The sequence below is a fragment of the Tenrec ecaudatus genome, chromosome 4, assembly GCF_050624435.1.
Source record: "Tenrec ecaudatus isolate mTenEca1 chromosome 4, mTenEca1.hap1, whole genome shotgun sequence".
NCBI lineage: Eukaryota > Metazoa > Chordata > Mammalia > Afrosoricida > Tenrecidae > Tenrec > Tenrec ecaudatus.
Genome location: NC_134533.1, coordinates 21,530,104 through 21,598,077, shown reverse-complemented (window position 1 = coordinate 21,598,077; position 67,974 = coordinate 21,530,104). Strand labels below are relative to the sequence as shown.

The following is a 67,974-nucleotide window of genomic DNA, read 5'->3' as shown; positions in this document are numbered from 1 at the left end:
ATTGTGCTAGTAAAGCAAAAATATTTAAATGCTTAAAAATATATTATTACTCATGGTAACTAGCTATGGATAACTATGCCTGGATAATATCTTTCAACATATTAAATTATATTCAACCTAGCTTCAGTTGGACATCAATAATAAATTTATCATCTATATCTACAATGAAATCCATCTAAGTGATGTCTGCATTAATGAAAATTAAGTGAAATGTTATTTTTCACCTTATGGCTTGTTGAATATGACCAAGACTGATAATATATACTGCTAGCAAGCTTGCAGAGAAAACTACTCTTCAATCTAGTGCAGATGGGAATAAAACAGAGAGCAATGTGAGAGCTAAGCAGCCCTGGACACACAGAGGGTTAAGTATTGGGTAGCAGTTTGACCCCACCCTACTGCTCTGTGACAGAAAGACTGGCTAGAATGCTTCCAGAAATATTTATAACCTTAGAAACCCAGTGGGATAGTTCCACCCTGCTCTATAGGATCTCCATGCGTCAGAAAGGACTTGGCAGCAATGAGTTTTAACATTAGAGAGTCAATCATTTAAAAATGCACGCTTACTCTTTGTCTTGAAGATGGTATTGTTAAGGATTTCTCCAACAAAAATATAAAAATAGTAAGTAAAGGTATCTGTAAAGTGATGTTCATAGCAGGAGTGTGCAGAATATAGACTATTAGAAACACCGTGGATGTCTAGCGACATATTCAGAAAGACTGTCGTGAAGGGAGTCTTATACAGTGAGGCCTGATCTAGGAGTGAAGGTGGATTTGATCATAGCAAGAGGAAAGGGCAGAGGCAGTAGGAAGTAGAAGCTATAAGAGCGGAAATGGAGCCTCCTGCCTATTGTAGCATTGCTCTCTAAAGCATCGCGTGCCCTGTAGTTCCTTTGGTCATCACAGCACCACGGCCAGCAGGATATCAAATTCTTAGATGGGTGTAGAGCATTGGTGATGAGGCCCTTCTTCTCTCTGCCAGAAGTCTTTATGTGAGCTTCACAAGTCCCAAAACATCGCCCACTGCATCACAAAATCCGACGGAGTTTTCAGAAAAGAATAAGAATAGTTTGTGTCTCACGGACTCGATAGCAGTAGGTTATTCGGGTTTGAATCCTGCTTTCCACGAATGTGTTCTTTATAATTAGAGTTATTCAATAAATGTTGAATTATTTGGACTGAAGATTTTTTAAAAGTTTGGATTGGTCTATATTGTAGATGTGGAAAGAGTGTCCTGGCAGTTGTCTCCTTTGTTTAGTTAGGGTCAGGGGGTGATACTAAGATTGGGCCACTTAGCATTTAGGGGACATAGAATTTAAAAACACATTTACAGCAATGCCTTCTGTGGCCCAATCAAGTGACAGCCTTTGCTCTCGTACCCTGAGTAAAGGGAATTCTTTTTCCTTCTGAATTAGCCAGCATTTTTACCATATCATTTGTTCTTTCTGCAGAAGAAATCACACCTAGCTAGTAGAGTCATAGGATCACTTCTTTGTTGGTAGAATGGAATAGTTGGGAATTTCTGCTGTGGAGAAACAAAAGAAGATTATCTGGATTCCTAAATCTCCAGTGTGGGATGACATGCTAAAGTCTTTAAGAGTCTACTTCCTCATCCTCAACCTGCATGGGATTAGTGACAGTGCCCATCCCATGGGATGTGGAGGAAAGTGAGTTCATGTATTCCTAGCATCTGGTTGGCATATAGTAAATAAATATCATATGAGTTGGGTCTTAGAGACCTGAAGTATTCTTTAGAAACTGTTGTTCTATTGGAGAGTACCCATCCATAAGATAGAAGGGAGAGAATAATATGAAGTTTGTCTATGTGCAAGGAAGGTGTCAATTAAATTTGAATCAGGTTCTTTCTGGAACAGAGAAAGATAATTAAGATTTACTATCTCTAATTGGCACATCTGAACAATTATTAGAAACCATTAGAAATTAGTAATGTAAAGGTCCAGGGTTAGATAATTGATGTATATATTTAGAATATGTTATTTACTGTAGAATTGCCTTATTGAGTGCAAGAAACATACATCTATCTCACTATATTGTTAGGAAAATGGAATTATATCATTAAACAGTGTTTCATACTACTAAACATTAGATAGTAGCATAAAAGAAGCATTATAGTTTTTCATAGAATTTATTTTGAAACCAGAAAAATTTGTATTTTAATTTTACTAGTTGTGTGGCCATGGTGTCATTTTACTTCAATTCTCTAAATCTCATGACCTTCTCTGTAGAATGAGGACAATATCTCACAGGATATCCCACTGCCTCAGCCAAGGTATGTATTCACTTAGTACTTTTAGAAATATGTGATGACATTAATTGGTCCAATGAACAACAGCATAAACAACAGAGAAGAGGCTGAAATTATCAAGAATTTCATGTTACTTGGATCCATGACCAAGCCCCATGGAAATAGCAGTCAAGAAATCAAACAAATTTACCAATTGCGTAGAACAAATCTACTTTGAAAGACCTCTTTAAGATTGTTTTCAAAAGCATGTTTCCTTGAGAAATAAGGTTGCACCTTATCCAAACCTTAATATTTCCCATTGTCTCACATACATATGAAAATGAGACAATGAAGACTAGATGCATCTGAACTACGGTGGTAGCATATAGAATATAGAATAAGCCATGGACTGGAATAAGAAAGAGTAAATCAGCAAGAATGTTCCTTAGAAGTGATAATGGAGAGGCATTGTATCATGTACTTTTCACTTGTAATCAGGAGGGCCCGTGCTCTGAAAAACAGGACTTCGTGATTGGAAAACTAGATTGTCAGCTGAGAAGAGAACTCTGTTCTGGGGGTATGAACTGGCTGGGTGTTACAACAAGGGGCTCAAACAGTAACGATTGTGTGGATGGTACCAGACTGGGGAGTGTTTTATTCTGCTGTATATAAAGTTAGTGAGTGAAAACTGGTTCATTAAAAAAACGTGAAAAAATAGTGATGCAAACAACAACAATTAAGCCAGTTTAAAAATGAAGAAATGTAGATAGGATCATAGAATTGGCCTTAAGAAATAGAGAGTGCACATTCTAGGTGCTGAATAAATATGAGAAATACATGAATGAATATCCATAGGAAATTTTCTCAAGCCCTGGGTGTTGCTAGTGATGAATGAAGGCTGGCCTCTTTGTATGGTTGTCCAGAGGCTGAGAACGGAGATTGTGTGCAGTTGGTTTATTTTAGAAAACAGAATTGAGGAACAAGGTAGAGTAAAATAGGGAATGAGAAAGAAGGCTAACCAGGATTGTGTTAGACCATTTATCCATTGACTCCTATATCCTACTGGTCAAAGATTCATTGTGGGATGTGAGGTCGCCTATGTGTTTACAACAAGATAATGTAGAAGGGTCTTCTAAGTATCTAAAACAGCAAGTACAAGGGCAGAGTGAGGTGTTGGGTGATCTGTAGGATCAGGCGACTGTCAGGCCTATAAGTTCAAATAGCTGTCTGTGATTGCAATAGTTGGAGAGACAGGTCACAAAAACTATATCTGGCACACTCACAAAGTATTACCAATTATGAATACTATTCATTTATCATGTTATATATCCTTTGACTGATATGAAAAAGCAAAGACAGTCAAATGAATAGATAGTGAAGTTGAATAGTGGTTACCACATCAGGAGGGAGGGGAAACTATTACTAGGAAGCATTGAGTTTTTATTTACGGTTATGGAACATTTGGCAAGAAATAGAAGTGGTTGCCCAACATGTATGATGTGATTGATTCCCTTGAATTATAGACAGGAAAAATATGTTTACTATAAAAAACTTGCTCTTGCAGGTTTTCCAGCTCAGAGCTGTGTGCTCACTGTAGCCCATAGTAAATGGAGAAGCCAAACAATGTGACTGAATTCATTCTTTTGGGCATTACAAGGACCCCAGAGCTGCGGAAAATATTGTCGGCTGTGTTTCTAGTCATGTATGTGGCCACCGTGTTGGGAAACCTACTCATTGTGGTCACTATGAGTGCAAGTCAGAGCCTGAGGTCGCCTATGTACTTTTTCCTTACTTCCTTGTCCCTCATGGATGCCACCTATTCTTCTGTCATCGCCCCCAAGTTGATTGTGGACTGCCTCTCCGAGAGCACTACCATCTCCCTGGCAGGCTGCATGACCCAGCTCTTTGCAGAACATTTCTTTGGTGGGGTGGGGATCATCCTGCTCATTGTGATGGCCTATGACCGCTATGTGGCCATCTGTAAGCCCCTGCACTACATGAACATCATGAGTCCTCGAGTGTGCTGCCTTTTGCTCGGAGGGGCCTGGGTCGGGGGCTTGGTGCATGCAACAATACAGCTTCTCTTCATGTACCAAATACCTTTCTGCGGTCCCAACATCATCGATCACTTTATGTGTGATTTATTTCCATTGTTGAAACTGGCCTGCATGGACACCCATTTCCTGGGCCTGTTGGTCATCCTCAACAGTGGGGTGATGTGCGTAACCATTTTCTCCATCCTTATCATCTCCTACATGGTTATTCTATGCTCGCTCAAGTCTTGCAGCGCGGAAGGGCGGCGTAAAGCCCTCTCCACCTGTGGCTCCCACCTCATGGTGGTCATCTTGTTCTTTGTGCCATGTATTTTCTTGTACATGAGACCTGTGGCTACCTACCCCATAGACAAGGCAATGGCTGTGTCCTTTACCATTGTTGCGCCCATGTTAAATCCCTTGATTTACACCCTGAGGAACGCCGAGGTGAAAAATGCCATGAAGAAACTTTGGCTGAGGACACAAATTATGGGTGGACACTAGCTTCCATGTCAGCAACAGGTTCTTTTGTTTTTAATAAAATCTACAGGTGTAGTGAGGTCTCACCATCTCTTTCACTCCAATCTCCACTCACACAATACTCAGAAGCATCTTTTAAACATACAAATCCACTCTAGTATTATCATGCTCTGCCTAACCCAATGCTGCCTACTTCCCTATACATTTGGATCCCACTCTCTGTTTCACAGCACTCCGGTCCCTTCTTTTCTTCCTTAATCTATTTTTGATCAACCCAACCTTTCCCAGTACAAAACTTTCTGCTTTGCCCTTCTTTCTGCTGGAATCTCTCCCAAATTCTTTTGATCGCGGATCCCTCTCATTATTACCCCTTCCATTTCCAAATGGTCACCTACCACCTTAGCAATTCGAGTACTTTCCTCCAGTAATTCTCTCAGTTAGCTTCTTTCTACCTCGTCATCCATTTATATTCTTAAGATAAATGCTATACTTACTTTGTAAATAAATATGTATACTTTTATTTTCTCTGTTATCCCTATTAGGGAAAGGGTTGTGTCCATTCATTTTTCCTGTAAACCCCATGATTCAAGCACACCTAGTCACTGTGGAGTCAATTCGGCCTCATGTGACCCCAAATGTGTCAGAATAGAACAGTGGAGTACTTTTTTTGGACCCTCAGATACCTGTGCATTGAACCTCCATGATCTAGTAGATAGCTCTGATAACAGAGGGACAGCAGGGCCCAGTGGAATCAGCAGAACCAAGATCCGGAGCCTGAGACTTCCTCAGGAAGGCCTGAAGACTTCCTGGCCTATGGAGCAATGAAAACCGAGTGACTTTCTGCAGGGGCTGTCTTGTGGACTGGAGTGTCTTCCACGCACTTCATTAGGGGAGCTAAGCTTGCTGGCCTATGGAGTTAGAGCTGAGTGCCTTCGAGTTGAGACTGATGGTAGAGTGGTATGCCCTTTGGGCATTTATTGGCAAACCTGAAGTGTTTTGTAACTTTACCTAAGCAGGCAGGGCACAAATCAGACAAAGAAACTGAAAGCCAGAGAGAGGCCTGCCTAAGGACACTTAAGGAAAGAAGCTGTCCTAATTGAATATTTATTTCCTAATCATTTTCACCTTCATTATAATCAATTAACTCCTTAATTAAATACCATAATTGTGAAAATCGTCTGTGAGTTCCTGTGGCCATTGCAATGAATTCTTGAGCCCAGCTGACAAGTATAGAGTGCTAGGGGAAGGAACAGTTGGTGTCAAAGTTGTTTAGAGGTGTAGAATATGTCTGATCTCAGAATTAGTTGGAGGGTGGAGCATGCTCACCTCAGCATCATAGAAACAGACCTTGGGTGACTGACACTTGATGATCTCCCTTCCTCCTCCTGCTATTGGAGATCAGACTCCACTTGCATGTCACACTTCTTTTGGGCATTAATGCCTCATTAAAATTTTCTTCTAAAGATCACTACTGGGAGCTGATAGCAAGGAGTTCAAGAAGGAAAAAAATGTTTTGAAATTGATTTTGGTAGCAATTGTACAATACTGGTTTATGTGATTGAACGATGGGATGACATGATGTCTGAATTAGCTCCCAATAGAATGGCTTGAAAAATAAATAAATAAATAAATAGCACTACTGACTTCTGCATCATTAAATTTAACAGCAACTGCATGATTCCCATCTTATGTCTATTGACAGCATTTATCCTACTTGATCTTTCCCTCTTTATATACTCTCTTTACATGACTAACAGAAGACACAAACAAACAACAACAACCTGGTGTGGAATTAAGTCTGACTCATGGCAACTGCATTCAGAGTTTCTAAGACAATAAATCTTCATGGAAGCAGAAGCCTCATTTTCCTTCCACAGAGTGACTCGTGGGTTTGAGCCACTGACTTTGAAGTTAGAATTCCAACATGTAACCCAATATTACTAAATGGATATCTCCAGCCCAGACTCCTTCTTTGAGGCTGAGGCCTGGAAAGCCAACTGCTTCCTTCCCATTCCCACCTGAGCGACACACAAGAAGTCCAAATCTGCATTCCTGGTTCTGATTCCATCCAAACACAGACTCAAGGATGGGAGGGTGACCTGGCTGTGACATCTGCCACCACATTGATACCCGGCCTTGTTTGCCTGATCTGGCTGGTTAGACCGGTGTCCCCTTCCTCTCTCAATGCTCCATGTGTGCCCCTCCCATGGTGCACTCTCAGTCGAAGAGGCTGACCTTCCCTGACAGGAGTACTGTCTTTTGGTCAGGGTATATGAGTAGCTGCGCTCCCTGCTAGAACCTCCAAACAGGTCCCCCAAACGGGCTCAGCTCATGCAGCCCTCCATCCTGACTGATGGCACATTTCATCTACTTGCTTTTCTCATGTCATGCATTCACTCTGTTAGCGAGTCCTGTTGCCTTTAACTTTAACATATATCCCAGCTGCAAGAGTTGCGTCATTTTTAGAGTTGTCATCTAATTGTGAAGCGTGATCACATTTCAACCCATTTGCTGCAATAGCCTCTTACCTAGTGTCCCTGCTTTCACCAATGTATCCTTTGACTCAGTTACGGACCCTCAGCCCATTAGCTATAAGTATTATTTAAATTCATACGTTAGAACCTGTCATGGTTTTACTCCATTTTAAGGGCAATGGCTCTCTCTGTTACTCAGGGTAAATGCTAAATCCCATCATTGTTAAAGTTCAGGCAGCAGGAATCTTGCTACTCTACCTTCTTTCTGAACTCATTTCTGTGGCTGGCTATGCTGGTTTTCTCTGGCTCCTCTCTGTTTCTCTTTTTGACTAAGTCCAGAGAGTAGGTCTTGCCATAAGGCCTGTACAGCTGTTTTTAATGTCTGGAACACACTTCCATCCTCTAGTTCCTCATGATGGCGTACAATTTCACTTTATGTTCATAGTTATTTAAGTAAGTTCATAGATAAAGAAACACATGATATCTTGCACAGCAATACCCATAACCCCAAGGAAGCAGGACACTGCACTTGCATCCACAGTGTGATATGAAAAATTTTCAAAGGTCTTTTGTGCCTGGGATTGGGAAGTTTGTACAGGCTTTTCAATTTGGACCCGTCTGCTTGGGCCCTGCCAATTTCTCCTTTTCAGGTTGCTTTTACATATTCCATCCCACCCATGGTCTCAAGAAGAAGTGTCTAAGAACTTTTATGCAGCTCCAGGAAATTTATCCTTGGTCAGAAGTTCAAGAATCTAGTTCGAGTTAGGTTGTCTGGTAAGCAAATGACTCTGCAGACTAGATCTTTACTTTCCCCCAAGAGGACATTAAACTGCCTGACTAGAATGGTGTTGACACGGCGTGTCATGTCTGTCTATTCTATGACAGAATAGAAGTTCAGGGCTCTGGATTAAAAATGATACCCTGATCCCTGATGACCTGTGGGACCTGTGGGTAGAATCTTATCACCTCTCATTTGTCCATGTTCTGATGATGGTGCTACCATGAGCATGCTGTGTGTGTGTGTGTGTGTGTGTGTGTGTGTGTGATATCTTTTACCCTTACTTTCCTCCTAGCTGGTACCTATAGAGATCATTCAGTCCTTGCCTAGGTTGTGTACAGTGTGCTAGACAGTTCTCTGGGGATTTGCATCCATGAATTACAAGTAGTGTGGTCCATGTGGGGCAGTTCTTTTGGTCAGGTCAAATATCTAAAATATCAATAGAAAGAAAGCAATGCACATTCTTTAATTCCAAAAGCGACAGACTTGAAGGTGCTTCTGAGCCTCCACTTCTCTGGTGAATCATTTTGATTTAGCATCTTTTGTTAGATACGACTAACCACTTTAGTAATTGGAGCATTTACTTTGGAAGCTTTCAGAAGTGGCTTGATTGGCAGACTCCGTGAGTTCCCTAAAACTTCTTTCACAATGCTACATCCCATCAGAGTAGAAATACCTGCCATTCATTGTTTTTAAATAAAATGACAGGAGAAATTTTTTCTTTTTTTAAGTAAAAACAAAATTCTCCCTGTGGGGTTCATTTTGCCTACCAGGACCTCATATGTGTCAGAGTAGGACTGAGTAAAATTTTCAAAGACTTATATTTTTGCATGTAGATCACCATGCTTATCTTCTGAAGTGTCCTGGGGTGGGCCTGAACTTCCAACCATTTGGTCAGTTGAGTATGTTAGCCATAAAAATGACCTAAGGACAGAAGTTGTCAGGCTTTTAGTTTCAAAGTCATGGGATATCAAGATTTGGCATTGAGAGAAAAAGATAACATTTGCCCATTTATGTATGAAATATGTTATTTATTGGTGCCTCAACTTAACAACTTTACATGCTCATGAATCAATGGTGTGCCTTATCCTAGGTCTCAGCTCTTCCATCCAGTAAAAAAATATGTTATCCATCCCAGCATACACAGAATTTTATTATTGAACATAAAGAGAAATGAATGCATCTTTAAATAGAACCTCGGGAGCTATGTTTTAAACGCAGAAAGGGGAAACAAAACAAATAAACAAAATCCCACTATAATTAATCAGAAATGTACATGGTTTGCAAACTCTCCCACAAGTCAAATAGTGTAAAACTGTGTCTTGGCGAATCACACTGATGGTAAATTTTCAACCCCTGGGGACACCTGATTGGCAGTTCTACAGGTTCATGGCCTCTCAAGCAAACCTGTTAAATCTAGCTGGAAGTAAAAGAGAACTGTGCTTCCTTCCATTTTGTTCCCTGAGAACATGTTGGAGGCGGCCCCGGAACGGCAGTTGAGAACCTTCTCCACTTTGGGTACCTGGGAGGCTCATCTTCTCCATCTAAGCGGGAGGAATAAGACTCAGACACAACCTCACATTTTATTCAGTCACCGAATGCACTTTTCTCACTCAAGAAGAGATTTCCCCAGGAACCGATAGGTGGTGAGATTTAGAATCCACCTTACTCTTGGAATTTTCTGAGAGAAGTTCAGAGCGCCATGCAGCGCTTCAAAGTGTGAGTGTTATGGTCAGACGACCACAGTCGATGCTTGGGTCCCTCAGTCATGTCTGTACTTGGACTTGTTACATCACCCTTCTTATTTTCAGATGCCTCCGCTTTAAAGGAGGTAATGATACCGGCTAGGTTTGTGTAAATATATGAAATAATATGCACTAAATTTTCATAGGTGCCAGGTATTAAAAATGCTTTCCTGGGTTGTGAGTACCTATTATATAATGCCTAATGCAATTACCGCTTCCAATTCAATCCAAATAGCAGGAATTTGACAAATACATATTTTGCCCTAGCTTTCTATCTAGCAATTTAGTTATTCTTTCTGACTATATTCTCATTTATCATTTATCCCTTTATACTTTCCCCATTGGGTTGTTTTATATTCAATGTGGAATTTTCTGAGGATCAAAAGAACACTGATGTAGAGATATGTGCTGCTTTCTTATTTACAGAATTTCTGTATATAAGATAACCTTTAATTTCCTCATAAACATCACAGGGCAAAACATGAAGAGGAAGGAAGAGTGAATTATTCAAGTCACAGAATTCAGTGTTCTGACTGTACTTCCACAAAGTACAGCAGATGCCGTAGACAGCGTTAGGTTGCCGTCACTTCAGAATTACTCAATAATGTTTAGATGATTGAAGCTCAGAACAGCTATTTTGCTAGTAAGTGTGCCCTTTGTCTCTCTTCTAAAGTGAGCTGTAAAGCATGCACCAAGGAAGCTCCTCCAGCATCCATTAGGAAGGACACAGGTAGAAATGTGGTTGCTGATGTTAGGTGCCATTGTCCAGGTTATGACTGACAGAGACCCTGTGTACTCCCCTCACAATTGTTGTTGTGTTTGAACCCGTTGTTATAGTCCGTAGGTGGAAATAGAGGTTACTATTCTTTGTTTAAATCCAGAAATAGCAAGGGTGAGGAGTTTGAGAAACATGTAGTCACATTAAGAGACAGGAAAGCATCAGCAAATAAAGGGGTTTACCAGACTGGTAGGAAGGGAATATGCGTAGGTAGATAGACAAGGAATAAATACTGATAAACTGAAGAGTAATCATAATCCTGGATCCAAAATGCAATGGACTCTATGACTAAATATGAATGGTAATTAAGAATGGGTTTTTAATGTATTTTTATTTGATAATAACTTTATGTATATATTTGAAATGCATATACATCAGCAGCAACTGTGATGGTATACACATAAATGTCCAAATGTTACTCTTGAATATACATTGATACTTTTATTGCTTGAAAGACAATTATTAAAACTCTACTTATAATGACAACCTTACTGCTAACTCTGCATAAAGGTGGGCAGTAGTATGAGTTTTGCTATTTCTTACTAAAAGAAGGGGAGGAAATTGATGAGGGGAGGGGAGTGATGGTTGGTGTATTGTGAGGCAAATGCTCAAGGTCACCTTCCCAAGTGATACTCCAGAATCTACAGTTCAAAGCTGACCTTGAAGGGACCCTCCGTGATCTCTGGTGAACAATATGGCTATCAAGCAAGGAAAAATCATGAGATTTCTAGGAGAAATATGGGAACAGCTGCTTTTTAAGATAGAGAAATGGATTTAAAATTGATATCAGCGTGAGTACCTGGTCTGGATAAAGTTGGATCTCATGATAGGCTTGCTTACAGAAAGTTTACAATAATTTTAAGTTTTAATCAAGAGCCTCACTAATATCATGTTACTATGATTGTTCTACCTAATGTATTTATGGGTTAATGTGCTAATCCAGTATGTATTATTTATGAATACATAATAAAATAATATCTAAGCCCACCTTATTTTCTGAGCTGTTCAGTTGATGGGATATGTGGTGTTGTGTGTCTTACCTTGATTAAAAACAAAATTTTAAGTATCTACATGATTAAGTAAAGATACATATTTAAAAAGGTGAAAATATCCACTGTTGTCTTATGCTCCCTTCTAGAGTTAAAAATTATCATAAATTATCTAGACAAAGGGGTGAAAGGGTTAAATTGTTTATATCGTTCTTATTTAACATATTATAAGCTATTTCACTTGATATTTATTCCTTTATTTCATTATTTAGCACTTTACATACAGCATTAATTTGAAGTAGTCTGATTTACCAAAATACAATACTAATATTGAATATGTGGGGTATTTCTAAGTTTTATTGCTACAAATTATACTGTATCATCTCAAGTTATAAAATTTCTTCTACCTCATTTCACTTTTAAAATGATTTTTTTAGAGTTGGATAACTGTTATAAATAATACAAATATGCCTATGAGTTTGAAAATATTTTTAATATATTTTCCAGACATTACAGGCATGGAAATATTTTCATCACAATTTTAGCAGTATTGTCACTGTTTAATTTTGCATCCTTGGTTTTGAAATGTGTTCAACCTTTTATTCTAGTAACCCACATATGAAATCTGAATAAAAGTGGGTGCAAATAAATGGTAGAATTAAACTTCATTTCACAGAGGGAAAGATGGACAAAACAGAATAGACAAGCGTGGCTAGGTAGCGGCTACTTGTCTAAATTAAAATATCCTAATGATCCCAATAGCCAGGATCACAAACTGGGAGAACTGGGACTGGTAATAAATGTCAGTGATTGAGCTTTTGCCCTTTGCGGAATCTCCTAAAGTGATTTTGTAGGACTGATGCTGGTAAATCTTGATGAGGCTCTGGGAGGAGTCAGGAGCCGCATCAGAGGGCCCTAAATGAGCTATCACATGAGCAAGTTCCCACCTGCTTCACTTCTATCTGATCCTTCGTCCACTTTCTGCACTGAAATTATTAGTGGTTTCCTCCCTGGATTCTACTGCTGTGCTGGAACCGCTTGAGTCTTCGAAGTGTTTCATCTCCCTGCCCTTCTAAACTGCCAAACAGAGTCACACGAACGGGTCTTCTGTTTCAGATTTGCTTGAAATTGGGCGTAATACCTTCTGACACTTCTCTAGGGATTTCTCGGTTTCTGCATGACCACTGTCTCCACCCAACTTCAGGCTCCTTTGCTGCAGATGATTGTTTGCAGGGACTCGGCACGCATGTTTATCATTGTTCCAAGTCGCCCTCCCTTGGTGGATGTGAATTCCAATGAGGTGGGACCGACGGTAACTTGTAGGACTATTTTTCATTCTCAGACTTGCATTCCTTATTGATCTCAGTGGAGAACTGTGACTTTCAACGTGTCCCAACAGCTTCTAAGCTGCAGTCTCCAGGAAGTGCAACCTATTTCCTCCAGTGACTTGACAAAAAGCTATTCTTTTTCATTGTGATTTTTGTTTTCATACACATTTGGCTTTCTTCACGTTTCTTTGTTATGGGTGAAAAGAAACCACCAGTTGGACCCTCTATTGCCACTCCTATGTTTTTCAGACCTCATTCGGTACTCACCAAAACAAAATGTTTTCTTTTAGAATTCTGTGGTGTCAATTGATTCCAATGTCCCACAAGCTTACGGTCAAAAGTCTTCAGGCCCAGGGAACAGTTAGGAAGTTTGCAAACTTTGCTCCCTTTATGCTCTGCTATATTCATGGAGATATTGACAGAGTCTGTAAATACATATGCATACATATCTTCTGTGAAAGTTTGTATATTTATGGATTCAGTCCCATACACCTTCTCACAGCTGCTTGTCTTGTGTGTCTGGCAATGCATTCAATCAGGTTCTGTTCTTACGATTATTCCAGGACTGTGTCTGTGGCACAGTGGCGTGGACAGTGAATTACTCTCCCCAGTGACCACAGGTTAAACCCACCAGCAACTCTGAGGGAAAAAGAGGATGCTGCAGCTCCCGGAAATATCTACAGCCTGATGGATCCGATGGAGACCCTCCCCTCTGTTGTCTGCGGCTTCTAGGAATGGCCATCAAGTCAACCGCAGTGAACGGGTATAATCAATATTGTTTATCTCCATTGCTTTTAATGCCTGGGCTCTTCCCAGTTACTCCCATGGCCATGGTTATTTTGTTTTGATCTCCCTTTTATTGTTTATTTCCTTCCCATCACCCAGTTTAAGAGGTGTTTACCCTTAGTGAGCGATGTATCTTCCCTTTCCTTTCCATGCCTGGTAACTGACACAGCATGTTTCTGTGTGAAAATATTTCCTTGACTTTTCATACCATATTTGTCTTCTTGTAATTGACTAATTTCTCTCTACAGTGTTCTTCAAGTTTATCCATATCATTAGATATTTTACATACGCATCATAATTATTTAATATTGGGTTGTAATCTATAGTGTATATGTGTCGTTGTTTGTTTATGCATTCACCCATCGATGGGAATGTAGGGTTTTTTCCATCCTTTTGCTATTACGGACAATGCTGTGCTGAACATGGATGCTCCTATGTTTGTCTTAAAGTTTACTGGGTCTCAGGGCATCAACAGTGGCACCACGTTTTCTCTCCACAGCAAGGCATGCAGGTTGCAGTCTCCACATCGTCATCAGGATCTGCTATTTTCCTTTAAATAAGTTCTGCAGTTAATACTAGGTGAGATTATAGCTCATTCTTGTTTTCATTTTCATTAAAAAGTATCCCTGACTGCTTAGTGGTTATGGGTTGGTCAACGTTTCAAAATCTCTGTGCACTCCGCAGGAGAAGGAAGAAGCTTTTCTGAAGCCCACGGGGCAGTTCCATCCTGTCCTAAGGGGCTCTGTGAGCCTAAATGGACTCAGTGGCAGGGAGATTTTTAATGGCGATCATTGAGAGGACTTCCTTTTGTCCTCCTGAGTGTCTTCCTTGCTGAAGGAGCTGTACATGGCCTCTGCTCTGCTGTCGAGGTGTTGCTGTTTTCTTTACATTTTTGATTTTAGTATCTTTTCTGATATATTTTTTGTATCACAAGCAACATTTTCACATTTTCAAAATTGAACCTCATCATAGTCCTGAGATGATCAAGTAAGCCATAAATGAACTATTTTTATAACAAAATGATACAATTTTGAAACTTACATAGCTTGAGGAGATTTACCTGATTATTTTGGTCCACCTTGTGTAAGCAATTGGATAATTTAAAAACCCATTTATATTCAACATATTTAGTTATATTCCTTACCTAAATGTCTGTTGTCATATAAGACCTGTGCATTTATTTTTGGACCATTACATTATAGTTATAAGTTATTTACTATTTATTTCTGTGAAGCATATTATTATACATGAACAAAGGAATCAAAGTTTTAACCTAGAGATTGTAGAAAGGCCACTTTGCAGATTGTAGAAAGGCCCAATTTCTTTGAAGTCTTCAATAAAAAATATAAATTCTCACCCTGTCCTTACTGATTCAGTGGCATGGCACCAGGGACTCTCGTCTTTATTTTTGTTATTTTGGGGCCTTAATCTCTCAAAGCATGTATCCCACTAAAGTAGGGCTAATTATTCTAGCCTTAGACTATATTCTAGACACGAGGCACTGAGCAATTGCTTTCCTTGCATTACTTTATGAAGTCATCAGCCCAACACTCTGAAGAAGGTATGGGTTTTACCAGCTTCTGTTTTCTTTTTAAAATAGTCAATAAAAATGCAAGCTACTAGACATTGCATGTGATTTTATTACTTGCTAAGCACAGAGCGAGGCACTTTTCCTTGGACTTTTATTTTCTACAGGGATGATAAACTTCATCTTAAATTCCTAATTAGACTCAGATTAGTATAGTAATATTTGGGGGGATATATATAGTTTCCAAGTGCTTGTTGAACTGCATGTTACCTCTTCTTCCATTTGCAGATAAGGAAGCCTTCTGATGAGACATGCATTTCCGTTCAAGTCACCCTGGTTCCAATGTTATGCCAAAGGGAGGCCTGAATAATGCATTGCCGTTTTCTTTTCTTCAGAGCTTGGCTATGTTCCAGATCAATCTCAATCATTCTCTCTAGGAGACCAATACTAACTAGTCAGAAATGTTATCTAAGATGAGAATTATTTTCATCCTTACCACAAATGAAGGTTTTTTATCCATCATATTGAAACTCTAATTTAAAAAAAATTCACCTCAATTCTGCTGAACATTTCACTGCCATCTTCAATAAATCCCTAATTTTCGCAACAAGAATCTCTCACTCACTGCCATCAAGTCGGTGCCAACTGCAAGTGACCTAACAGGACAGGGGAGAACTGTCCCTGTGAGTTTCTGAGATTGTAACTCTTTATGTGAGTCAAAAGCCCTATGCTTCACCTGGAGAGTGGCTGGTGGGTTTGAACTGATGACCGTGCAGTTAGCAGCCCAAAGCTCCTCGTCAGCAATAACAGAAGCAGGGATATTAATGTAGATACACCAACCTGTTGAAGACTATGGTACTTCCACCTACTGATTTGTGACAAAACTCGTTTTCTCATCATTTCAGTGTCTACGTGACCAGTGCGGTGGCTGTCACTCTTTCTTCTGAAATCATGCAAAACCAAAGCTCTGTCACTGAGTTTGTCCTCTTAGGATTGTCACAGAATCCAAATGTCCAGAAATTCTTATTTGCTGCAATTTTGCTCATCTACCTAGCCACTGTTGGGGGCAACTTGATCATCGTTGTGACCATCGTCAGCAGCCCAGCTCTCCTGGGCTCCCCCATGTACTTCTTTCTGGCCTTTCTCTCCTTCCTGGATGCGTGCTTCTCCTCGGTCATAGCCCCAAAGATGATTGTGGACTCTCTCTATGAAAGGAAAACCATCTCCTTCGAGGGCTGCATGACCCAGCTCTTTGCTGAACACTTCTTTGCGGGAGTGGAAATTATTGTCCTCTCCATCATGGCCTTTGACCGTTATGTGGCTATTTGCAGGCCCTTGCACTACCCCTCTATCATGAACTGGAGGCTCTGTGGCATCCTGATGGGCGTAGCCTGGGCTGGGGGCTTTTTGCATTCCATAATACTCATTTTCTGTACTTTCCATTTGCCCTACTGTGGCCCCAATGTTATCAATCATTTCATATGTGATTTGTTTCCATTATTGGAGCTGGCCTGCAACGACACTCATGCCCTTGGCCTTTTCCTAGTTGTCAATAGTGGATTTATTTGCATCATAAACTTTTTATTGTTGCTTATGTCATATTGTGTCATCTTACTCTCGTTGAGAGCTCACAGCTCTGAAGGTCGGCAGAAAGCTCTCTCCACGTGTGGCTCTCACGTCGCTGTTGTCGTGCTGTTCTTCGTTCCGTGCATATTTGAGTACGCACGACCTCCAGCTTCATTCTCCTTCGATAAAATGGTGGCCATATTTTATACCATTGTAACCCCCCTACTAAACCCTGTCATTTACACATTCAGGAATAAGGAAGTGAAAAATGCTATGAGGAAATTGTGGGCCAAATTGGCAGTGTCTTACGATGAAAAACAAAAACATTAAACTTATCAATTTCTTTTGAGTTTCAGAGGCTGAACATTTGCCACATGCATTTGGGAGCTTTTGGGTGAGTTACTATAAAAATCCAATATAGTAAAAAAAATTTAAGTGTGGAAAAGGTATTCTTTCATCGCTGTATAGAAATAATTCTTCCATAAAGAAGTTTTCAAGAGCAATGAATAAATATTTCAAAGTTGTCATATTCCTCTGTCCAATGTAATTGGCGCCTTAACTTTATCTACATAACTTCTCTGGAAAGAAATCTTGTAACGTCTGTATTAAAGTGTCCCCTCTCTTCAAACCTCCCCACACTCCCCACTCTCCCACAATAAAAAGCATTGACAAATGCCCATGAAATATCATTTCTAGGTTTTAGCTGAGATTCATAAGATTCATCTTCTAAGTAAATTTCAGCAGAAGGCTACAAGTGTATGAGGTACATTTATTTGAATTTTTTTCTTCATAATTACTATTCAAGACTCATTGGATGAAATCTATACCCCTTTTAAATCTATATTCTGCCTGTATTCTTGAAAAAAGGGAACTTGTAGGGAACTTTTCTACCAAGGAAGGATTATGGTGGATTAGTAGTTATAAACCTTCGGTAGTCTTAGAGCAAAGATATAGTATCAGTCAAAAGTCATCCTGCTCATTCACGGGGGAAGAAACTGCGCCTTGGTGCCAAAGCCATGCTAACATAAATTCTGACTTTGAAGGTCCCCCACTTAAATTGTTTGAAGTTCAATGGTGGTGATTCTGATACAAGGTACAAAAGAAGACAACACTTTACATACGTAGCCTGACTTCTCATCACTGGGGTAGTCCTTGGTCATGGTCTACAACTGCATCTCCTCTCAGAATTTATGTCACATCATTTAGGATATTGAGTCAGAGAAACAATAAGTTCTCTTTGATGAATCTTGGGTCATACTATCCTCAATAACATTTTAAAAATGCTCTTTCTCTGTCAATTCTGACTCACAGAAACCCTATAGGACAGGGTAGAACTGTCCCTGAGTTTTTCAAGAATCCTTTACAGGAGTTAAAAAAAAAACACATCTTCCTCTTCCTGAGGAGCAAATGGTAGTTTCAAACTGCTGATTTTGAGGTTAGCAGCCCAGTGTACAGCCCAGTGTGTCACTATGGCTCCTAGGCAAAATACAGAATAGGACAATATGGATGATTCATGCATAGTGAAATTATGAAATATATATTATGTTTTAAGAGAAACAATAATTGAAAACAACTTTAAAATATTCATGGAAGAGTCAGCTTGTGTAAACACATTATTTGAGTTTTAGAAAATAGTTAGTGGTATATCAAGCAGCATATATGGACTCTGAAACTCAGTACCACATAATCTATATTTTAGAACACATAATTGTATTTTAGACACACCATACTGATAGATTACTTTCAGGTTAATTCTGATGCATAGTGACTGTGAGTCTGGGTAGACTGGAGAAACAAATCCAGAGACACTCATATGCGTGTAATAGAGAACTTTACATCAAAGAGTAATTATATATTTAGAAAACATCGCAGTCCAATCCAGATTAAGTCTAAAGTCTGATATTAGCTCATATGTCAGATACCAATCTATAAATTTCTCTTCAGACTCATGCAACATATGTGATTACATGGAATGCAGGGAGATCACAGGCCAGTGGGTGGAAAGTCTTGTGGATCTAGTGGTGGTGAACACATGTCAGCACTGGTAGGGGTCTCCATGTGGCTCCTCCAACCCCCTGGCTCTGACTCCATCACATAGCTTCAGGTGGCTCATCAACAGGAATGTGTAGCAGAGATAGTGTGTCTGACCTCCATTGAGCTATGTATCTTTGTTGAACCTCCAAATGAGGTCATCAAATTGTAACCTGATTGACAGGCTAGACTCCACCCCTTCAAACTTAATAGTCTCAAGTTGACACTAGATTGTATAACTACCACAGTAACTAAATAAGAGAAAGTAAAACTACCCATAGGGTTTTAAAGACTATAATCCTTGAGGAAGCAGATTCCTACATCTTTCATTGAGCCACTTGTGGATCCCAACTTCTCCGCTAGAAGTCTAGCATTTAATCACTGCACCATCAGTACAGTGTATATTATACCCAAAGCTTTATATGACGAAAAGAAATCAAGATATTAAGATGACGTACTGTAGGTCTCACAGTCAAATAAGCAGTTATTGGAATTTGTTAGAGTGCACAATCACCCGTAGGATTTTCCCTCTACCATGTTTGGCTCCACAAGGAATGCATTAAGTCTGTATTTAAAGTATGGGCACTAACATTAAGGGGAAAAAAGTGATATGGTTATTGTTGCTAGCTGTCGTCAATGGCTCCTGACATATTGTGACCTCATGCTCAATCCTGGAGTTCCCTGTTTTTATCCACTGGGTTTTTATCCGTATTTTCAAAATTTATCAGACCCTTTTCTCTTATTCATCTTAATCGGGTAACTCTGCCAAAACATGTTTAGCATCATTGCCATATGAAAACCTTCACTGACAGATGGGTGATGTGTACATGTGTATTACATTGGTGGGCTCTAGACAAAACAGGTCTCTCAGATTGAGGATGAGAATTCTTCCACGGAGTGGTAATGGCATGACAATTATAGAGTTATAGTTCATAGTTCAAGATGCTGTTGTTAAATCTTCAGTTAAACCGTCAATTTTGCAGATAAACCATTTCTCAGCTGCATCCTTTTTACATTTTAAATGCAACCAGGTTCACCCAAAGTGAACAGGTTCCAGTAGAGTTTCCAGACTAAGAAACGACCATGAAGAGGAAACAGGCTATTGAGGTAGTTACATAATTTCATGTCAACTTGGTAGATAAGTCTCAGGGTGGAGTTTAGCCTGTCAATTAGGTCACAGCCTGATGATGCCTCCTTGTGGGCATGGCCTTCTTAGGAAGATTCTGTGAACTTCCAGTCTCTTGATTTTGCCATCAGAAGAGACAGGTCTTTCTCTGTGTGTCTCTCTCTCACTTTCCTGTTGACAAGCCACTTCGAGCCAAGTTTATGGCAGTCAGAGCCCTGAGATGTTTCAAACCGTCACTAGATCCACAAGACTATCCACCCACTGGCCTGTGATCTTCATGCATTCAGCACCATTACATGTGCTGTGTGAGTCTGAAGGGGAATTTATGAACTAGTAGCAGACATATGGGGTAATATAGGACATATGGACTTGATTTGGACTGGGCTAGGATGTTTTCTTAATAAAAAAATTGCTCTTTGACATAAAACTCTCTCTTTCCCATACATGAGTGTCGAACACAGCTATCTATGTCTGAAGAATTAGCCGCCGAAAACCTTACAGATAGAAGTGAAACATTGTCGCATACTGAAACCTCATAAGCAGTAGCATTCTGAAATGGTGACAGAAGATGAGCTTCTAGAACAGAAGGAAAGGCACTCAAAATATGACCGGGGACCACCAGCCTTCTCAAAGTAGAGTCAATCATAATGACATGAATGGAGCAAAGCCTTCTGAAATAAAGCTTTAGGGACCTTCATAGGTTTATGTGGCAGGGCTCAAAATGCAAAGAAACAGCTAAAATATCTATTAATAATTGAAACTTAGATGATATCAAGTATGAACTAGGGAATATTGAAAGTCATCAAAAATGAAAGGAAACACATAATGATTGGTATCTGTGTTATTCTGGGTACTTTAGAGAAACAAATTCACAGAAACTCATGTAATGGAGAGTTTTATGTAAAGGTTAAGTGTGCATCAAGAAAACATCCCAACCCAGTGCTGCTCAAGTCCACAAGTCCAACATTAACCCATTAACCCATATGTCCAACACTAATCCACAAAGTCCTCCTCCATCTCACAAAACAGACACAATAATACCGACTGCAGGAGGAAAGCCGAGTCAGTGAACGTGTAAGCATCTCAGTGCTGGCAGGGCTCTCCACACAGCTGCTCCAGCACCTAGGGCTGCATCAGGGTAGGTCAATTGTGGCTTCTCCTTGGGGATGCCTTGCAGGAAGTCAGCCTTTTTAACTGCAGCAGAGAACTGTTAAGGCAGCTGCACCCTGGTGTGACCATCAAAAACCAAGAGACCCAAGAACTAGAAAGGCAAGGCTCACCAAGCCATTTAATCCCTCCACCCTTTAATTAATCCCACATGTGTTTATCGGCCAGGTTGGCACAATAAACTAACTAACTCAGTTTCCTAGGCATTAATTAGGTGAAGTGGACTGGCATTGGCCATTTTGAATCAGATACAGTCCTATGGTTTACTGTTCCAGGATTGAAATATTTCAAGGAGAATGGCATGACATTAATCTTCATAAGGGACATTTCAAGATCTATCTTGAAGTACAATGTTATCTGCATGCAGATAATTTATACGCCAACGACTAAATCTGGTGATGAAGAAATTGAAGTATTCTACTAGTGTGTTCGGTGTGAAATGGACACTACTTACCAAGTTCTTTTGGTAAGGGACCCTCTCCCAGGAGCTGTGCTCTTCTGATAATGTGTTCGAATACATGAGAGGACGTTTCACCGTCCTCATTTCAAAGAGGTGTTCTGGCTTAGATAGATTGGTTCATTCTCTTGGCAGTCTGTGGTCAATATTCTTCAACAACACCTTAATTCAAATGCATTCATTCTAACACAGTATTCCCTTTTATCACCAAGTCTTTAAAGTCCCCCTCACTTTGAGCAAGCAAGGGTGTGTCAGCTCCATAGCCCAGGTGATTAAAAGTCTACCTACAAACTTGATGCCATGTTCTTCTTTATAGACTTGCTTATCAGATTAATTGCTTACCATATTGATTGAATACATTTTTGAAAGAATACAACCCTGCCACATACCTTTCTTGAAATTATACCACCCAGTATTTACTTGTTCAATTCAAACCACTGCCCTGTACAGATTCCACATGAGCAAAATGAAGAGTTCTGGAATCCCAGTTTTTCTCAAAGTTACTCATACTTTGTTATGATCCACACAGTTGAATGCCTTGGTACAGTCAATAACACACAAATAAACATTTTTTCCTGGTATCTTCTGTGTTCAGTCAAGATAAATCTGGCTTAAGCAATTAAATCTTCCCTGCCTCACCTTCTCATGAACCTAGTTTGAATATCTGACAGCTCCTTGTAGATGTGCTGTTTTTGAATAATCTCCAGAAAATTTTACTTGCATGTGATATTAATTTTTTGATAATTTCTATTTTCTGTTGGGTTGCCTTTCACTGGAGATGGGCACACATGTGGATCTCTTCTGGTAAGTTATTCAGGTAAGTATCATTCAATGTTCTTGGCATAGAATAGTGAGTGTTTCTAGTGCTTTATCTGCTTGCTGAAACACTTCAATTGGCATTCTGTCAATCCCTGGGGCCTTATCTTCATTAATGTCTTCAGTGAAACTTAGATTTCTTTCAGTATAAATGTTTTGATTATGTGCTACCTCTTGAAATGGCTGAACATCGACCAATTCTTTCTGACACAGTGACGCTGCATTCCTTCCATCTTTGTATGCTTCCTGCAACATTCAGTACTTTTCCCATAGAATTCTTGGCTGTTGCAACTCATTTTTCTTCAGTTATTTCAGCTTGAAATATATTGAACATATTTTTCTCTATTGTTTTTTTACTAACTGTAGATCTTTGCACATTTCCCTATAATACCCTATTTTGTCTTAACAAGTTACCCTTTGAAAATTTCTGTTTAGCTCTTTTACTCCACTGTTTCTTTCACGTCCTTTAGCTATCCTATGTCAAAGAGCAAGTTTCACTTTTTAGCTCTACTGTATCTTTAAGGCCTTTTTGCTTTTCCTTATTAGTATGTTCATGTCATCCCACAATTCATGAGGCCTTCGTTCACTAGTGTTCCATGTTTCAAATCTGATCTTGAGACCGTTTCTAAATTCATGTGGATTATACTCATGGTAGTTGCTGTAACTCTTGTGGACTTGCTGTGATATTTTTTAGCTCCAATCTGAACTTGCATAAGAGCAACTGATGATCTTTTTCGTAGTCTGCCCCATCTTTCTCCCATGGAGCCTCTGGTGGTTTTGAACTGCTGTCCTTGTGGTTAGCAGCCTAGTGTATAACAAGTAAGCCACCAGGACTCATCACTGTCAGCACAGTCATTGTGGTCATAGTGGTTATGGCTCCAGGTAGCATGAGTCGGAATGGACTAGATGGCAATACATTTGTGTTTTGTCTCTTCCCACAGTTATAGTTAATTTGATTTCTGTGCATTCCATCTGGCAATGTTCATGTGTGTAGTCACGATTTATGTTGCTGGAAAAAAAGATATTTGCTGTGAAGAATTCATAGCTCATTCAAAATTATATCATGCGCTTTCTACTTTGTTTCTTTCAGCAAGGCTGTATTTTCCAACTACTGTTTCTTTCTCTCTGTTTCTCACTTTTGCATTTCAATCATCAATAATTATTCATGATTGTTTTTATGATCAATTTCAAACTGAATGAATTAATAGAATTCTTCAGTTTCTTCACAGTCAACCATCCATATGATTGTTAGACTCAAAATATCTAATACCATACCATTTTAGCTTACTTATATGTGGGATATCAATATTTATGCATTCCATTTCATTTTTGGCTATTTCTAATATTTCCTTCTTTTACTCCATATAATCCACATTCCAATTATTATTATTATTGTTACAGCTTTTCTTCTCATTTTGAGCTGTGCCCCATGGAAGCTTTCCTCCATTCTCATCATTAAAATTGACTACTTTGATGTAGCAGCTTTGTCCACGCATTTTTTTAGTGTCTTTGAACCTGAAGGGCTCATCTTCCAGTAGTATATCTGACCTTTCTTTCCTTGTTCATTTGTTTTCAGTGACAATGCCTTCTTCATTGTATTAGCTTGGAAACTCTACAGAAACTTGATCACCACTGATGATCTGGTTTGTCATTGAAATGCCAGCGGTATAACTCCAGCATCACAGAAATACCCAAACCACACAATGCCACAAACTGAGGGTGATGGGAGTCTAGACATAAGAGTAAAGTAAATATTTACAGATTGGTGTTGACACTTTCTAAAGTGATCTGATGCACTGACACCACACTATTTATCCTTCAACCTCTGATCACAATGTTACAGTCCATCAGAGTAAACATTTTTTATTCCTCTTTGTCAAATAAAGTTACTAGAGTAAAAAATGTTTAAAAGAAAAACCAGTAGATTTCTACTTGGTTTTGACTTATGCATATATTAGGTGTCATGATTAGAACTGGGTTTGATTGCATTATCAAGGACTATTTTATTTTGCATTATCAAGGCCTTTCTTCTGAGGTACCCCAAGCTGGACTTAAACTTTCAACCTTTTGGTTATTAGCTGACTGCATTAGACATTTACATGACCCAGGGACAGAAAACTGGTTTTCAGGAAAAGAGAAAGAAATATATATATATATATATATATATATATATATATATATATATATATATAGAGAGAGAGAGAGAGAGAGAGAGAGAGAGAGAGAAACATATATTTGAATATACACAAAGTATGATTGTATTCAATTAATGCTCCTTCACTCATTGCTGCCTCAATACCCAAGAGCACATTCCATACTCATACATTGATGCTATGCACTCTGCTTTTGTATCTAGTCAGAACAGAGGCATTCCCTTACCGGTGTTTCAATCCTATTCATAAAGGGCAATGAAAATATCTTCAAACAGAGACTCAAAAGTGGTGAAACAGAAGAAGGAGGAGGAAGAGGAGGAGGGATGGAGGAAGATCTGGTAGTATAGGAAGAGGAGAAGGAAGGGGAGAAGGCGGATGGTAAGGAGATGGAGAAGGAGAAAGGGAACAAGGAGAATAGAGGAAATAGTCAAAGAAGAGAACCCTAATTGGTCAGCGGCAAAAGTTTTGCAAACAAGAGAAGTGAGTGAAATTATGTACAATTGTGTGTTGGGGAATCATACTAATGGGAGCGTTCCAAACCCTGGAGAAAACTGAGAAGCAGCTCCACAGGTTCATGACCTCTTAAATTCCAGCTGGAAGTCAAGAAGGAAACTCTTGCTTCCCCCCTCTATTTTCCCCTGGAAGCAGCCCTTGATAAGCAGGGGAACTTTCTCTGCCTTGGGTGTCTATGAAGCTCTTTCCCTCTCTCTTAGGCTCAGAAGCAGCTTCTTCACATTTTGTCCAAACCAGAACAGACTGTTTTCAATAAGGAAGAGGAGATTGTCATCATCAGAATTTCCAAGGAATTGGTAGGTGGTGAGGTTTATAATTCACATTTTTGAGAGGTATTTTCTGAGGAGGGTTTGCAGTGTAATTTAGTGATTAAAAGGTCACACTACCAAATTTATATTTGTGTGTATCTGCAATGCCTATCCTGAAGCCAATTACATCACTTATATGATATGCAGATACCTCATGTTTAAAGAGAAGGGTTGTAGAAAGAGATGAAATGTGCTTAATACATGTCCAAGAACTTCAGTTGCTGTGATAGTAATCTCTATATAACTCATTTTAAAGTTGTTCGTTTTTAATAATTTCTACTTTCTTTTTGATTGGGGGATTTCTCTGTTTTGTTTTGTTGTTGGGGGTGGTTTTTTATTTTCTTAGTATGATTTTCTGTAAATGAATTTCAGAATAGGTACATTTCTGAAGATAATAACTGGAGCATCAGAAGTTTGACTAAGCAAGGAGATAACCCATTTGTAGCACCTATGACAGAAAGTCTAATAAATTAGAGCTAATGCCAGCTTGTTATCTTCAAATTAAATCCAAATAACTTAGGACTCCTCTCTTTATAGCATATTTTATTGTTTCGGAATCTTTAATTTATTCTTCTGTATAATGTATCCCTTAAGTCTGTCCATAGCTTGGTGTTCTTTATTGAGAGAGAGATTTCCTAAAATAAAGACTATTATTGTAGGAGCATGATGCCTGAAGCACTGTCCTTTTATTTATAAAATTTCTGTTATAAGATGGCCTTTAATTTTCCCAGACATATCACAAGACAGGAAATGGAGGTTCACCAAAAAGGGACTTATGCAAATAATAGGGCACAGTCTTCTGACTTGATATGTTCACTATGTGCATTTGATGCTGTGGAGACCATTAGCTCTCTCTCTCTCTCTAATTACTTAGGAATGTTTAAGTGGCTGAAACTCTGAACTGCTGTAGGGCTAATATTGCCTCTCTCCTAAAATGAGCTAAACTGCTAAAATAGAACAGAGACGGCTCAGTCATCTATCAGGAAGGAGGCAAGTGGAAACCAAGAGAGGTCATTGTTATTTTTAATTCCAGAAACATCAAGAGCATAAAAGAAGAGATATTTGAGAAATCCATAGAGCTAAATAGAGGGAAAGAAAAACAGCTTCCAGATGAAGTGATTTCCAAGGATTCCAGGGGAGGAAACAGACTAGTGCAGAAAGATAAAGATTTAATATTACTGGGAAAAATCATGGACCAAAATATAGAGTGAACTAATGAATTTAGCAAAGAGAGTATTTAAAAATGAAATTTTAATCTGTTCTTTAATTTGTAATAGTCATGCTTATTTAAACATATATACATATTTGTATTTGTTACTGGTGTGCATATATGTATCCAGAGCAGCCCACTCACTGTCACTGAGGCCATTCTGCCTCATGGTGACTCTAGGACAGGGTAGAACTGCCCCTGGGGGGGGGACCGTGAAATATGCATTTATATCTTTATTGGTTGAAATATAATTACAAAAAATATATATATTTAAAATGACAACCTCACTACTATTATGTATATATGTTAATAGTTTATTGTCATATAATTCACATGACATCATTAAATATTTCAATCATATTAGAAGTGTGAAATCATCAGCAACATTATTTCCAGAATATTTACTTCTTTCGCATACTCATTATTTTGCTTCCTATTTCCCCTCAACCTTCTCTGTCATGGTAATTATTAATCCACTTGCTTTCTATAGGTTTCCCTATCCTAGAGTTCATATACAGAATATTATACAATTCAAAAAAAAGAAACAAACAAACCTAAGCCCAAGAGCAATGACAAAACAAAACGGAGAAAAAACTCAATCAAAGAAAGCAGAAAATATTAGAAATGGAAACAATTTTAAAATGAGTCAAAAGGGCAATTGAATGATAAGGTGTTATATTTTAAGATAACTACATCTGCCATAATTTACTTTACCATGCTGTCTGTCAGTCTATTCCCTTCCCTGGACGATGGCTAGAGGGAATTTATCAGAGGCTTAATTCATGTAGGACCCTGCAAATGGATTTTGGGCTTCCACTGTCATTCATAGTTTTCTTCTCATGTATTTCTGAATGTTATATAAACAAATAGGAAGGAAAGAGTAGGCATTAAATTACTATTAAAACAGATAGGAAGGAAAGAGTGGGTAATGGGATTTGGAGATTGGAAGTCCTTTTCCAAGGTCAAATCCCCAAGAAATGTTCCAGAATGGACAGTTCCAAGCTGGCCTTGAGGAGGTCTATTGTACTCTCTTGTTCAGCATGTGAATATCAAGAAAGGAAAGACCATGCAATCTTCTAGAAAAATTATGTGCAGAATAAACTTCTTCCTAAACATGAATTTAAAATTGGTATCAGATAGTGTGTGGTGACTTGGTATTGTCACCAAGGCTCCTATTACTGTAGATCAGAATAGTTGAATATATCTAATTTGTCTATTCTTTTTGTATAAAGCAGCTACCTAAAGGAGAAGCAGGCTCCTGGGTTTGAGAGCTACTAAGGAATTGCAGCTGTCATTTACAAGTGGTAGGCATTAAGAAAATTAGCATATGTAAACAGTGACCAAATGAAACAGTTTATATTTTTACTTTTATAGAAAGGTGAGTCAATGAACTTTTCCTTGAGTACACTTAGTGTTCACGGTAAAGCAGGAATTAAGTGTCAATACAAATGTTGACAATTATCTGTCACAATGATCTGGTATCTTTATCTCCCATTTATTTTTTTTCTCATGTGTATTGTGTTATCTGTTTCTATCAATAGAATTCTTACTTGACTCACTAACCAGAAGTGTAAACCACAGATTTTAAGTAATTTGTTCCAAAACACAAAGCTCCATAACACAAAGCTCCATAGAAGAACTTGGATGTGAACCCATGCGTATTTGCCTGTAGGACTGATATTCTTCCTCATTTTACTTCATGTCCCTGCTGCTTTGATCCCACGCTAAACTGACCACTATTGCAAGATACATTAATATAAATCATTTTAAAATAAATGATTACTAAGAGATCCAATGATTTGAGTTTATTTTATACTTTTGATTTCTGGATGACGGCTTGCAGATGGATATGGCGATAAGTAGCAGTATAAGTGAGGATTGTGTGTGGCCTTGGGCTCTGTCTTGGAAGAAGTAGGGCTAGAATGCTACTTGGAGGCCAAGATGGCAAGACTTCATCTTACGTATGTTGGACATGCCAGGAAAGACTAGTGTCGAGAGAAGGATACCATGCTTAGTAAAGAGAAGGGGAAATAAAAAAGAGGAAAGACTTCTAAAGATGGTCTGACAGAGTGACTGCAACGTTGGGCTCAAGAAACAATGGCGAGGCTGCTGCAGGAGGGGCAATGTTTTGTTCTGTTGTGCATCGTGTCTCTCTGAGTCAGAACTGACTCAATGGCATCTAACAACAACAACAGCAGCAACAACAACATGGCCTTGGGAACATAATGAAATGGTTGTTCTAAAGCAGGCAAATGAAATACAATAACCTACACAGTTGTATATTTGTTAGTTTTATTTGTTAATTGTAAGTTGCATTCAACAAAATCAGTTTATTGGTAATTATCCCAATAACTCCTACTGTTCTTTAATTTTTCCCTTAGGAAAATATAATTCTGTCCAAAAATTGACTGATAACTTCCTACAGAGTATTATCCTTCAAAACTGTGACTACTTATAGAAAATAAACTCAAGAGTTGAAATAGTTGTTTGGCTGACTCTTGGAAATGCTTTCTATGGGCAAGGCAGCTGGCTTAGGTGATATAATAATAAGCAAAATTTATATGTTTTTTAAAAACATCAGCAATATTTGCATATTTAAAAAATTGACCCTCATCATAATTCTGTGAGATGATCAAGCAAGGTATATATGAATTATTTTATAATAAAATTGTGAAATTTTAAGCAGCTGTGACTTGATAAGTTGTGCTTCATCATACTGGACCAAATTGTATAAATAATTAGTTAATAATAACTCCTCAAGAGTGTTTCTATGTATTTTATATTATTTATGTATTTGTATGTGTTCTGTATATATACATATTTGAGGCCATTGTCTTCTGATTGTAAGTAATTTGCAGCTTCTTTCTTGAGATGACTCATATGAAGAACAGAATATGAAGGTTTTGACCTTGACAGGTGAGTGGATATAGTCGAGAGGCCACCTTTAACTTTGAAGCTCTTAATATATGTAGAAAAACAAAAACCCTCCTCTCCTTTTCCCTTATGGATTCCTTGAAAATAACTTGGCCTTGGGGTTAGAAAGCTCACAGAACTTCATTTGTTAGTTTTTTAACCTAATTTCTCAAAGAATGGATTGGATACCAGTAAAATAGGGATAATAAGACAACGTGGACAGTGTCATGGACACTAGGCACCGAATAATTGCTTTCCTTGCAACATTTCACAGACTCTTTTATCATATTTTGCTTTCATTTTAAAATAATGAAGACAAAAGGACAAACAACACTTTCTGTATAATTTGCCGGTCTAGAGATGGGAACATTTATATTTCAATCGTGGCTCTGGGTCAGCATGTTTCATATTTGAACACAGTCCCATGTCAAGTTTTTCAGCAGGGCCTGACTTCAAGGTTAAGGTGTTTACCAAGAGTGTTCTCATGTAGCCCTTAGTTCATTCCCTCTGCAAGCAGGGCAGAAGCCTCTGTTTTGTCCCTAGAGTAGCACTTAAAGCAACTTTATTTCTGATGCACCCTGTTGAACTTGCAGCTTGGTGGAGTCTGTCAGTTCTGTACACTGGTCTCAGGCCAAGATCTCTTTCTCATTATTTCAGATTCTGTACGGTCACTGTGGCAGCCATCGTTCTGCCTCTGAAAGCATGCAAAACCAAAGCTTTGTCACTGAGTTTGTCCTCCTGGGACTTTCACAAAATCCCCATGTTCAGAAAATTCTATTTGTTGCAATTTTCCTCGGCTACACTGCCACTGTTGGGGGCAACTTGCTCATCGTTGTGACCATCGTCAGCAGCCCAGCTCTCCTGGGCTCCCCCATGTACTTCTTTCTGGCTTTCCTGTCCTTCCTGGATGCGTGCTACTCCTCGGTCATTGCCCCAAAGGTGATGGTGGATTCCCTCCATGAAAAGAAAACCATCTCCTTTGTGGGCTGTATGACCCAACTCTTTGCTGAACATTTATTTGCTGGAGCGGAGATCATTGTCCTCACTGCCATGGCCTTTGACCGCTATGTGGCTATTTGCAAGCCCCTGCACTACCCCTCTATCATGAACTGGAGGCTCTGTGGCATCCTCATGGCAGTAGCCTGGACCGGGGGCTTCGTGCACTCTGTGATACAAATTCTCTTCACTTTCCAGCTGCCCTTCTGCGGCCCCAATGTCATTGATCACTTTTTATGTGATTTATACCCCTTACTGGCACTTGCCTGCACCGACACTCACCTCCTTGGCCTTTTTGTGGTGGCCAACAGTGGGTTTATCTGCCTCATAAACTTCTCCTTGTTGCTTGTCTCCTATTGTGTCATCTTGCTGTCATTGAGAAGTCATAGCTCTGAAGGCCAGAGGAAAGCTCTTTCCACCTGTGGATCTCACATCACTGTCGTGGTGTTGTTCTTTGTTCCCTGCATATTTCTGTATGCCCGTCCTCCATTGGCTTTCTCCTTCGACAAGATGGTGGCCATATTTTACACGATGGTAACTCCCCTGCTCAATCCTTTGATTTACACGTTCAGGAATAAAGAAGTGAAAAATGCCATCAGGAAGTTGTGGACCCGACTGATGGTGTTTTCTGATAAAATTTAAAAAAAAATAAACTTAAAATAGTTCTCCAAAAGAAAAGCAATCAAAACGGCCTGTGACATGACCAGAATATGGAATGGACCTTGTAAGAAGCTAATGCGATGCAACTGACAAGCACTACGGTGAATTTCAGGAAATTTCTACCTTGAACCACAGTATCCTTACTCTTAAGTTAAAGAGAATCCCAGTCTATACTTTCTTGAATATAATCATCAGAAAATTTCAGTATAAGAAAAATCAGGTTTTCTAGTATATGATCTTCCTTTCCTACTCTGATTTTGAAAACATTTATATATATATATAAACCTTAAGTGATTAGGAACAAGCATTTACTAGAACTATTACATCTGAAGAAAAGTGAATTTATAGGACCCTGATACTGGGTACAGAGCCCAGGTGGTGCGAGGATTAAGGGTTTGGGCACACATTGAGAGAGCAGCAGGTGGAATTCACACAGAGCTCCATGAGAAGACGATGTAGCTGCTTTCATAAAGATGATAGTTTTGGAAATATGAGGGTCTGGTTATGTGTATCCTATATGGTTATTATGAATTGGAGTTGGCTAGAAAGCAAAAGGAAGTGATGCCAGGATATATGCTTGTAAAACAACCATGACTCAGAAAAGCAGAGATCATGGCCATTCTCAGAAACACATGTGCTTCTTGGATCACCTGATTCCATCGTTTAATATGGACTATCACAGCACTGAATTATTTGGTGACTTTCTTGGGAAATAAGAGTTGATTGGCCATTTTCTGCCCGTGGATGGTTTCCTTTTAGGTGTGGTAACCACGGCATAGTAATCATGTGTTGAAAAATAAACTCAAAAAATTCACTGCTGTTGAGATTTCAACTCATGGGGACCCTATAGAACAGGGTAGAACAGCCTCTGTGGGTTTCTGAGACTAAATCTTTACTAGAGTAGACAGCCTAGCCTTTATTCCTAGGAGCTGCTGGTGGGTTCAAAATATAAATCTTGTGATTAGCAGCTCAGGATTTAGTCTATTGTATCACCGGGACTCCAGTGGAATAAAGGAAGTGAAGCATTTTTCATTAGGGAACCATTGATATCATTCCTTTGACTTCAATCAAAGGGGATTTTGAGAAACCACTTTCCTATGAACAGATATTAAAGCTGTAGGTGTAGTGATCTGACTATCAGATAAAGAGAAGGTAGTGCTTTTAGAGAGCGAAAAGTAGATTTCTTGGGTAGATTACATTCAGTTTACTTCATGATCTGAACTGTACTGACTGTGTCTACGCAAGTGAAAATAATTCAACTTGGGCTATAATTGATTATGACCATTAAAATTCAGACACATCTAGATTCTGCCTATTAAAACAAAAATCCCCCACAGTTAATTTTTTCATAACATCTCTCACCCTCTAGTTGATTTACATATTGTATTTTGCTACATGTTCTTATAGGCTTCACTACAACACAGGAAATTATTTCTATATGGTTCACTAATGTAGTTTATAGAACAGCCTGTCACACAAACTTAGAAAATATTTGTTGAGTAAATCAAAGCAGGTGAGACAGCTTTTATGATTCAAATTTAAATGTATCTATAATATTAGTTCATTCAAACATTAATTTTGTCAAAATGGAGATAGACATTGCTGAGGTTAGTCCTTTTAGCTTGAAAATGCATATAGTTCATACTTTACTATAACACAGAGAAAGTTTGCAATTAACTTTTTCTTCTAGTTATTTTACATAGCTATATAAAAAAAGGAAATAAATGTATTGTTCACAACCTAATTTTTTTCATTCCTTTTCCTATCCTCTACAAAAAATGTTGTTGTTAATTATTTGAATTTTATTCTGAAGTAATTTTTATATTAATAAAATGATCTCTTGTTTCAATTATTTTATATTATTAATTGAATTTGAATTTTGTCAATTTCTAAAATTACTCATTAGCAGCCTAACTTTAATAAGGAAAAAAATTAAATGAACAGGGTTTAAAATAGGACACAAACTCATCTTAAAACTACATGGAAGAAACAAGTGTATCAAACCCCAAATATATGGTATTATCTACTCTCATCTTACATAATTGACTATTCCCCAGAGCAGCTACATTGAAAAACACCTTGGGTTTTCTGTGGCAGAGACTGAAGTCCAGTTAGGTAATCTGATCATTTGAAATGATTAATATTTATTAAGAACTCGTGATTAGTTAGAATTGACTGGGTGGAAATGAATATAGTGGGTGGATGTAGTCAGTTCACTTCAGATCTTTAAAGAACCTCAAGGGACCCTATACTTATCTTGGTTTGGGGGCAGTTCGACTGTCTTCTCTGAATCTCTCTCTCTCTTTCTTTCTCTCTCTCTCTCCCATCCTCCTCCTCTGTCTCCTTTCTATGGACTTTGAGGTGATTCTAGTTCATGATAACCTCTTATGTACAGGGTAGCCATAGGTTTTTTAAGGCTAGGATTTGGGAAATATTTTTCCAGGGCTTTCTTCCAAGGCCACCAAGTGCATTTGAATCACCGGCCTTTTAATTAGCAAATGAGTGCTTAACCATTTGCACCACTCAGGGTCTCCTCCATTGGCTATTGTCATTTTCCAGGTCAGGAAATTTTATACAAGAATTACACATATCTCTTTAAAAGAAATGGCCTTTTGATTTGTATTTAAGGGATTAAATAGCTAGGAGGCTATATCTAGTCTCCTGTGTCTACACAATGGAAAGGGAGAATCCAGATCTTCACCAGGTCAATGCTTACTGCCATGAGGCAGTGGTCAGATGGGCCTCCAGTTGACTTCTGGTCTTGGTCTAGCTCCTTTGTTCTGTCCTATGATTTTTGTGACATTATCAATAGAATACTGTATGCCTTGATAATTCTATTATCAATAGAATTATTGTACTGATGATAATAATTTTCTCAGTCATAAAATGATAATGAAACCTCTAAAGTGAATGAGAGATATACACAGACCATAGATAAGTGAATAGCTTTGGTGTTCTCACTTAATTCTAGTCCCAATCTAAGAATTGGTTCCTATTGTATAGCTCAATGCTTTCCCTCATGAAGAGATCCTAGAAGAAATGCGTGCTATACAAATTGTGGTACAGGACCCAGATAGTCCCCAGCAAGCAGAAACAAGAGCATCTGAGATCTTAGGGGTTTATCTTAAAACAAGCAGTTCTCTAAGTGAAATGTCAATGAAATCCACATGGAAGAAGCACACCACCTGAGTGATCCAAGGAATGTAAATAATAAAATCCAAACCTGAAGGAAGGAATGATATCAGAGCTTAAAACATGGACACTTGGTTCACAGAAGCTTATGGATGACACTGAAAATTCAATATTCATTTCCATAAGCCTTACATGGATTAAGCCTCTAATGATTTCCCTCTTTATTCAATGTCCAAATTACACAATCACATGAGGCAATTGAAAATACCATTCCATGGGTCAGGTCCATCTTAGATTTCAAAGTAATATCCTTTCTTAAATTTTTTCAACAGTTTTATTGGGTTATATTTCACATACCCTACAATTCAATAATTATCATGTCAAGAAGAGTTGAACAATCATCATCACCATCAGTTTTAGAACATTTTTACATTCGTGTACTAATTGCTATTGTCTCCCTATTTGCCCCGACCTCCCTGCCATATCCTCAAGGAACCATTAATCGAGTTACTGTTTCTATAGATTTGCCTATCCTGGATTTCATATATATATAAACCTTGAAAATAAGCAACAGCAATAAACTGACAAGAATAACAAAGTAAAACAGATACAACATTCTAATGCATCCTGCATTGTCCCAAGGCTATACACATCTCTGTTCCATGGTTAGAGGGGATTACCCAGGGTCCTAATTCACATGTATTTCCCCTTCACCCTCAATGCAAGAACACTTTGTTCTATTAAACTGGCATTCCATGATGCTCACCTTCCCGACATGATCGCTGAAGACAAATGGATGCGTAGGAAAATGTGGTGGAGAAAACTGATGGTGCCTGGATGGCAAAAGATATAATGTCTGAGGTCTTAAAGGCTTGAAGATAAACAAGCATCCATCTAGCTCAGAACAACAAAGGCCACATGGAAGAAGCACACCAGCCTGTGTGATCTTGAGGTGTTGATGGGATCAGGTATCAGGTATTGAGGAACAAGAAATCATATCAATGTTAATGAGGGGGAGTGCAGACTGGGGATCCAAAGCCCATCTGCAGGCAATTGGGCATCCCTTTACAGAAGGATTGCGTGGAGGAGATGAGCCAGTCAGGGTGCAGTGTAGCAACGATGAAACATACAACTTTCCTCTAGTTCCTAAATGCTTCATCCCCTCTCACTATCATGATTCCAATTCTTAAAAGTCTGGCTAGACCAGAGGAAGTACACTGGTACAGATAGGAACTGGAAACACAGGGAATCCAGGGCAGATGATCCCTTCAGGACCAGTGGTGAGAGTGACAATAATGGGAAGGAGGATGGGGTGAGAGGACAATACTGGGTGGAGAGAGGATGGGTTGGAAAGGGGGAACCGATTGCAAGGATCTACATATAACCTCCTCCCTGGGGCATGGACAACAGAAAAGTGGGTGAAGGGAGATGTCAGACAGTGTAATATATGACAAAATAATAATAATGTATAAATTATCAAGGGTTCATGAGGGGGGGAGGGAGCGAGGAGCAGAGAGGGAGGAGAAAAATTGAGAAGCTGATACCAAGGGCTCAAGTAGAAAGCAAACGTTTTGAGAATGATGATGGCAACAAATGTACAGATGCGCTTGACACAATGGATGTGTGTATGGATTGTGACAAGCATTGTATGAGCCCCCAATAAAATGATTAAAAAAACAGAAACAGCTTTAAAATGTGTCTAAAGTTGATCAAACAATATTACATGCTGATGTGACTGTGACTACCATATCTTTATCTAGAAACCAAGAACAATGCCAACAAACTATTAGAAGCAGCTGATAAAATACTTCCTCATCCACTCTGCAGCAGGCAGCTTTAAGTCACTGCTGGGAGATCTTTAAGGAAAACCTTCGAGGCACTGTTAAATCCTGTTCCATGCTAAAATCCCCTCCTAAACCTATGAGAGATGGAAGGGTTCCTAACTGAGATTTTCTCAGCTACATCACCATTGCTTTTGTTTTCTTCTGAGTGTTTGGATTCAGGGGTATCACGACTCTGTAGCTTCGGTAGCAGTCCAGCCAGCTGGGAGCTCCCTGAGATGCACAGAAGAATGTCTCAAGACTCGAGATTGAGTCATGACAGAAAGGGAGAGGGACTCAAGAGAAAGAAGACCCCCCCACCCCCCTATGAGCTTCTCAACTCACTGGTTTTTATTTACACACCAACGGAGAAAGTTTACAAAAGCTCAAATACTGGGGCAATACTAGAGCACAATGACTTCAGGCACTAGAGGTTTCCATGGTTCATAACTTACAAACGTTCTGCACTAACAAGCATTCTCATATGATTAATAAACATTCTCATAGGCAAGCACACGTTGACCTACCTAATGGAGTTCTTTCTGTTTCCAGCAAGGAATCTGCACATCATTCAGCACTTGTACACAGTTCCTGGTACATGTAAACCGTTACACACTCAAGGTTTTCACCGTCATTGTGTCCAAGCAGTCCTCCCAGGGTACGACGCTTCCCTACAGAAATCGTCCTTATGTGCTCTGTCTGATAACAGGCCTATTCACATCTTTGTGCTTCAATAAAGAATATCAAAGAAGAATCGATTCCTTTGAATTGTGGCGCTGGAGAAGAAAATTGCAAGTACCATAGACTACTGCAAGGACAAACTGATCTCTCCTGGAAGTGCAGCCAGAGTGCTCCTTAAAGGCAAGGATGCTAAGACCTTGTCTTACGTACTTTGGACATATTGTCAGGAGAAAGACATCATGGAGAAGGCCCTTAAGGTAATGGATTCACAGTCTGGCTGCAACAATGGGCTCGAACATAGGAACAATTGTGAGGACGACGCATGACTGGGCCGTGTTTTCTTCTGTTGTGCAGAGGGCGACTGTGTGTGGGAATGGACTTGAAGGTACCTAACAACAACGTAAACTTCCTGTGGTAGGCTCGATTGTCTAGAGAAGCAGTGATATTCACAAAAACACTATAAATAACTTTTATAAAGAAGTAGTTTTATATCAAGGAGATGTCCCAGGCAAGTCCAATTCTAGACTATGGTCCAGTGCTAGCTGGCACCCTCTTCAGACTCACAGGCTACAGGTCAATGACACAGAAAGGTGAGGCAGGAAGCAGGGGGCTCACAGGCTGATGCATGCGAGTTGTGTGAGTCCAACATCAGTAGGAACATGGTAGGTTGTAGGTACCTCCCTGGTTCAATGGTCCACCTGGGGCCATCACTGAAGGCAGATACAGCATCTCAGCAGGGAGGAAGGTGAAGGGCCAGAGAGGGGATGGGGTCCTAGTTTCTTACTGGTAAGAAAGCCACACTCCCACGAAGACATCACCAGCCTACGAGCTGATTGACAGGTGGACTCCCTGCCTAAAGACCCACACGAGCTCAAGGTGACACGACATTTTAACTGTCATTCTTTCCTTCTGCTCTTTCTTGGCTCTTATCTTTACTTTCAGGTAAATGTTAACTATTTTCACTCAAATTCTTGATTCTTTAGTGGATGTATTTATCACAGGTAATTTTGTTTATTTTATAAATCAACCTTTTTCTTTGGCTGAAATGTTATATTTTGGAGCAGCCCAATAGTCATGGAAATTCCTCTAATCTCTATCAGCACAGAAAGCCTGGCCTTTTATAGGACTTTTAAGTTTGTTCTAGATATTTCTACTCTCCTTCTATCTGGATTTATCTATTGTGTCCTTGCGCAGAACGACCAATGGTGATACACATACATGCACCTGTGTACAGTCACACGTGCCTTTTCAGATTCATCTGAGGGGGTTGCACCTTTCTTAATTCCTATCACGGGGGTTGAATAAATTCATTGGAAATTTTCATTCCATTTTCCATAAAATGCAGACTTTCATACACGTCTACCGATGAAAGCACACACATAGATTTTGTTGTCATTGCTCTTGTAATGATGTTTTCATTTTAGAATTTGCCAAAACTGTCACAGTGTGTTTTCTTTTACATTGACCAAATTGTGCAGATATCACTCATATTTACTAATTGTTTTTCCCCATCATTAAAAATAAGAAGTGTCTATTATCTAGAAAGCTGTTAAGAATTTAGGCTGGATTCAGATTAAGACATGGGATAAAGAATATCTTTTTAAGAAATCATTGTATTGGAGCTCATACAACTTATCACAATTCATGCATACATCAATTGTGTCAAGCACATTTGTACATTCACTGCCCTCATCATTCTCAAAAGATTAGCTCTCCACTTGATGTCAGCGGAATTTTAGCTAAAAGACAATACCACAGAGCTGATTCTTTGTGTCTTATTGACTATGTAAGTACATTGAAATGTGTGAAACATCATATTATGGAAGACATCGTGAACAATAAGAATTTAATTAATCACTTATGTTCATGCAGAACTTGTGCATAGTCCAAGAGACCCTAGTTTGAACAGAACAAGGGGATACTACAAAATTTAAACCCAATAAATGTTTATATCATGGTTTTCAACATATTTATTTAATCTATGTGCTGAGCACATGATTTGAGAAGCTGTATTATATGAAGAAGGATACAAGACCAGATTAAAGAAAGGCTCATTAACAACCTCCACTATACAGATGATACAATCCTGCTTGCTTGAAGGACTTAAATTCCTTACTGAGGAGGATCAAAGAATAAAGCCTTCAGTATGGATTAGAAACTCAATGTAAAGAAAGCTAACACTCTCACAACTGGAACCCTAGATGACGTCATAATAAATGGAGAAAAGATTAAAGTTTTCCAAGCGGTCATTTTACTTGCATCACAACCAAGGCTCAAGGAAGCAGAAGTAAGGAAATCAAAGGGCAGGCTGCATTGGGCAAATATGTTCAAACTATCAAAAGTGCTGACCAGCACAAATGCAGCACTGAGGACTCAGGTGTGTCTGGTCCAAGCGATCATGTTTGTATTTCTAAAAGCCTCATTTGCATCCCAAACCTGGACCAGAAATAAAGACTGGAATGTAATACTTACACACTTGAATTGTCATGTTGGCAAAGGATATTGAAAGTACCATGGAATGCCAGTAGAACAAACGGATCTCTCTGGAAGGAAGAGCTCAAAGATTGTATTCTAAGAGTGGTGATACCGGGAGGGATGAGGGAAGGCGGGGATAGAAGGGAGCACTGATCACAAGGATCTACATATAACCTCCTCCCTAGAGGATGGACAACAGAAAAGTGGGTGAAGGGAGACATCGACAGTGTAAGATATGATAAAATAATACTTTATAAATTATCAAGGGTTCATAAGGGAGGAAGCAAGGGGGAGGGTGGGGAAAAAATAAAGAGCTGATTCCAGGAGCCCAAGCGGAAAGTGAGTGTTTTGAGAATGATGAGGGCAACGAATGCATAAATGTGCTTTACCCAATGGATGTATGTGTGGATTGTGATAAGAGTTTTATGAGCCCCAATAAAATGATTTTTTTTAAAAAAGAAGGCTCCTTAGAATCAAGTTTAGCAAGACTTTTTCTTGTGTACTTTGGACATATTATCAAAAGAGATAATTCCCTGGAAAAAGACATCATAATTGGTAACGTTGAAGGTCAGCAAACAAGAGATGGTCCTTCAAGGAGACAGATTAACATAGAGATGGGGGACTCGAAGACTTAATATTCTACAATTTTATGATAGAAATTTATTGTTTAGAAGATCATAGGAGAATTATTGTCAAGACATAGCTTCACTAGAAGTCCTCCACAGCTGTGACCCTAAATCGTATCCCTTTTACCTGTCTCATCAAGAACTTTTGATGTGTGCCGACATGAATTCCCAAGCGTACTAGCAAAGTCAAAGACCCTCTTCTTCTCCTAGTGTTATGAATCCTGCACTGGGTTTCTTTATCTTCTTAAGAACCAGGGCTGGTGTACCTAGCCTGTCTGCTCAGGACTTAAAGTCTCCAGAAAGGCAAGATTTTCGATATATAATCTTTGTTAGACCATAACTGTGTTGTGGTCAGCTGCGTCTGTAATTTCAAGATTAGTGTCTCTCTGAAAAGCTGTTTCACTCTGCCTGAGAGAACAAAGAGAAAGGTGGATGATCATTGGAGGAAAGAGCCTGGCGGATTTTTTTTCCCATGCAGAAATAAAACTTAGGATCTTTCAATTCACCTGGCTCTTGTAAACTGATAATGGCGGCTTAGCAATAGAGACCCTCTTTGTGCCAACCCTTCCACAATCACGGGTGCAACAATGGGTCAAACATAGTAACAAATACCAGGACAGCACGGGACCAGGCAGTGCCTTGTTCTGTTGTCTCTAGGTTCCCTATAGGTTCAAGTCAACTGTGGGCAAATAACAGCATCCATTACCCATTAAACATGCAACTGAACGGCTCAACACCTTCCCCCTCAGCCCCCTTGACTTCTGAAGCAAATCTGGTATTGCTGTTTTGTTTTATTAAAAGGATATACTCTTGCTAACATTAGCTTATAAATTATGTTATTGCCTCTATGTAAAATTTTGAAATACATTTTATAAATTATCTGCAATAGTAAGGTGGCCTAGTGGTTATGTGTTGGGATGCTGACTGCAAGGTCAGTGGTTTGAAATCACTAGCTATTTCCCTAGAGAAAGGGTTAACTCTCAGAAACTCACAGAGTAGTTCCACCCTGTTCCATAGCGTCAGTCAATGGCATGGAGTTTGAGTATTTTGCTTTTGTTTTTTTAATCTGTTCTTTACTTTTTTATGTGACTTTATCTCCTCATTGCTAAGACAATTACTCTGGTCCAAAGTTCTCTCAGTTTCTTATTTAATCTCTTCCCTCTCAGATGCTTTAGATTATGAAGGAATCAATCGATTGCCTCTCACATCTCTAAAAATATATTTCCTTGGCACTACTATCTTCATTATCCAATTCCTCATTTTATTCCCCTCCTTTGCATAAACACTCAAGAGATTACTATGAGGCCCACCTCCTTTCCTTTCCTTCCATCCTTTTAAAACCCTCTTCACTTATTTGCTTTGATATCTAATAATTCTGAAAATAAAATGCTCTTCTCAAGGTCACCTTGGAAAGTTTCTTCATTAAATTTAATAGCAATTGTTCATTTCTCATCTTATTACAGTGTTAAATAATAAGTATTTAACACTGCTGATATCCTTACTTTTCATCACAAACTCTTTTTTAAATGACTAACCAAAAAATGAAAGAAAGAAAACATTGTCATTGAGTCGATCCCAACTCTTTTTAACCTGATGGGACACAGTTAAACTGCCTCTTCTGATATCTCTGGGTATAAATTTTCTTGGGAGCAAAAAGTCTCATATTTTTCCTGTGGGGAAACTGTTGGGTTGAACTGCTGAATTTTCCCTGTTGGCATAATGAGTGACATGACCAACGTAATGAATTTAATGTCTCCAACCTAGACTTCTTATATCTTGAGAACAGGAAATCCAATAGTTTCCATTGTATGGTAGTTCCATAAGAATGATGAATATATTATTTCAACTACAATATTCAAAGCTCTATTATTGGCTCTGCTCTGATCCCCTACTGACTGCACTCATGTCATCCTACATCTTGACTGAGAGCATATTTGACCTTTTTGATTTTCTGTTTCCACATGCTCACCTTATTAAGGCTTCTTGCTGGCTTTAACTTTAACATATCCCCCAAATATAAGACCTCTTTTAATTTATACAGATATCATCAAATGACTAGCCACCATGATCTTTCATCTGGATTATTGAAATGGCTTCTTACTAATTAAAAAGAAAAAGGATATAGGGGAGGAGCAATGACTAAACCCCATCCAAAACAAAACAAACCCAAAGTCTAATTGGTCAGAGACATGAGTGTTTTGCAAGCAGTCATGTCGTTTGGAGTCGAACTACAAAAAGGTATGTCCTGGAGAATCATATGGATGGGAAAATTCAAGTCCTGGGGGCACCCCTTCATGACCTCTCAGGAAATCTCTTCAATTCCAGCTGGGAATAAAGGAGGAAACGAGCTTCTTTCCTCTTAGTTGCTGAGACCTGTTGGATGCAGCACTTGAGGAGCAGTGGAGAGCGTTCACCAAGTTGGGTGCCTATGAGGGTCTTCCTCTTGGTTAGTGGAGAAGAAAGACTTGGGACAAGCTTCCCCTGGTATCCACCCTCTCAACGCACTTTCCTCGGTAAAGATGATGAGATTGTCATCATCAGAATTTCCAAAGAACTGATAGATGGTGAGACTTCTAATTCACATTTGTGTGTGTGTGTGTGTGTGCATTCTCTGAGTGGGTTCTCGGTGCAATCCAGTGCTTAAAAGTATGAGTGTGTGGTCAGAATACCACATTTAAAGTTTTGATAGAACAATAATGTCTACATTTGGGCTAGCTACATCACTTTTTTCATTGTCAGATGCTCCATCATTAAATGGAATAATGATATTAACAAGGTTTGGGGGAATTTATGAAGGAATACATGACAAACAAATAGCAACTTTTATAATAATAACTTTTTCTGGGTTGTGAGTACTTACTTACAACTCAATGTCTAATAAAGTTGAATCCAGGTTCAGCTTGTTATGCTGAAATCAAATCATATCACAAATACATATTTGGTCTTAGCTTTCTCCGTATCATATTATTCTCTCTGTGTCAAATTTGTTTATGGCCTTGGTGTTTTATATTAGAAAGTAAGACTTTTCTGAGATTCGAAAGAACTGATGTAGAGGTATGGTAACTTTAATGTTGCTTTTTCATTTATAGACCCTCTTGCTATAAGATCTGACTCATACTGACTCTGCAGGATAGGGTAGATCTTTCCCGGTGGGTTTCTGAGACTGTAATCTTTAAGGGAGTGAAAAGGTTTGCCTGTCTCTTAGAGTGGCTGCTGGATTTGAACTACTGACCCAAAGGTTCGCAGATCACCACATAATCAATCTGCCATCAGGGCTCTGAGTAGACTCAATAGCATTGAGTTTTTGAGTTTGGGGACATATTTGATAGCCTTTAATTTTTCCATAAATATCAAATGGCTGGAAAATAGGATAGTGACAGCATCTCTTCTTGAAATGTCAACATTACTACTAACTCTACATATATTTTCAAATGTCACATAATTAAAAGTTGAAACAAGTTGCTGTTGTTTTTATAAAGATTGGCATCAAATAAATCTTGCTATCTCCAATTTACATGAGTAGGAAGGAAATAGCAATGAGAATGTTGTCTGGCAAGGAGACAAACTTCCAAGGAGACAGCTATAAGAGATGCCCCTCAGCCCATATTTCATAGCTGAGTCTAAGGGCATCATCAACAATTCTGTTATAGTAAATTGGTGTCAGGAAAGGAAAGAACATGGGCTCTTCTAGAAGAAATAAAGGTAACTCTCTTTCCATAGTGGCCTGGGCTGTTCTGCCAAAATGACCCAAAGCCCCACAAAATCATTCAGATCAAGACGGTTGAATCTCTCTGTCCATCTTAACAAGACCCGTGAAACTACCCAGGCCATCAAATGTATGAATGACCAGAAATCCACCAAGCATTTGAAAGATGTCCCTTTGCAGGGCAGTGTGTGCCCTTTCGATATGAAAATGGAAGGAGTGTGGAAGTGAGCCCAGGCCAAACGGTGGTGTTGCATGTATGCAATGTCTGTGGCTCTCAAACAGTGCTGATTTTTTGCTGCACATACTTAAAATTGCAGAGAGCAATGCTGAACTTTAGGGTTTAGATGTGGATCCTCTGGTCATTGAGCACATCCAGGTGAGCAAAACTCCCAAGATGTCTCGCTGGGCTTACAGAGTGCATGGTCAGATCAATCTATCCAGGAGCTGCCCCTGCCACTTTGAGATGATCCTGACTGAAAAGGAACGAGTCATTCCTAAAGCAGAAGAGGAGGTTGCACAGAAGAAAGAGATTCCCAGAAGACACCGAAGAAGCAAAACATATGGTTCGGGAGTAAACTAAGCTTAAAATAATAGTTAATAAAAGTTACAGTAGGAAAAGAAATATGGGTAGAAGAAGATGCTTTCTATGACAGAGGCATGAATTTAAAATTGGTAGCAAAGTTACTATAGGGGCGGGGTAATATCATGGCTTAGCTATTTATGGAAAATTTACAATAATCAAAACAATTTATTGTATGATTATAGGCCATATTATGTTATCATAATAATTCTACCTACATAAACAAATACTTAAATATTACCTTCTTTTTATAACTTACTTAGATGATACATAATATGGTGACATGGATTTTACCTGATTAAAACATTTTAAAATTACTAAATTTTAAGAGTATATGGAAATATATATCATAAAGGGAAAACATACGTAATATCATGCCTTTCCTACTAAATTTAGAAATTATAATTAAATATCTATGCAAATGATGAGTGTTGCATTTTTTTGTTTTCCTCGTTTGACATATTGTAAAATGATCTCAACATCTATGTCTTTATGTTATAAATTAGTACTTCATTTGCAGCCCTATTAATCTGAAGTCATCTGCTTTACATAAAGAACTCATTATTATTCATAATTTGGGGTATTTCTAATATTGTGTTGTTATAAATAACACTATCATTTCATGTTATAAAACTTCCTCTACCTCATTTCACCTTAGGAATAATTGTTTTGAGTTGCAGGGGTAACTTGCATACATGATACAAATATGTTTATGAGTCTAGAAATATTTACTAAAGTGTTTTCTGAATGGATTACACGAGTGAAAACAACTTCACTGCAGTACTAATTATGAGTATAATTTAAACAAACAAAAAGCAAAAATTTGGATGTAGTTTATTCTTGAGACTATTGCAATTTTCTAACCTCATAGATAATGCTTCAGAAAAATACCAATATCACTATTTCACATCTCCAAAAATGTATGTTTGCCAAACACCTTCAGAATAACTCTCTTATTGGACTCCCCAAACAAAAACAAAACAAAAAACCATGCAACAATCAACCCACTGCCATCAAGTTGATACCAACTGATAACAACATGGGTGCCATCAATGATAGGTCTGTAACCGATCAGATAGCCTCATGCTTGTCCCTCAGGGCCAACAATCTGTGGTTTGCAGCTGAGCTCTTAGTCTGAGGGCACTACTAGGGCTGCTTTAGTTTAGTGTAGTTCAATATAGATCAATCTGACCTCCTTTGTAAAAACCGCTACCTGAAGTAAAGTGCAGTTTTGACAACTACAAGGGATTGCAGAAATGCCACACTTTCTAAATGTGCCCACACATTGTGACCAAATGCAATAGTTTGCATTTTTGAATTTTGAAAAGATGCACAGAGGAACTTATCAGTTAATAAACGTCTCATTCTTGCTCATGGTAAAGTGGGAAGTAAGTGGATGAAAATAGAGATGTTGGCAATATTTTTGTGTGTCAGTTGGGTCTGGGATCTGGATCTTTATTGAATGTTTCTGTGGATCTTGTGTTACCTGATTCTGCCAATGGGCATTCTTAGCCTGCTCACTTTCAGGAAGTAATTTTAGGTCACATGTCCCATGTCACACAACTATATACAGGAGTTTGAGTTTGAGCTGCATCCTGAGAGTGTGGAGTTGATGTTCAGACTAATCTCACTTCATTGTTCCATTTGCTTCTGTCCTTATCTAGCCTGGGCGCTGTTGGCATCTATATTGATAGTCTTTATTTTCCTATCAGATGATTGCTGTCAATCTGATGACCCGATTGAATTTGTTTTATATTCTTTTTTTCTGGGTGACAGCTTATAATTGTGGCATAATTAGGACTTCCTATACCCCAAGGGACATAGAAGTTTCTTTTTTTATTGTAAGCAAGCAGAAAACATTTGTGTATTCATATTTCATTTCTTAATTTTAAAAAATCATTTTATTGGGGGCTCACACAACTCTTATAACAATCCATGCATCCATCCATTGTGTCAAGCATATTTGTACATTTGTTGCCATCATCATTCTCAAAACTTTTCTTTCTACTTGAGCCCTTATTAACAGCTCCTCATTTTCCCCTGCCCCACATCCTCCCTCCCTCCCCCACAAACCCTTGATAATTTAGAAAGTATTATTATTTTTTCATGTCTTACACTGTTCGGTGTCTCACTTGTTAATTTTTATGATTAAGTTTCATTTGCTAATTCAAAGTTGATTTCAACCCAATCAGTGTATAATGATAATATTTACAAAAAGGCTACACGAGTCTTTTGTTCATCTCTTTTGTAAACTATTTGACAAATTTCTGTGATATGTACAGGCAAGGACACAGTCCTCCTCAAAACTGTGTCTACCTGTGGACAGTGAAGTTAAAAGTTGAAGTAACTGGCGACTCCTGGAAATGCTTTCAATCGGTAAAATATTTGGATTATTAAGTGGACTAATAATAAGCACAATTTGCAATGGATTTGCTTATTATAAGCAACATTCTCATATTTTCAATATTGCCCCTCCTTATTATCCTCCGAGAAGACCAGGTAGGCTCTATTGGAATTCATTTATAATAAAGTCCTATAATTTTGAAACAGATATACCTTTAGGAGCTGCTCTTAATCAGACTGGCTTATACTGTATAAGCAATTGGGTAATAAGTAATAAAGTCTTAAACCCGATTTGTATTTAGCATATTGTTTCTATTCCTTACCTAAATGGTTATGTTAATTTGTATATGCACGTGATCTGTGTATATATCTATTGGATCATTATCTTCTGATTATAAATTGTTTGCACTTTATTTCTGCTATAGGGTATCATTGCACAGAAACTAAGGAATGTCAAGGTCGATGTTGAGAGTTGGATGGAGCCAGTAAGAAGTCTATCCTTGTTGGGAAGTTCTAGTAAAAGAAGGGTCTCCTCCTTTTTTGTACTGATCCTTGGGTATTAGTTTGGGCTTTGCAGTCAGAAAATCCCACATATAGACCTTGTTAATTTTCTTAACTTACCTTCTCTACAAGTAAACAGGGATGATTGACTTTATTCTAGATCATTACCACTCAACAATTGTTTATCTTGAAATATTTCACTGAGATATGACTCCATAACGTTGAAGTTGCTGTTATTATTTTTATGGCTTCCAATTTCCTTTTAAAATAGTTCATTAAAAAAGCAAGCAACCAAGCCCTTAACATGTTCCCATGATTTGCTAAACAATGAAATATGCACTTTTATATAAGACTTTATGTTCTATTGTTTTAACTCATCTTACATTCCCAGTTCAGCTCAGACTTATAAAGTCATGTTTAGGGAGATAAGTATTGTTTCCAAGTGCATTTTGAACTGCATGTTATCTCTTCTACTAGGGATGAGACAGTCTCCTGATTGATGCATTTCCCTTGGAAGTCATCCTGGTTCCTATGTCTTGTCCATGACAGGCATGACTAATACATTGCAGTCTACCTCTCCTCAGAATTTGGATGTGCTTCACAATACTCAACAATTCACTCTAGGTAGTTACTGATAACTAATCAGAGTTGTCAATTAAGATTATAAAAAACAATGAAACTGTCTCTTACACCTACCACATACAAAAATTTTCCATTTCCCATATTGAAACCCCCACGATATTTGTTTTCAACTTCAAGTCTGCCTATCTCTCTCTTCTAGCGTCAATAACTTTCTAATTTTGTGTTCTCAACAGCAGTAGTGCATAGTCAAATATCTCATTTTGTCATTTCAGATTCTACATGGTCATTGTACTGTTTTCCTCTGAAGTTATGAAAAATCAAAGTTTTGTCACAGAGTTCATCCTCTTGGGACTGTCACAGAATCCAAATGTTCAGAAAGTCATATTTGTTGTATTTTTGTTCAGCTACATTGCAACTGTTGGGGCCAATTTGCTCATAGTTGTGACCATTGTCAGCAACCCAGCTCTCCTGGGCTCCCCCATGTACTTCTTTCTGGCTTTCCTGTCCTTCCTGGATGCGTGCTTCTCCTCGGTCATTGCCCCAAAGATGGTAGTAGATTCCCTTTATGAGAAGAAAACCATCTCCTTTGTGGGCTGTATGACCCAACTCTTTGCTGAACACTTCTTTGCTGGAGTGGAGGTGATTGTCCTCACTGCCATGGCCTATGACCGCTATGTGGCTATTTGCAAGCCCCTGCACTACCCCTCTATCATGAACTGGAGGCTCTGTGGCATCCTCATGGCGGTAGCCTGGACCGGGGGCTTCGTGCACTCTGTGATACAAATTCTCTTCACTTTTCAGCTGCCCTTTTGCGGCCCCAACGTCATCGATCACTTCATGTGTGATTTGTATCCATTACTGGAACTTGCTTGCATGGACACTCACACCCTTGGCCTTTTTGTGGTAGCCAACAGTGGGTTTATCTGCATCATAAACTTCTCCTTGTTGCTTGTCTCCTACTGTGTCATCTTGTTGTCTCTACGCGCTCATAGCTCTGAAGGTCGGAGGAAAGCTCTCTCCACATGTAGTTCTCACATTGCTGTTGTGGTGTTGTTCTTTGCTCCTTGCATTTTTATGTATGCACGGCCCCCATCTTCATTGTCCTTTGAAAAGATGGTAGCCATATTTCCTACTATGATCCCTCCTCTGCTCAATCCTTTGATTTACACTTTCAGAAATAAGGAGGTGAAAAATGCCATGAGGAAGTTGTGGACCAGATGGATATTGGTTTCCTATGAAAAATAAAACGTAAACCTTAACAAAGGTAACAACAACAGCAAATCCATTTCAAGAGGAAAGAAATCATAATGGGCTTTGGCAAGAATTTTCTAAAGGATGTACTTTGGAAGACAAAGTCTGATGCACTATGACAGAAAAACACTAGTGTGGTGGGGCCAATGCATGTTCTTCCACCGACAGACAGCATATCGTCTCTGAGCGGTCAGTTCATTAGTTTCACATGTTAACTCAAGAGAGTTGAATATAGTGCTTGTTTGTTTATTTTGAAAAATACAAACATCAAAAGAAAGGAGTAAAGAGAGAAATCATATTACTTCTTAAACTGCTTACCATTCATGTTATGCTTTGAAATGCTACTATGGAAGAAAGAAAACAAAAATTAGTGCTTAGAAACAGGAACTTGCTGAAAGGATTTCAACTAAGAAATGCTTATTTTTACAACCCTGATGCCAATTCAGGAGTCTTGGTGGTGCAGTGATTCAGTTCTCAGCTACAAACGAAAAGGGCAGGAGAGGGGAGGAGAGCCATCGGCTGCTCCACACTGAAGAAAGATGTGACAGTGGCAGCATTCTGGTGCAGTTTTACTCTGTCCCACTAGGTTGCAATGTGTGAGTATTGACTGGGCTAATGGGAGAGAGATCCCAGTCCATCTGAGGAACCCTGGAAAGGCAGAGACAAAAGCGTTCTCAGCAACTCAGCTGTAGGTATTCCTGGAACACACACTCCACAATTTCACATGGACACATGTGAAAAGAGCAAGTAGAGAACAATAACTTTATTTTATATTTTAATTTTTTATAGATAGGATAAAATAACTAAAGTATTGAATTCATATTATCCACTGTGGTTGTTTTTAAGATCAAAGGACTAATCCTAGTAAATTTATTTGGCCAAATTTATTTAACTCAGCATTTCAGTGGGTTAATATTATAGATACAGTTCAATTTCAATGGATAAGAGAACTTACTTATTTTTCTTTTTCATTTTCTGTCTTTTTAATGACCTTTTACTTTTTATAAATGATATTCTTGATATAATCCAAAGCTTATCAGGTCTTCTGTCATTAGTGTTTAATGTATCAAATCTGTTCTTCAAATGCTCTCCAAATTTTAGTTAGATGTCCTCAAGGTTGTATTTTGTCTCTTGTAGAATTGTTTTCATAATGTTCCAATGTAACTTGAGCTTAGAGATGAGCAATTGGTGACTTGTTCCACAGTCAGCCCCTGGCCTGCTTATAGCTGCAAACACTGAGTTTCTCTATCATCTCATCCAACTGATGTAGTCATTTGGTTTCTATGCTCTATCTGGAGAAGTCGATCTGTAGAGTTACCTTTTGTGTTGTTGAAAAAGGTATTTTTAATAAAGAAGTTGGGTTCTCAAAATTCTTTCATGTAATCCTCAGCTTCATTTATATCACCAAGATTCTATTTTTTAACTATATTTTTCTTCATCTTTATTTCCAACTTGTTCATTCCAATCTCCAATAATTACTAACACATCTTGGGAGCATGCTTGATCAATTTAAGACTGAAGACTTTGGTAGAATTATTCAACCTCTTCATCACTAGCTTTGGTGGTTAGTGCCTGCATGTGAATGATAGTTTATTGACTGGATTTCCTTTTACTGGAGTAGACATTATCCTATCACAGGCAGCATTGTACTTTAAGATAGATCTTGAGATATATTTTGGCTATGCATGCTGTGCCATCCTTTTCTATTATGTCATTGCTGGTGTAGTCAATCATATGGTTTTCTGATTCAAAATGACCAATAGCAACTCAATTCAGCTCATCATTGTCTGGAATTTTTATCTTAATGGGTTCCACTTCATTTTAATGACTTCCAATTTTCCTAAATTCAGACTTTGACCTTGTAGTTGTTCTCATTTTGAGACTTACCCTATCAGCAAGTGAAGACGCCACATGCTTTACTCCATGGGAGTCATGATTGTTTACTCTACTTTGAGGAGATCGTTCTTATTCAGTCTTACTCTGAGTACCTTCTGACCAGAGGAGCTCAGCTTCAGCTACTGTGTCTGACAATGTTCTGCTTCTATTCATGAGGTTTTCAGTAACTGACAATGTTTTGATGCTATCCTTAGGGTTTTCAATGGCTACTTCATCTGAGGTGGAAAGCCTATTCTTCCTTCATTGTCTGTTCTTAGTCTGGAAGCTCCACTGGAACCTGTTCACTTGAGTGACCCTACTGGTGTTTGAAATACTAGTGACATAGCCTTCAGCATTATAGGAACACACAAACCACTACAATGTGACAGACTGACAGAAAACAGGTAGAACCACTAAACATAGGTGTACTTATGTCTGTTTGAGCTATTAATTTTAGGTTGTAGGGTCTATATACCAGGAGTCCTAGTGGCACGGTGGCTTACTCACAGAGCTGTGAACTGCAAGGTCAGAAGTTTGAAACTACTGGTTTTTCCAATTAAGGAAGATGAGGCTTTCTACTCGTTGAATGATTTCCAGTCTCAGAAAGCCCCAGGAGTAGATTTACTCTGTCCTATGAAGTCCCTATGGGGGTAAATCAACTCAATGGCTGTGAATTTGCTTTTTAGTTGAAAGTACATTTCTAAGTGTGGGATGGCTGGATCATTAGGCAGTTCTGTTTCCAGTTTTCTTTTTGATAAAACACCATACCTTTCTCCATAATATTTGGACCATTTTACAGTCCAACAAGCAATGGATGAGGGTTTTACTGCCTCTTAATCCTTGTCAATGTTTGTTGTTACCTGTTGATGTGTGTGCTTGTTTTCAATCAGTGCATTTTAGCCACGGTGGGATGGCACAGAGTTACTGTGAGCCAACCTTGTCTCAATGTCAGTGAGTTTGGATTTTGGAAGACTGCATCTAATGTTGTTCTGAGTTGAATCTAACAGTTAATGATTACAAACATCCTTTCTTTTATATTTTGTCTGCTTAAATTTTCTCTCTGGTGACAGTTCTTTTCATATCATTTGTTCATTTTTTTGGTTTGGATTTTCTTGTTACTGCTTAATTGTAATTTTCCATAGAATTCAAACATTAGACTCTTATTTATACACCATTTATGAAGTTTTCCCACTCTGTAGGTTGTCTACTTACTTTTAAAAAAATAAAGTATTTTTGATGAGCATATGTTTTTACTTTTAATGACATCTCATTTACCTATTTTGTCTTATTCTATTTGTGGATTTAATTGATATATTTTGTCTTGTTGTGTTTGTGTATTTGTTATTGTATCAAAGCAAATTTCATGCAGATCAAATATCTAACAATTAGAACATGACCAATTAAGCTTAATGAAAATTGAATGTTGGAGGGAGGTTTCATAAGTTCACAAAATAGGGAGCAGGGCACTAATCCACCCAGGGGGAGGGTACTGGTCTTGTCTCCACAGAATTTGGAGCGGACATGCAGACCCTCCCATGATGCACCAAACCATGAGGAGAGTTTGGCCACATGGAAGAAAGCATGATAAAGGAGAGCTATCAGGCTGGCCCCAACCAGAGGCAAACTGTCTCCTCCGTGGAAGTGGGTGTGGTGGAGAGCGGTACTGAGCCTGCAGGCTGTGGAGAGGGGTCAGCATGCCACACTAGCAAGGAGGCAGCCCTGGGGGGAGGAAGAAACAGAGCCAGACTGGACCCCACGCTGGCACACCAGGCCCAGAGGATGACATCCCTGAGGGGAGCTAATGGGACACAGAGGGGACTGGGCAACCTACAAAAGCATGTGTCACACTGCCCCCTTACTGGAGCAGACTTCAACAGAGGACATTTCTGGGGTCACATGGTGGAGAGGCAGTGTGGTCTGAACCCTCCAAAATGGAGCAAAACAAGAAAGGATCATACCAGATCAGCAGTTGGGGCAAGACAGAGCTATGATGCCCCTGAGGAGCCCCCAAGTGTCGGTAGGGGCAGCTCCGGGAGCAGCTCCTGGACTGCCTTGAGGCCAATGAACAGATCCTGAATTTTCTTCTCTCTCATTTAAAAAATTTTTATTATTTATTTACTTTTTCATTTTTTTAAATCAGTTGGGCTACATCATTGCTGGTGTACTTATCTATATAGGATAGGTAGGCATGGCAGGCATGTGTGAGGAAAGAGCAGTGGGACCTACCGTGCCAGGGAGACCTGGGAGGTGAGGGTGCTGAGGGAAGGGGTCGGTGAGCAGGCTGCGCCATAGACAGAGGAACAACTGGAGTGTTGGAGTCCATAACAAGGAGGAGATAGGGATATGAAGTAGGGGCTGGGGAGTGGAATGTTGAGCAACAGCAAACTAACTAAGAGGAGGTACTAAGAGGTGGAAATAAGGGGAAAGTGACAGTGGTGCAGGAGGAAGGAAAAAGGAAACAGAGGAAGGACCAAGAAAGCAAAGCAATGTATAGAGGCAGAAACATAGCTGTGTACATATGTAAATACATTAATCCACAAAAATAGAGGTATTGATCCATGTACATATATTTATACAGCAATAGATTGAGGTAGGGGATGGACTTTGGACCTCTGCTCATAACCTCCCTCAAGACAAGAACACTTTGTTCTAACCAATCGGCAGTCTGAAATGTTCACCCTCCTGACACAATTGCTGAAGACAAAATGGGTGCATAAGTAAACGTAGTGAAGAAGGTGAATGGTGCCCAGCTATTAAAAGATATAGCGTCTGGCGTCTTAAAGGCTTGAAGTTACACAAGGCACCATACATCAGTGAAGCAACAAGTCCACATGGAAGAAGCACACTGACTGTGCGATCATGAGGAGTCATAGAGACCGGGTAGTAGGCATCAGTAGGCATGTACATCAGCAACATAAGAAACAAAAACTTATTGTTGAGAACAAGGGGGATTGGAGTAGAGATCCAATGCCCATCTGTAGACAGTGGAACAATCTCCCCACAGAGGGGCCACAGGGTAGCAATGAGTCACCAGGGAGCAGTAAAGCATAGATGAAACACACTATATTCTTCTGGTTCCTTGAGGCTTCCTCACCCCCCACTATCATGACCCCAGTGTAGCTTCTCAGTTCAGACTAGACAGGAACATGTGCACAGGTATAGAAAGGGATGGGCGCTCATGACACACAGAATCCAGGAATAGGAGTGGGAATACTGATACCAGAAGGGTAGGGGGAAGAGGGGGAGAGGAAGGGAGAAATGGGGAACCGATTGCAATGATGGACACATAGCCTTTACAGGGGAAAGACTAACAGAAAATATGGAAGGAGACAGCAGTCGGTGTGAGAGATGAAAATAATAACAATGTACAATCTATCAGGGGGTTATGAGGGTGGAGGTAGGGATGGAGGCGGGGGAGAAGAGCTGATACCAAGAGCTCAACAGAAAGTAAATATCCAGAAAAGAATGAGGGCAACATATGGACAAACATGCCTGATGCAGTTGATGCATGGATTGTGGTAAGAGTTGTATGGGCCCCTAATAAAATGACTAAAATTTTTTAAAAGGTAAACAATATTTTAATTCAACAAAACAAAACCAAAAACAAACAAAAAAGTTCACAAAATGATCGAATTGAAAGATAATGCAATTTCTCCATGACCTTTTTGAAATTCTCTCCTATATATCATCCTAGAATGGATAGGTTTTCCTTAGAATGCTACAAAACAGAAGCATAAAGAAGACGAATAACTATGAATACCTTTTCAATATATACAGAATGAAAATAATAATGAAAATCAGACGACAGTTGTTAATTTGAGGATATTGTATTGTATGCAAGTCATATTATAGACAAAGGTTAATATTCTACATTAATAAATATGTATAATTGACATATGTATAATTGACATAATTGTAAAGGAAATGTGTTACCCAAAATATTATAAATTAAAGGCAAAATTACAATTAATTTACTTTTCCATGGTTTTTTATTATAAACTGTATGCATATATTTATTGTAACATATTTAAAAGTATACAAGGTTGCATATGTACTCATAGATATATTTCTGTATCTTTGTCTTTCTCTCTGTATCTATCTATCATTTACCTATCTATTGATGTAGTTGTGGTTACTGAAGCACAACCTGATGCTGAGCCATCTTCTGATTGTTTTTATGTTTGCGGACAGTGTAGCCATTGTGTCAATCTACCTATATGAGGTTCTTCCTATTTTTTTTACTGATCCTCTACTTTACCAAGAATGATGTCTTTTTCCCGTGATTGGTCTTGCCTGATGACATTTCTAAAGTAAATGGAAGCGCACTATGTCAGTCTGGGTAGACTAAAGAAACAACCTCATAGACACTCATATGTATTTAGGAAAGAGATTCATATGCAAGAACAATCGACTATTGAGAAAACATCCCAGCTCAGTCCAGATCATGTCCATCAATCTGATATTAGCCCATATGTCAGATATCAAACTATAAAGCCTTCTTCAGACTCATGAAACACTGCAACGATGCCAGATGCAGGAAGATCGAATAGGCCAGTGGTGGGAAGTCTTGTGGATCCAGTGGTGTTGAAGGCATCTCAGTGCTGGCAGGGTCTCCATGCGGCTCCTCAAGATCCCATGGCTCTGGCTGCATCAAGGTAGCTTCATGTGGCTTCTCCTCAGAAATGTCTCTCAGGGAGAGAGCAAGTATCCCGCCTCCAGAAAGCTCTTTATCTCCTTAGCACCTCCAAATGAGGACATCAAGCAGCAACCTGATCGACAGGCTAAACTCCACCCCTTCACTTGTAAGTCTCAAATGGGCAACAGGTTATATAACTACCACACTCGCCATCCTCACTTTTAAGCAGCATTCTGGGTACATTTCTTCCAAGATAGTTTTGTTTGTTCTTTAGAAAAGCCATGGTGTGTTTGTGTGTGTGTGTGTGTGTGTGTGTATTTATGAATGAGGCAACTTAGTAACCCAGCATCATTTGTTCAGATGTTTCTTGTTGACAGCTGTCACCTCTCTGACCCAGAGGTGCCAGTTTGCAGCCACGGTCTTGGCCCTTCTCCACCACCTTGAGCCCATCAGGGCTTGAAGGACCTGGTGGGCCACACTCTTGACCTGGCGGGCCACACTCTTGGGACCTTGGCTGAAGTGACTGGGCAAGACACCATTTCTCTGCTGCCCCCGTAGATCTTGGTCAGACCTCAGATCAAATGACTAGCAACAATGCTGCCAGGCCTCTTTATAAAGAGGAGGGATAAATATAAAAGATGAGCCACAGGCTATTCTTAAAACCATTGATTGAACCCTGTCTCCCAACTTTCTCCCCACCCAGAAGCACCTTGGAGAGAAGGTCCCATGCTCTGTTCATGAAAGTCAAAGCTTTGAAAACCGCTGGGAGCATAATTTTATGCTGCCGCACTGGGATCTCCAGGAGTTAGAAATGCCTCAAATAGCAATGGATTTGGTGGGTTTTACTTCCATGGACTTTGATTGTTTATCCAAGTAGACATCATTGGCAAGTTCAGTTTCTTCATAATTTATCATGATATTTTTGATTGATAATATTTTGAGGATTTTTTCCCTTCATATTCATGCATGTGTGTGCGATTCTGTTATCATTGTTATGTATTTCCTAGCAAACCTTTACACTATGTTTGAGTATGTTTTCAATCACCTCAACTGACCAGAAATAGGTTCTCAGAAGTCTGTAAACCCAAATATAAAATTCCTCTGTAAGGGTCAGAGGTGTCATGATGGGGGAGTGGTTACCTGTTAGACTGTCATCCACATGGTCAGAAGTTCAAAACCACCAGCAGCTCCAAAGGAGAAAGACTGGGTTTTTTACTCCCATTAACAGGTATAGTCTCAGAAACCAGTAGGGGGGTCACTGTAAGTTGGCATTTACACACAGTGACACGTGACAAATGGCAATGAGTTTGGATCTTTTTGGGTCATGAGGGTATATGTTCTATGGCCATTTTTGAGATCAAATATCTTAAGCTGGATTACCTAAGAAAGGAGGACTAAGCAAGCCTTATTAGCTAAAAATTAGGATCAGAAATAAAATAGATAAGAAAAGGTAATAAGAATGCGAATTTTCTAACTGCCACTGTGTGGCATCAAAAACAAATGTTTCTTCAACCAGTGGATTATCTACCCAGAACACATGATCTCATACAAATATTACATTTATCAGGGGAAAGAAATAATTTCTTCCTGGTTCAGATTTACACTCACTGCCACTGAGTTACTGCCGACTCACAACAGCCCTATAGGACATGGTAGGAATGCACCTGTGGGTATTGAAGACTCTTTCTGGACAACGGAACTTTTTGTCTTTCTCCAGAGGAGTGGCTGGTGGTATTGAACTTCAAACCTTGGGGTTAGTCACCATGGCTCCCATGACATTGCTAGAGTTCTTAATTTTCTTTAAGTCTGGATTGTACACACAGGGGACAGAACAGAGTACATCACCTGCGCTCACAGAGATGCAAAGCAAGTGATTGTTAATGTGCTGGGATCCCCCCCATCCCAACTTTTATTTATTAAACTTATAAGTCAGTCATTTTTAATATTCACAGCGTTGATAATATATATATATATATAAAATTTTCCTAGTGCCATTTCTTTTACATGTGTTTTATAAGAAAAGTTATGATATAATATGTATGTTAGCATTTATTCTGATGGGATTATAACCTGAGCTAAACTAACATTCCATTTAACATTGTCCAGACATATCTGATAAGGTTCTTTGCAATATTGTCCGTCCCTGATTGGAGGAGAGAATGGGAACAGCTTTACAAAAGCATTTTGCCCCTGAAAACATATGTTGGTGCTTTTTGTCTTATTTTTTTCTGTTCAACGCATTAAGTTATGTTTATAAATCTGTGTAATGAGAGGGGTTACATATTCCACTAATTAACCTATTGAAGTCAACTAAAATAATCGTCCCTCACATCCTCTGTTCCGTGTGGCTCTGACAGTGAGAGTGAATGTTATATTTCTCCTCTACCAGGTGGCTCTCTATTTTTACCAGTTGACGTTCACTAAATGCGAGGGAAAGTTAAAAGAAAGGGAGCAGAGACTTTATTATCATTTCATAATGAAATGGGAACATATGGAGATTTTGTGCAAGTATTAGAGAAAAGAGAGTAAATAGTGTCACACCTAAAATATATCCAAATTGTCCAGACAGGATGAAGGCTGCATGTACATATTTTGCATGTTATCCCGTATTCATCTTAAGGCTTAGTGTTGAGCTCCAAAGTCGAATTCAAAATAGATTTTATGTGAAATACCTTCCTCCCCCAAGCAACTGATTATACCATATCTTCCGCATGGCGTTCTTCACCTCCGTATTTCTCAGTGTGTAGATCAGAGGGTTGAACATGGGAACAATAAGGGTGTAGAAGAGCGCAAACACTTTATCTTCCGGAAAAGTTGCAGCCGGCCTAATGTAAATGAAGAGGACAGGCACAAAGAATAGAACCACAACGGTGATGTGCGAGCTGCAGGTAGAAAGTGCTTTCCTGCGGCTTTCAGCAGGATAAACCCTAATGGTGTATAATATCAGAACATAAGACACCATCAAAATTATGAAAGTTATCAAAGCAAACAGGCCTGAATTGGCAATTACCAATAAACCGATTCTGTACGTATTGATGCAAGCCAGTTTCAGCAAAGGATACACATCACAGAAGTAGTGGTCGATCTCATTGGGGCCACAGAAGGGTAAGGAGATGGTGAGAAGAAATTGAGTGGTAGAGTGTATACATCCCCCAGCACAACAAGCTATGACAATCGCCTGACACCTCTGCCTGCTCATGATGACGGTGTAGTGCAGGGGCTTGCAGATGGCCACGTAGCGGTCGTAGGCCATCCCCGTGAGGATGAGGATCTCAGTACCGCCAAGGAAGTGCATGATGAAAAGTTGTGCCATGCAATTTTTATAGGAAATGGTCTTCTTCTCGGCCACGAGGTCAGTCATTAGTTTAGGTGTCACTGTGGATGTGTAGCAATGGTCAGAGAGAGAGAGGGAATTAAGGAAGAAATACATGGGTTGGTTCAGCAGGTGACTGCATGTGATAGAAAACATTATAACCAAGTTTCCTATCCAAATGGCAATGTAACAAAATAAGAATAATACAAAGCAGAGGATTTCAATGTTCTTGTTTTGAGAAAGGCCCAAGAGGATAAACACAGTGACATTATTCCTATGTTCCATGGCCCAGTGCAGTTAACAAGCATAGCAGCCACCTGAAAAGACATAATTTATAAGCTGTTGTCAGAAATATGTACAAATGATATTGATGGTTATACATATATTGTAAAAATTATGCTTAACTAAATTGAACTGTTTCATGAATTAAAAACATTACATTTTAACTAATGAGTGTATGTGGTTAGTCTCATGATGATTTTCCATTATTATTTCAGGACAGTATGTCAAAATTGATAATAAAAAATGATTGGATTCACTCACGCTATCAAAAATTTTAAAAAATACCAGGCACTAATTTGTTCCCAGTTACCATGGGGTCTACAGCTAAGGTTGCCAATTGATCGCTATGCCTCCTACAACCACGGTCCTTGTCCTTCAAATGCAGTAGTAGTCACAATATCATCGAGGTCGTTGTTTCTGTAACCGTGCCCTCCACCCCCTCTCTGCTACATACAGATGTGAACAGCCACTGTACTCCCAATGACAGCGAGTCCATGCCGACTCACATCGACCTTCGGACAAGGTAGATTGGGCTCTGCTGCTTTCCAAACTGTAACTGTTCATGAGCGCAGACCGCCCTGCCTTTCTCCCGTGGCGCAGCTGGTACTTTTAAACGGCTGACTTGGCAGATCCCAACCTGACGCGCAGATCGGTGTATAATTATCCCCGAGCAGTTTCCAAGGTTATCGATCTGTATGGATGCAGATAGCCACCCACTTTGTCCCACGGAGTAGCCAGTGGGTTTAAATTGCTGACTTTTCAGTAAGCAGTCGACGCTTAACCCACCGCGCCATCAAAAGCAAAACCAACCGGGGGGGGGGGGGCAGCTCATCGGATTTCAAAGACTGTCTATCCTTACTGGAAGGGACTATCTCAAGGTTCCTGTGAAGCAGCTGGTTGCCTTCCACTGACCACCTTGCTCTCAGCCGCCCAAGGCCTAACCCACAGCACCGCCATAGGCAATAATAATTCATGAGAGAAATGCAAATCAGTGGAGATGTTCCTTGTTTAAGAGTATGCAGGACACCTAACGAGCATTTACCAAACCAAATTTTGAAACCGGAAATCGGAGCTCCTGTTTTAAAAGTACAAACGGAGCAAGAGAACAAAGATGGTATTAAGATCCAGCTTGTTTATAATGGAGGAGTCCCGGTGGCGTAGTGGGAATATGCATTGGGGCTGCGAACTGCCAGGTTAACGGTTTGAAACCACCAACTGCACCGCAGTTGAAAGACTGATTTGATGGTCCTGAGAAGAATTACAGGTTCGGAAACTTACAGGGGCAGTACTACCCTGACCTATGGCAGAGAGTGCATGTTTATAATGACTTAGTTATTGAGTGGAAAACCAGATAGCCATCTAGATTACTTACATTGCACTTTCTCAGTCATCTCAATGTTAATATGGGAGGAACCATGGAGGTGCTCTTTGCTGGACTGCTGCTAGCTGCAAGGTCAGAGTTTCAAACCCAGGACTCCCTCCATGAGAGAAAGATGAGGCTGTCTCTTCTTTTGAAGATTGATAGCCTAGGAAAGTTTACACAGGGTTGATGGAAATTGCAATCAATTAGATGGCAGTGGGTTTGGTTTTTTGGTTAATATTAGTATGCATTTATATAGTAACTGCACAGTAAATTAAACCCAAACTTGAATTTTATAAAAATGACAGAAATAATTTTTAACAAAAGCAACACATTTCTCCTGTTCTTCTCTCTACCCAAGTAGCCCATTTAAAAACATAAGAAGATGGTGGCTAAGGCAACTCATGCTCTTGAACCTGCTCTCCCAGCAACAGTGGAATCAATTGCCGAAAATTGACCCTGTCCATAGTGACCCCAAGTGTGTCAAGATAAGCCAGTGCTCCCTAGGGGCTTCATGGCTGATTTTTCATAAATTGACCACCAGACCTTTCTTAAGGGGGTTTTGGATTGGATTCAAAACTCCAACTCTTAGCTTAACAGCCAAGGGCATTGTTTACACCATGCAGTGTCTCCATTGTAATCTTAAACTCAAATACTAAAGAGGATCCTGAGCATATAGAAGTCTGCTCAGTACTCTGACTAGTCCAGGGTCCTAAGGACCCCTGGAGGCACAGTGGTCTCTGCTTTGGGCTGCTAACTGCACGGTCAGCAGTATGAAATCCCCAGTCCCTCCGAGGGAGAAGGATGGAATTTTCTACTTCCATAAAGAGTTACCGTCTCAGAAACTCAAAGGGGCAGACCCATCCGGTCCTATTGGGTCACTATGAGTCGGAACTGAATTGATGGGAGAGAGGGAGGAGTGCCACGTCCTAGAGACCTGGTTCTCAGCCTTCTTCATGCCATGGCCCCTCCTGGTGCGGGGACCCCCAGCCATCAAATTATTTTCATTGCTACTTCATAACTGCAATTTTGCTGCTGTTATGAATTATCATGTAAATATCTGATAGGCAGGATGTATTTTCATTGTTACAAATTGAACATAATTAAAGCATAATGATTAATCACACAAAAATATGTAATCATATATTGTGAAATATTTATTTCTAATGACAATTAAATGAAATTTTGTCTTCAAGCATGGTATAGCATGAGTAACAGTCTTCACACCTGATACTCATATGTGGGTGTGTCTGCATGTGGGTGGACCCGCCTGGAGATGGATATAAGAGCCATGTCTCAGTTCCTAAGACCATTGGAAAGATGTGTTTTCCAAAGGTCTTAGGCAATCCCTGTGAAAGGGTCACTTGCCTCCCCACCCAAAGAGGTTGTGGCCCACAGGTTGAGAACCGCTGTCCTAAGTTAATAAGGTCAGGACTTAAACAGCTTGATACGCAGTGTATAATTTTTTAATAAAAATTATCCTGTTATTATGTGAAACGGAAATCGCTGGATCAAGTGTTTTACTCTTTAATTCACAGCAAAGTAAACTCTACAAACCTCTAATGTGCACACATGCTGGATGATAAGTTACTAACCTCAAATCTAGTAATGAGTGAGTGAGAATTTAAAAAAACAGTAAAGAGAGAAGGTAAATAGGGGGTTTAGTTTTGAGACACTTCCACTTGATTTTTAGGGACCTACTTGGGTCTCAAGCTATTTTATATGTTGTGTGAGGGAGTAGAGGAAGGCTCATCTGGTGTTACATTTTACAAGGAGCTTAGTTGTCATTTTGCTTTGAGTCTGGTCCATTTGGTAACTTGTGAATCACTTTTTATAATACTTCATTTACTTTCTACTACATATGCTAAGAAGATTTTCTGCTTTTAGTGAAATTCGTTATCCAAACAAGAATCATTTCCTGGTCACAGACTTTCTGCTGTCCTTTCCCCATTACGAGTTCAATGAAGAGCTGTTTGAAATTACTCGTGTCTTAATCTTAAAGTAAATTAGTCAAAAATTCATACCCATGTTCATTGCAGAATTGTCCACAATGGCAAAAAAAGAAAGAAAGAGATAAAGGAAATGAATAAACCAAATACCCACTAAGGAAAGAAAGGATAAACCAACTATCATGCATACGCACAACGGGATACTATGCAACGCCTAAAAATAATGAAGAATCTGAAACACCTCATAACGTGGCTGATACTGCCACTATTGTAAAAAGTCAAGAAAATGTTTCAATATTAAAGGAAACATTCGTTGATGGTCACCAGTGGTGAGAGGGCAAGGGAGGGTGAATTACTGAATCCTAAAATCAAACTCACTGCCATCAATTTGATTCCAACTCATAGTGAGTCTATGTGATAAGGTAGAACTGGCTCTGTGGGTTTATAATAGTGTAACCCTTAATGGGAGTAGAAAGCCTTGTCTTCTGAAAATTGCTGAATCATCGATAGAAGAAATATTTAAGAGCAGCAAAACATATAAAATAGGATAGCTATGGCCATTGATATTAAAAATGAAATTTTATGTTAAAATTACTTCATAAAATTCAGAAGGTGCTTCTATTTAAGTTTCTCAGTTAATCTGTTATATATAAATTGGAGTTAAAACTGCATTGAACAGACAGCACTCATTTAGACGGGCTGTATGGAAAAGGAAAATAACTCAGGACAGCTTCTTCTGCTTGAGTTGTGGATCTGTTTCTTTCCCTGGCTTCCTCCCTTTCCCCAGTGAAATGCTCCTCCCTCTCCCATTCACATCATTTTACTAAATCTTCTTGAACTCACATTTCCTTCCAGATCATCCTTCCACTAGTCTTGGGGCAAAGGAGGATTCGCCCCATTATATAAACAAATGTTGCTTAAAAGGCAAACGGAATGTTTTGAATTCCCAGTAAAATCACAGTCCAAGTTTGCATCCACTAAACTCCACCCATTGGCACTCACACGAGCAACTAGATATTAGATAAAGTACACATGTTAAAGCTGAACTTATTTTTTACTTTACGGCATTAAGAATCATGTGCATGTTGGATTTACCTTCTTAAGTACTCATCTCACTCGGTGGATTTCCTGTAGATCCAAATTCTCAAACCTATTGCACAACTGAAAGGACATGGCTTATAAAGGGTGTGCAAGCCAGAATTAACTCAGCTCCTGTGATTCAGCAGCCTCAGCCATTAGATATTCCCTTGGGCCGCAGGACTTTTGTTTGGTTTGGAAAGAGTTGTCATGGAACCAAATTTGAGGGGCATTTACTTTAAGGACCTTTTTTACTTCCTTCATTTTTATAAAGTGAAGGTATGAATATTGATGGTATGAAAATATATTCCAGCATATTCTCCTGGTTCTTGGGGGGTCTTTCCAGAAATCTATTTGTCATACTAGCATTTTGATGAGGGAGACTACTCAGGTTGAAACCTCTGAAGTTTCACAATTGAGACTTAAGATAAATAAGATATAGGCAGGCAGTGAGGAAATTGTCACAAAAGTATGATTTGTGACAGAAAGATTCATCCCAGTTAAAGGTGGGACAACAGGAACAGGTAAGAGACCATGATTGGGACACATGCATTATCAGATAGAAGGGCTTACAAGATTGTTTCAGGACCTTCTGACCAAGTAAGGGACAAACTGATAAGGCACGACTCATGACTTTTCGACCCTCTGTACCATCCCCAGTGGAGATCTGGTGGTGTAGTAGCTATGTGTAGAGCCGCTATTTGCAGGGTGTGCAGTTTAAAACTACTCACAGCTCCTCGGGAGAAAGACTGGGCTTTCTACTCTCTGAAATAGTTACAGTCCCAGAAGCACACATGGGGTCACTATGAGTCAGCCTGACTCAATGACAGTGCATTTGTTTGCTTGTTTGGGACCATCCTCAGTATAGTCACTTCCATCAAGGACACTTCTAGAGTAGTCCCCAAGAGAGAGACTGCCCCTCCCTGGGCTGGCCTGAGAGGGTTGGAAGCAATCTACTCTCCCAGGCATTCTGCAAGATTATCTACATCTTTGGTTAAATCATTCAATGAAGGTTTATCTATGTGGGGACTATGCAACTGGATTTGGGGCTGTCACTGATATCCATGGCCCTTAGCCAACCAGGGTACTCAGAATTTAAGCTGTAATAGAATGCTCCTCTGATGATAAAGGAGTCATTTTTGATCATTTCTTTGATCCTGCAGGCAGGTGTGCTTCTTCTGCGTGAGGGATTCAGGAGAGTTCATATTGAGCAGGGCCATATCATGAGAACAAATTGTTCTCATTTAAGAGCTGTTACTAAAAGAGAGCTTAACGTCCATTCATATTTAAGGTTTATATATTTCTATGCTCATCATTCTTTTAGCTACCCATTCCTGAGAGTTATAACAGGATAAAATGGGATTAATGTATTTTACAGTTAACGGAACTCCTTGATTCCAAGTCTGTTACATAATGCTGTTCATTTTCTATATTCTATAGCAAAAGTACACAAAGACTCTCCTTGCCATTGAGTTTATTATTAAGATGTATTGCAACTCAGCTGGGCAGGGTGGAGCTGTCCCTGTGGGTTTCCTAGACTGTGACTTTTTATGGGAGCAGAAAGGCTCCTCTTTCTATTGCAGAGTGATGGGTGGTTTTGAACCATGGATCTTGTTGCTAAATAGTAACTCCATTTGTAACCACTAGGAACAGCACTTGGAAAATATGGCCATGGTGATAGAAACAAAGTTTGAGATCACATGATGAAATTTTTCAAGGCCAACAAATTGTTCTTGCAAATACCTTTTTTCAGCACAGAAAAGAAAGATAATTTTACACATCGAGCTTTCCAGATGAAGTATGCATAAATCAAATGGACTACATCTGTGGTAAGAGTCTAAAGAAAAGCTCAATATCAGTAGATAAAACCATGCTTGTGGCTAATTCTGAAACAGATCATATGTAAGTTCAGATCGAAGACAAAGAAAATTAAAACAAGAGGATGAGAGCCAAAATAAGATTTTAAGCATATCCCACTTGAATTTTGAGAATTCTTAAGAACAAAATTGATGCATTAAAAACTAATGACAGAAGAAAGGGTCATTAAAAGACAGGAACAAAGGAAAAGATCAAAGTGGATATCAGAAGAGACTTGAAAACTTACTCTTAATCATAGACTAGGCAAATGGAATAAATGGAATAAAGGATAGAGTTAAAAAGCTGAATAGAAATTTTCCAAGGGTGGCTTGAGAAGACAAACTAAAGTATCATCATTAAATATGCAAACACCTACAGTTTGAAAACCAAAAATGAAGAATCAGCTCGGGATACTTGAAACTGAAAGAACTGTAAAAAATTGAAGCCTTGAGTTGCAAAATTAATAAGCCCTTTGGGAAAATATAAAATAATATAGGAGGCATGAAATGACAAGGGAAAGTATACACAGAGTCCTTGTACCAAAATCAGCTAGTTGACATTCAACCATTTCAAAGGGTAGAATATGATCCTGAACCAATGGTCTTGAAGGAAGCAATTCAAACTGTACTGAAGGCATCAGCTAAAAATAAGGCTTCCAGAATTGATAGAATACCCATTGGAATGTTTCAATAAGCTGATGAAGTACTAGAAGCACTGCCTGGAAGAGATCCATATTTGTACCCCTTCCAAAGAAAGGTGACCAAACAGAATGTGCAAATTATAGAACAATACTACTGTTATCACATGCAAATCAAATTTTTCTGGACACCATTCAACAAAATGTATAGTAGCACATTGATAGGGAGCTGCCAGCGGTTCAGCCTAGATTTAGAAGAAGGCATGGAACAAGGATATTAGTGTTCATGTCAGATGAATTCTGGCTGAAAGGAGAGAATAAAAGAAAATGTTAACCCATGTGTTACTACCTATAAAAAGGCATTCAACTGTGTGGATCACAACAAATTATGGTCAGTTGTGAGAAGAATGGGAATTTCAAAACACTATATTATGCTCATTTGTATATGTATCGAAGGCAATTGTGTGAAGAGAACAAGGCCATACTGCATGGCTTCTATTTGGAAAGGTGTACATTGACATTACATCCTCTCACCATACGTACTCAATCTACATGCTGAGCAAATAATCAGGGAAGCTGAATTATATAAAGAATAATGCAGCATCAGAATAGAAGAAAGGTTTATTAACAACCTATGATATGCATATAGCACAACCTTACATGCTGAAAGTGAGGAGGTGTTGAAGATCTTACTGATTAATATCAAGGATTGAAACCATTAATATTCATTCCACCTCAATGTAAAGAAGACCAAAACCTTCACAACTGGGTCAATAGGTATCATGATGATAAACCTCAAAAAGGTTGAAGCTTTGAAGGACTTCCTTTTGCTTGAATCCACAATCAATGCTCATGAAAGCAGAAGGCAGGAGATCAAATAACCTATTGAGTTTTGACAAATCTGCTGTACAAGACCTTTAAAGTATTGAAATGCAAGATGTTTCTTTAAGGACTAATGTGTACCTCACCTAATCCGTGGTATTTCCAATTGCCTCATATGCATATGAAAACTACACATGAAATAAGGAAGACCGAAGAAGAATTGATGCATTTGGATTATGGTGTTGAAAAGAATATCAAAAGTACTACGGACTGGTAAAAATAATCACCAAATCTGTATCAGAGTCAGTACTGCCGGACTGCTCCTGAGAGGCAAGGATGGAAAGACTTAATCTCACATACCTGGAAATGTTATCAGGAGAGAGCAATCCCTGGGGAAAGACATCAAGCTTTGTAAAGTATTGGGACAGTGAAAAAGAGGGAGGCTCTAGACAAGATGGATTGGTTGGTTGGCACAGTGGCTGCAACAATGGGTTCAAACAAAACAATAACTGAGGATGGTGCCGTGTAGGAGGTTGGCTGGTCAAGGTGTTTATTGGTGGGTGACTAATTAGTCCCCTGTGCCTCTGTTTACCTTGTAGCTAAAGGCAGTGTGAGATAACTCAGTTGCTTATGACCTCTTTAAGATTCTTTTGAACCATGCATGTCATTGTGCTTCTCTTATAATATAGTGCTGTTATTATTCAAGGGTTTAGACAGTGTGCCTAGTTAGTAATGTTTACATAGATAAGAGGTTCAGAATGTTTTTTTAATCAGTGCTTTAATGTTTACTTTGTAACCATTTCCTTGTAAGAAGAGTATAAAAACCAAGCTTCGAAAATACTTGGTACTTCAGTCCATCAGACGGTTGTCCTCCCAATCCCATACTTTGTACATATGTCTTTTCTTTTCCTTTCATCTCCACGCCTCATTTCAGATGCAGCTTGATGCGGGATAGCTGGTCTATCACCCGCAGTGCAGGAGATTGTACTGTTTCATTTTTAGTACATATGATCGCTATGAGACAGGGCCAACCCCACAGCACCTACCAACACCACAAGCAAGCCTCAGCAAAGAGAAAAGGTCTCAAAAGTAGCAGTCAATTTCATTGGGGACACAGAAAGTTGGTCAGATTTCCATAGGAAATTGGAAGAAATCATGGATAGTCCTACCTACCCAAGCAGCCACCACTAAGAGATTACATTTTTCCCCTGTTCATGATTATCGTTTAGTGGAGAGACTTCCAGGTGGAAATACACTGATTGTAAAATCTAAGGAAGTCCAGTGCTTATCTTACAAATCTAAGGGTTCCAGCAGGGCAGGATTTGCAATGAGAAAAGTTCTAGATAAGAAATAAAAGGAATTTATAGGTCAAGTATTAAGGTGGCGGAA

General features: G+C 39.1%; 5 protein-coding genes across 5 annotated transcripts; 4 read left to right on the top strand and 1 right to left on the bottom strand.

Annotated features, from left to right (window-relative positions):
- The first annotated feature begins 3,852 nt into the window (after positions 1 to 3,852).
- Positions 3,853 to 4,782, top strand: LOC142446537 (olfactory receptor 4C6-like). The gene has a single exon (XM_075548285.1). It carries the CDS (start codon positions 3,853 to 3,855, stop codon positions 4,780 to 4,782), a length of 930 nt encoding a protein of 309 aa, XP_075404400.1.
- An 11,333-nt stretch (positions 4,783 to 16,115) lies between these two features.
- Positions 16,116 to 19,835, top strand: LOC142445749 (olfactory receptor 4C15-like). Its single transcript, XM_075547674.1, has 2 exons — positions 16,116 to 17,014; positions 19,793 to 19,835. Exons 1-2 carry the CDS (start codon positions 16,116 to 16,118, stop codon positions 19,833 to 19,835), a joined length of 942 nt encoding a protein of 313 aa, XP_075403789.1.
- A 10,238-nt stretch (positions 19,836 to 30,073) lies between these two features.
- LOC142446536 (olfactory receptor 4C15-like) lies at positions 30,074 to 31,062 on the top strand. The gene has a single exon (XM_075548284.1). It carries the CDS (start codon positions 30,127 to 30,129, stop codon positions 31,060 to 31,062), a length of 936 nt encoding a protein of 311 aa, XP_075404399.1. The 5' UTR covers positions 30,074 to 30,126.
- A 16,716-nt stretch (positions 31,063 to 47,778) lies between these two features.
- LOC142446535 (olfactory receptor 4C15-like) lies at positions 47,779 to 48,771 on the top strand. The gene has a single exon (XM_075548283.1). The coding sequence runs from the start codon at positions 47,806 to 47,808 to the stop codon at positions 48,769 to 48,771; it is 966 nt and encodes a 321-aa protein (XP_075404398.1). The 5' UTR covers positions 47,779 to 47,805.
- A 9,176-nt stretch (positions 48,772 to 57,947) lies between these two features.
- On the bottom strand, positions 57,948 to 58,886 carry LOC142445748 (olfactory receptor 4P4-like). Its single transcript, XM_075547673.1, has one exon. It carries the CDS (start codon positions 58,884 to 58,886, stop codon positions 57,948 to 57,950), a length of 939 nt encoding a protein of 312 aa, XP_075403788.1.
- Between the last annotated feature and the right edge of the window lie 9,088 nt (positions 58,887 to 67,974).

Coding starts and splice junctions, on each gene's coding strand:
- LOC142446537 (XM_075548285.1), top strand. CDS start 3,853: ATGGAGAAGCCAAACAATGTGACTGAATTCATTCTTTTGGGCATTACA.
- LOC142445749 (XM_075547674.1), top strand. CDS start 16,116: ATGCAAAACCAAAGCTCTGTCACTGAGTTTGTCCTCTTAGGATTGTCA. Junction 17,015..19,792: donor AAAAATGCTATGAGGAAATT/GTGGGCCAAATT, acceptor AAATGCAACCAG/GTTCACCCAAAGTGAACAGG.
- LOC142446536 (XM_075548284.1), top strand. CDS start 30,127: ATGCAAAACCAAAGCTTTGTCACTGAGTTTGTCCTCCTGGGACTTTCA.
- LOC142446535 (XM_075548283.1), top strand. CDS start 47,806: ATGGTCATTGTACTGTTTTCCTCTGAAGTTATGAAAAATCAAAGTTTT.
- LOC142445748 (XM_075547673.1), bottom strand. CDS start 58,886: ATGGAACATAGGAATAATGTCACTGTGTTTATCCTCTTGGGCCTTTCT.